The 68,886-nt window shown below is 38.4% G+C and overlaps 4 protein-coding genes across 7 annotated transcripts; all 4 read right to left on the bottom strand.

Moving 5' to 3' along the window:
• Nucleotides 1–10,147: 10,147 nt before the first annotated feature.
• On the bottom strand, nt 10,148–43,459 carry LOC121382654. 4 transcript variants are annotated; one of them, XR_005959196.1, is made up of 11 exons: nt 32,667–33,217; nt 31,261–31,382; nt 29,952–30,127; nt 28,261–29,016; nt 26,341–26,482; nt 24,053–24,378; nt 21,677–22,775; nt 18,370–18,493; nt 16,689–16,907; nt 10,515–13,682; nt 10,148–10,454 (listed from the first exon to the last, which is right to left on the bottom strand). XR_005959196.1 is itself a non-coding variant. In XM_041512187.1 (11 exons), the coding sequence occupies exons 4-11, from the start codon at nt 30,124–30,126 to the stop codon at nt 12,855–12,857; spliced, it is 3,669 nt and encodes a 1,222-aa protein (XP_041368121.1). In that variant the 5' UTR covers nt 30,127; nt 31,261–31,382; nt 32,667–32,798; nt 43,412–43,459; the 3' UTR covers nt 10,148–12,854. The 4 variants fall into 4 exon arrangements, 3 of the variants coding, with proteins under 3 accessions (XP_041368121.1, XP_041368122.1, XP_041368119.1); XM_041512187.1 differs by adding an exon at nt 43,412–43,459 and having other exon boundaries at nt 10,148–13,682; nt 32,667–32,798; XM_041512188.1 differs by lacking the exon at nt 32,667–33,217 and adding an exon at nt 43,412–43,447 and having other exon boundaries at nt 10,148–13,682.
• Nucleotides 43,460–46,837: 3,378 nt separating this feature from the next.
• LOC121382941 (neuronal acetylcholine receptor subunit alpha-2-like) lies at nt 46,838–47,863 on the bottom strand. Its single transcript, XM_041512627.1, has one exon. It carries the CDS (start codon nt 47,861–47,863, stop codon nt 46,838–46,840), a length of 1,026 nt encoding a protein of 341 aa, XP_041368561.1.
• A 3,241-nt stretch (nt 47,864–51,104) lies between these two features.
• On the bottom strand, nt 51,105–55,062 carry LOC121382939 (neuronal acetylcholine receptor subunit alpha-6-like). The gene is made up of 2 exons (XM_041512625.1): nt 55,027–55,062; nt 51,105–52,475 (listed from the first exon to the last, which is right to left on the bottom strand). Exons 1-2 carry the CDS (start codon nt 55,060–55,062, stop codon nt 51,234–51,236), a joined length of 1,278 nt encoding a protein of 425 aa, XP_041368559.1. The 3' UTR covers nt 51,105–51,233.
• An 885-nt stretch (nt 55,063–55,947) lies between these two features.
• Nucleotides 55,948–68,172, bottom strand: LOC121382936 (DBH-like monooxygenase protein 1 homolog). Its single transcript, XM_041512621.1, has 12 exons — nt 68,130–68,172; nt 66,296–66,534; nt 65,083–65,232; nt 63,578–63,754; nt 62,521–62,604; nt 61,651–61,827; nt 60,954–61,056; nt 60,229–60,395; nt 58,893–59,081; nt 58,471–58,530; nt 57,357–57,605; nt 55,948–56,099 (listed from the first exon to the last, which is right to left on the bottom strand). The coding sequence occupies exons 1-12, from the start codon at nt 68,170–68,172 to the stop codon at nt 56,022–56,024; spliced, it is 1,716 nt and encodes a 571-aa protein (XP_041368555.1). The 3' UTR covers nt 55,948–56,021.
• Nucleotides 68,173–68,886: the final 714 nt, after the last annotated feature.

Below are 68,886 nucleotides of genomic sequence, written 5' to 3'. Positions count from 1 at the left end.
TTACCTGGACTGGATACCTTCCAACTTCCAAATATACACCTGCCAATCAGGTACAGGCCACGGAAAGAAAAGAACAATTAACTGAGAAAATACTCCAATTATCATTTCAGTATGTGAATTAATGTCCGGACAAAATATGATACAGTTATTTTGGCAATGGTGGTTTATTTTGTATTGAATATATACTTATTGCTGATTTACTGGGATAGATATTACAGAACACTGCGATGCATCCGCAATAATCAGGTATGTTTTGTTTCTTCAGTTCTAAGAATAATTCCTGACGTGACACGCTAAGTATTACGTAACCACCGGCTCGCCAGATGATGATGATAACTTGTTTAACGTGCCCATATACCACTAGGGTTTCGAACACGCCCATCCCGAGTCCGACCTCCGATAAGATCGGTGACCTGACTCGGGATGGAGGGGGGGGGGGGGGGGGGGGGGGGGGGGTAGAGTTGAAAATGGGCAGAAGTTTGAAAATAGCAATTAGTAAAAAGGTTAATAGATTAAATTTAAAAAAATACAAAAAAACCCGTTACAATCCAAAAATAAAAAGAATTGACTGCTCGGCCGAATATTTATATAATTTGGAGCATTTTAGAAGGACAGTCCAAAATTAAATAAGAGAAAGAAGAGAGGATCGGGCTATTTAATAATAAAAAAAAGAGAGTAATTTCGACATAAATGTTTGAACGCAGATCTAAAAGTTTAAAGTCCGATCGATATGTCCACGTGAGTGGCCTCGTTAAGGCCGTTTGGGTGCACAGCTTATAGGGACGAGATGGGTTGCATCCCGTCAAGAAAACCCCTAGATTGACAGTCGATAGACATTGAAGGTGTAGTGCTGTGCTGAAATACAGATCTTGAGAAGCCGGATCCGTCTGAAGGCGAGTTGAGTGAGGTGCTACATAATGGATGCGCCGGTTATATATAATAGCCGTCACATTAAACCGTTTTATTCATTAAATATAAGATTATACTTGTTGATATTAAGCAATAATATGCATTATATATCGTTGAATATGCATATTAGTCCAATAGCCTTGCGAGAGCATTCCTTTACGGTATTCGACCAATAATAAACACCTCGGTAAACTTCGGCTGAACTCGGTATGTGTCGGAATAATCCCGACACACCTGATCCAATGTCATCATCTCGGTAAATTCCGGCTACTCACATATTCAAATGAAACACGTAATCGGAATCGGCCGAGATGTTGTGATTGGATCGGGTATGTGGCGGGATTATTCCGACACATGTCGAACTAAGTCGAGGTTTACCGAGGTGTCTTGACGTCTATTATGGGCCGGATACTTTAAGCCGCTACCCCACTAGATATCATGTCGCAGGCCCGAACTCTCGATGAAGCTGCACGCTGTCGCCTGTGCTCTCGACTTGCCACCCCACCTGGGGGGATTGATTGCAAGCTTTGGATCACTGCTGGAGTTTCGCGTCGCGTACACCGGGTCACGGGCAACCGTGACTTTGGTTTACGGCGACTCGGACTCGCAGAAGAGGAAGGGAAGAGGACGGTCCCTTCTGCGTCGCCGCCCCCGGCTCGGCCCAAGACGAAAGGACCAGCTCATCCATCCGGACCCGCCGTAAACACCGAGGGATGCTCTCAACGCGCCGATGTGCGAGACGCCCGCAGACGGACCTCCATCTCCCTCTACGCCACCGCCTACACGTAACTGGCCACTGTCACCAGTCTTGCCAGTTCGGAAGGCGGCGGTCCGGGCAGGAGCCGTTGCGAAGAGGAAGGCCGTCGCTCAGCCGAGCGACCAGCCTGACAAGGCAAGACCTCCACCTTCACAGGTACCGTCCCCCTCCGACTCGGAAGCCGTCTGGAAAGTTCAGATCGGGAAAATCAGGTCCGGCTTCCTGAAGTTCGTGCAGGGGGACACCTCGGATCCGGCATCACTGATGGGCGGACTAGTGGAACCAGAGCTGAAAAAACTGCCTGATGGAAGCGCTTACGAGCTACACACCATCAAGTCTACAGCCGGCAAGACGGGGTTGGTACTAACTCAGCGCCGAGAAGGAGTCTACCGACAAGCGGTCCTAGTTAGAGAGATGGATAGCCACACCATCCACAGGATCGTCAAGGCCCTTTTCGGCAAAGACTACCGGAGTGTTATAACCATCCTCGCCGACCAGAGATGGAAGCACTTCATCCCCGCCTTTGCCGGTTCTCCGCTCATCATTTCGCCATAGGCCAACCTCCACACCCTAACGGCCTTAACGAGGCCACTCACGTGGACATATAGATTGGACTTTAAACATTTAGACCTTCGTTCAAAATTTTATGTCGAAATTACTTTTCTTTTAAATATTATTAAATAGTCCGATCCTCTCTTCTTTCTCTTATTTATTTTTGGACTGTCCTTCTAAAATGCTCCAAATTATATAAATATTCGGCCGAGCAGTCAATTCTTTTTATTTTTGGCTTGTAATTTTTTTTTATTATTATTATTTTTTTTACAATTATTCTATTAACCTTTTTACTAATTGCTATTTTCAAAATTCTGCCCATTTTCAACACTAACCCCCCCCCCCCCCCCCCCACCACATCCCGAGTCAGGCCACCGATTTTATCGGAGGTCGGACTCGGGATGGTCGTGTTCGAAACCCTAGTGGTATATGGGCACGTTAAACTAGTTATCATCATCGTCGCAGGCCCAGTCTGGAGCTCCACGCGGTAAGACGTGTTTGTTTCGCTTGTGCACACTGAACGTGCTTTCGTGTGCTCGACTTGGGGGGGTCCTTCATTTCGTTGTTTTTGTCAGCGAAATGAAGTTTTCTACTGGGATGTATGCGGCCATTGGAACTGTTTGAACGCTGGAACGCTTCTCGTTTCGACAGTCTGCACCACCAGGTTGGATTCTTTTTTAGCAAGATTCCTTGCCTCCACGTCATTTCTCCGTCTGACTGTCGACTTTGTTTTTTTTCGTGACTTGTATGAAGGCCATTCTGCAGAACGCCACGGTTGTTCGCGTTTAGTCTCTACATGTCCGAGCCTGTCCTAGCAGCACTGGAAGATTGACCGCCCCACTCTAAGAAGAAATAGGAAGCGGGGTCGGCCCCTACTACTCTTTTTCTAGACTTTACCTTACTTTATAGTGATACCATCTCGTATCCTCCGGAGTCGGGCCCGTCCGCACCACTATACCAACCCATGACGACTGGACTATACCCTAGTCTGATACTCTCTCTCGTTCAGACGGATCCGGCTTCTCAAGATCCGTATTTCAGCACAGCACTACACCTTCAACGTCTATCGACTGTCAATCTAGGGGTTTTCTTGACGGGATGCAACCCATCTCGTCCCTTTAAGCTGTGCACCCAAACGGCCTTAACGAGGCCACTCGCGTGGACATATCGATCGGACTTTAAACTTTCAGATCTATGTTCAAAATTTTATATCGAAATTACTTCTTTTTTAAAATATTATTAAATAGTCCGATCCTCTCTTCTTTCTCTTATTTAATTTTGGACTGTCCTTCTAAATTGCTCCAAATTATATAAATATTCGGCCGAGCAGTCAATTCTTTTTTATTTTTGGCTTGTAACCTTTTTTTTTATTTAATCTATTAACTTTTTTACTAATTGCTATTTTCAAAATTCTGCCCATTTTCAAACCCCCCCCCCCCCACCCCCCTCCATTCCGAGTCAGGCCACCGATCTTATCGGAGGTCGGACTCGGGATGGGCGTGTTCAAAACCCTAGTGGTATATGGGCACGTTAAACTAGTTATCATAATTATCATCATCATCATCATCATCATCGCAGGCCCGTAATGTGATACTTAACCTATTATTCTGAATCCAGACCATACTGTAATCCCTAACGCGAAGCTCGTAGTAGGTGATCGGAATCTATTGGTGTTGTTTTTAATGTATCTGGCTTGGCATCCTGAAGGAAGGAAATATTTTATTTAACGACGCACTCCATTTTATTTACTGTTATTTGGCTTCAGCCATATGGTTAAGGACTACGCACGTATTGAGAGAGAGAGAGAGAGAGAGAGAGAGAGAGAGAGAGAGAGAGAGAGAGAGAGAGAGAGAGAGAGAGAGAGAGAGAGAGAGAGAGAGAGAGAACCCGCTACAACCACTTCATGGGCTACTCTTTTCGATTAGCAGCAAGGGATCTTTTATATGCACCATCTCACAGACAAGATAGTACATACCACGGCCTTTGTTAAACCAGTTGTGGAGCACTGGCTGAAATGAGAAGTAGCCCAATGGATCCATCGACGGGATCGATCCTAAACTGACCGCGCATCAAGCGATGATATCATGAAATGCTTAACTTCACCTTATCGAACTGTAGGATGGTGGTTATGCCTACCAATGTGAGTATTTCTTTTCCAGACAAGATTTGTATAATTCGCATGATCGAAGTACAAAAAGTGGCATAACTCTTGTAAAATCATCAGATCAGAACAGCTAACGGAACTGCACATCTACCACATTTGAAAGTAACCCGATAGAAAATGTGGGGCTAGTTTCCCGGACTAGTGCATAATGTATGTAGTTCTCCAGACATAAAGTTTACTGAGAGACGGACGGACGGATACCGTCGCCTAGGGGCGTATAAAAACAGAAAACCATTTGATCGTGAATGCCCTAATAAGAATAAGAAAAATCACCTGATGGTGAAAAGCCGTAATAACGACTATAATCTGAACGACAAAACCGTTATTACGATTAAAATCGTATCTCTGCATGGTAGAAATACGAACGTGTCAGTTATAATTTTAGAAACGTTTAAATGCATATATCGACACATACAATCTGACGTTTTTTTGCATTTGTATTCGTTTACAAATCAAGTCAAATATACATAATTTTAAAGTCTTTTCAGTACAACGAAGTCCCATTTCCTGCTACCCCCCCCCCCCCCCCCACACACACACATACACAAAATTCACATAAGGAATTACGTAGTTACACATACAACACAGGAACTGTTTTATCTGACTACAGCACTCGCTTAATCTCAGTTCCGAGTTCGATATACATTCCATTCCAATATTTATTTACATGCTCATATACCACGAAGGTTTCAAGCATGTCTGTCCTGGGCATAATCTCTGGCCTTTGCCAGTGACTAAGTCCAGGACAGAAAAGGGTGGGGGATAAGTTTGAGGTGGGCAGATTTTGGAATAAGAATTTAGTTGTGTCCAGCGACTGCGCGGACCGACTAGTAGACACCGAAAATGGGCCGTGTTCTGACTGGCTGAATTTCGATTCCTTCGGGTCTAACTAGAAAAAGCTAAAGTATACTGAGACTAACTGCACCTAACATCATGTCCGGACTAAGAATTTAAACCCAAAAATAAGTTTGACTGCTCGGCCAAAAAGGTTTTAAGGTGATTTGAGCAATTGAACGGGCGCCAAAGTAAATTGCGTTGGACTATTTATAAAAAAATAAACATAGAGATTTTGAAACTCGATCGAAAACGTTTAAAGTCCAACTAAGCCCAAAAAGGAGGATACCTGTCCTAGTTAAGGTTGGTTTCTCGGGGATCCTGGAGTTGTTCGGAGAGACGGCAGCAGGTCTTTTCGCTGGCGTAGAGCCTGTACAACCGTGGAGTAGCCGGGGCCGCAGACTGCACTGAGCATCTTGTGAAGAGACCTGTTGTCAATCTTCCAAAACAAGACGCACTGTCTGTAGATCTGCTCCCTCCGATGGGTCACGTCCACTCCCGGCGTACTTCCAAAGGTCTTGTGATGGATTTCGTAGCAGCTGCCGTCCTCCATTGGCTTCCAGTCTATGTTAGCGTATCCTCCCCGCAGTTTTGTTGGTTGAGTGGTGTCCCCTTGCAAGTATGGGTGGAGCTGATGTCGAAGTCCACCCAGGGCCAGGCTCCATTCGTCCTCGTCCTCGTCCTCGTCCTCTTGTAGGGGGACGGCTTCCGGCGGCGGCTTGGTCTTGGCTGGTTGGGTGGCCGGTGAAGTCGCCTTCCTTTTCACCGCCGGAGCAACAAGTCCATGTGGCGACTCGACGGGAGCGGTCGTTGTTGACCGCTGCACCGCAGTCGTCGTCTTAGGGGTGGAGGTCGAAGTCGGTGGTGGCACACTCGTTCTCTGGAACATCTTAATGTCCTGGGTGGTGTACGGCCGTTCCGGGGTTGCAGGGTCCGCATGCGGTTGCATCCTCTCCGGAGGACTCGGTGGGGGCGGGGTGACAGAAGGGAGCGCCACTGGCGGTTGAGCCGCCAGCTTTGTCCCCCCCTGGGCCGTCCCTAGCACTGGTTTCTTCCTTCTTCTTCCTCTTCCGGTCCCCCCTTTCCTCTTCTGTGGAGGCGGGTCCCCGTACACCAAAGTCACGGTCGCCCGTGACCCGGTGTACGTGACGCGAAACTTCAACATGGAGCCGAAGCTGGCAATCAGTCCCCCCAGGTGGGGGGGGGGGGGGGGGGTAGCTCGAGAGCGCAGGTAGACACGTCCACCTTCATCGAAAGACAGCCGGAGAAAAAAAAAAGTTCGATATACATATCAACGGCGGCATACGCATCCCGTGCAGGACTGAGATTGTTTTCATCCATCAGAATTGTGCATAATTCATATACATCTTCATCACATGGCAGTTCACGTTCATCCAGGATTTCGTCACAACAGACTTCGATATCCAAGGGTTCTACTTGGCAAAGACAGTCTGTATATCCATGCAGATGTGGAAGACAGTACAGCACTGCGGGTGTAGCGTTTTGCAATCCATTAAATCTTGAACGTCTTATTATATGGCTGTTCCACACTTCAACGACTTTGTCTATATCAACCTTGGAAAAAGAAATAAAAAGCATCATGAAATAAAATGAAATAAGGGGTCGTCCGTATAATACGTAGGCACTGGGGGGGGGGGGTCCCCAGTTCAATGCGTACAGTGTGCGTACAGGGGGAGGGGGAGTCAGGGCAAATGCGTATGTACGCAAAAAGTCATAACGTTATTAACGCATTGCAGTGCATCTGATCTAACATTCCCAGTCTGGAGCTCCACGCGGTAAGACGTGTTTGTTTCGCTTGTGCACACTGCACGTGCTTTCGTGTGCTCGACTTGGGGTCCTTCATTTCGTTGTTTTTGTCAGCGAAATGAAGTTTTCTACTGGGATGTATGCGGCCATTGGAACTGATTGAACGCTGGAACGCTTCTCGTTTCGACAGTCTGCACCACCAGGTTGGATTCTTTTTCAGCGAGATTCCTCGCCTCCACGTTTTTCTCCGTCTGACTATGTTGACTTGTTTTTTCGTGACTCGTATGACGGCCATTCTGTAGAACGCCACGGTTGTTCGCGTTTAGTCTCTACATGTCCGAGCCTGTCCTAGCAGCACTGGAAGATTGACCGCCCCACTCTAAGAAGAAATAGGAAGCGGGGTCGGCCCCTACTACTCTTTTTCTAGACTTTACATTGTTTTATAGTGATACCATCTCGTATCCTCCGGAGTCGGGCCCGTCCGCACCACTATACCAACCCATGACGACTGGACTATACCCTAGTCTGATACTCTACTCGTTCAGACGGATCCGGCTTCTCAAGATCTGTATTTCAGCACAGCACTACACCTTCAACGTCTATCGACTGTCAATCTAGGGGTTTTCTTGACGGGATGCAACCCATCTCGTCCCTTTAAGCTGTGCACCCAAACGGCCTTAACGAGGCCACTCGCGTGGACATATCGGTTGGACTTTAAACGTTTAGATCTGCGTTCAAAATTTTATGTCGAAATTACTTCTTTTTTGTAATATTATTAAATAGTCCGATCCTCTCTTCTTTCTCTTATTTAATTTTGGACTGTCCTTCTAAAATGCTCCAAATTATATAAATATTCGGCCGAGCAGTCAATTCTTTTTTATTTTTGGCTTGTAACCTTTTTCTTTTTTTTCTTTAATTTATTAACTTTTTTTACTAAGTGCTATTTTCAAAATTCTGCCCATTCCCCCCCCCCCCCCCCCCCCCCCCATCCCGAGTCAGGCCACCGATCTTATCGGAGGTCGGACTCGGGATGGGCGTGTTCGAAACCCTAGTGGTATATGGGCACGTTAAACTAGTTATCATCATCATCATCTGATCTAAATTTAGTACATGTTTCCTTGATTTTCCGTACGTTTTATCTAAACATTTCGTGCCTGATACGGAAATGACGATTGTTCACGTACAAAACGATATCAGAGCGATTTGCAGGTATCAAACCATTTCAAATGTCAATGTATGTTCACAATTTCATTTCTATTGGATGCGTATGTGTACGGGGGCGGGGGTGTCTGGCTCATTGTGTATGCCATGCGTACAGGGGGTATACAAAATATTGAGAATTTTGTGTATGTACTATATGGACGACCCCTAAAGTGGACGATCCGTCGAAGAATGAAATACAAACGATTCTGAATAATAATGTTTCTAGTCACAGTGTATTTAATATATTGTTTAAGCATCTGTTTTTGTTCACTTATATTTTTAATGTAATGTTGCATTAATCAAACAATGATGTAACTGCATGGAGTGGAATAACCTACAATATCCTCCGACGACAGGTTTAGAAATCTGTGTCAGTCTCGATAGACTCGGAGGAGTAGCTACAGATCCATGTACGTTCAGTGTTCCCCTTTGACCGTGGCGTTACTGTAGCGTTCGCGAAGCATTGCCGTTTTAGATGTAACACTGAACGTGTACGGGTCTGTAGGTTTGACTTGAACATGATTTGGTACCAGCTAGATTAAACCCTGATTACATGACAAAGGAGCTCCCGATTGCTTGTCAATCGATACAAAACATTTATGAGCGATGTCATCGAGCAATATTTGTTTTGTAAACTGTATTTTAGAACGCAAGCAACAACATTACCTGTATCAACCGTAAAAAAGCAAAACCTGACAAGGTCTTTATCTAGCTTATCCACAGTGAAATAGCCATCTTCTTTCATCTCATTGAATAGATCCATCCAGAACTGTAAGCATTCCTTCCTCACTATCCCCCACCAAAACTCAATCCGTTGATTGAGTCTGCGGTCTCCAGCCAGAACACTGGCATCACCAGCTTGATTATCTTTATGGTTTCTTCTGAGGAATGTCTGAATTTTTAGAATATCTGCGTTTTCTACGCCATTATCTGTCCGGACGAGCCGAGGACATCCTCCTCTGTTTTCAGCAGCCTTTAAGAAGGATCTTGCTGTTGTTCTTGCTTTCCCGTTGTCACTAACTTTGCACCATACAATCAATCTGGAAAATCCGTCTATGCACCCATTTATGAAAATTCCGTATGGCCTCAATTTGTCATTGGAATCTACATGCCAACAATGATTTGGTCCATTGTTTGAATAACGTCTTCGGCATAAACGACCAGATTTCCTTCGTTCAACACCTTTCTTGTCTAGTAAGAGCAAAAGAGTACGTACAGTTTCTCGATCAACTATATGTCCAGCATGCAAACATTTCAAATGCATCCATTTATACCCATGCAGTGAGCCAGAAGTCTGTATCTCTTCCAGTAAGAATTCCGCCAAATCGACAATGTCTGACGTGTCTTTTCTCCTCCGTAATTTCAGTTTTTTCAGTTTCCTCTGCAATGTTCTTTCACCGATGATTTGATGATGGTTATGAGCCACCAATTCAAGCATAATCCTCTGTGACACACACACGTTGAAATAAAACCGCAATAGAGAATCAAGGTCAGCCATATCCCCTTGCAGCAATCACCACGTCCGTCAAACATAGAAGTAATAACGCATACAATGCTCTCACAATAACGCAATAATTCTCACTTAACAACGCAATGCTATCTCTTAATAACGCAATAACATCTCATAATAACGCAATGCTATCTCGTAATAACGCAATAATTATCTGGTTATAACGCAATGTTATCTCGTAATAACGCAATAAATATTTTTTTACTAGTGGCGTTAACGGGCTTCCGTAGATTTCCTTTAATGTGCAGAAATTCCTGAAAGTTGGTCACAAACACCTAGTAATCAATTCCAAGAACCCAGTATTTTATCACGTCAAAATGCAAATCCCTGTAATCTGTACATAATAGTTAATATTTTATAATCTAACAACTTCCCAAGTTTAAATTCATGACTATCAAACATTCATACTGATGAAAAGATCAAACATTAAAAAATAAAAACAAACAAATTGTGACGTAATGCACCAGTTCAGTGGGCCTTTATCTTCTATAAAAAGTACAATAACAAATATGTTGAAGGAATGATATTAAATTACTTAAACTTTCAAAATTCTCAAGTGCAGACACACAATGGTAAATGAAACAACAAAAACAGAAATAAATATGGTATATTTTTTAACCAAATGAAAAATGACTCGAACATCCAAGAATGTCAGCAACGCATAACTATATGTAGCCCAGGAATTAGTTGATAGTTCCTAGGTGAAGTCAAATGTCTCGTGTAATCAGCAGTCCATGTAATACTGAATTATATAACACCTTCCAGTCAAACGTATCCCTGGCTTCTTGCAGTCTATGTAATACTGAATTGTATAACACCTTCCAGTCAAACGTATCCCTGGCTTCTTGCAGTCTATGTAATACTGAATTGTATAACACCTTCCAGTCAAACGTATCCCTGGCTTCTTGCTTATTAAATGTTTTAAAGTCTGAATTAATGAATGTTCAACAACACACCAGCACAAAAATACACCTCGGCTATTGGGTGTCAGAAAAGATAAGTTTTAGAGTGCAGACTAAACTAATAAACTGACACTTTTACGCAACAGTAACGCCATACAAATTGTATGTGTGCGACGTCATTAAAGATTTGAGTTCAAACTAAAATTTATTTGAGAAAAAAAGGAAGAAAGAAGAAAAGAAAAAAGCCCACCCTCCATAATGTCATAGGCCTTAGAAGTGGGGGAGGGTGTATGGGTACTGACTTCCAACTCTGAAGATAATGAATCACCCCCCCCCCCCCCCCCCGAAAAATCGAAGTAATACATTAACTGCCGCTAACCCCATTGCTATCTTTGATTTTGATCAGGTTTATTCCAGTTTGTACACAATTAGCTGAAAAAGATGCATTTTCATATTCATATATACTCTATACAGTACTGGGTAAAACAATTTTGGCTAAAGCATTTTCAATATGGCTAATAAAAATTCCATTTGGCTAATATTTTGGCTACAGGTATTTTTGATCCAGGGTGAGCCCTGCTGTCGGTAAGGATACTAAAATCTGTGAGTTACTGTTCTTATCCTGCAATCCAGTATATACGAGTGGGGAAATCAAATTTTGTTATATGGAATTTATCTTGTGTTATTTTAATTTTAAATAATTCACTAAACGTTTAAGATTTGTTCAATCGTAAATGTAACATATATCTCGCCTTTTCACTTTGTAAAGGCGAAACAAAAATCCAACAAATCTTAATACAACAATGAATAATCTAGATGCCAATTGGTGGACAAATTTAACAGGACACGAACAACCCACATTGATTATTATGCTAATTGCCAATTAAAATTTGCAAAAACCCCCACAACAGGTAAAGCAACATAACCAAAGTGGATAATATTACAATAAATCATTGTAATCAGTTAGAAAAGGGTTCATTTCATACTTTTGAAAAGATGTAATAAACAAACAAGAATTCTGTGGAATTAAATGTCCACCATGAACTTTTCGGTGGACAGTGATAAATATCCGTAGGTGGAATTATAAACAAAGTTTCGCTGACCTAGGACTTATAGTTTATAAAAAAACCCTGATCTAATCACAGAACTTTAACATTAAAAGTGGACACCTTTATCGTTGCCGCCATCGGAAAAGTGATACCTCTATCTCATCTTTTTACTTGGCAAAGGTGAGACAAAAATGAAGACATACTAGTCAGTCAGCATAAAAATCAAATTCAGAAGAAAATTTCATTTCAAATTGTTTTAAATAATCTGTTAATAAGACATTACACGATGTAATTATTACAGCCTGTGGTGGATTAAGAGAGAAAATCTTACCAATAATAAGAACTAGAACATGCTTAGTCATACGCGGATATGTATATATCAAGGAGTAATTTTTACCTTTTACAAATTATAAGATCTGAAATTTAATATAAAACATTTAAAGTATTTCACCTATATTGCTGTAGTACAAATCTTGTAAAGATACCCTAAACACTGTCCAGTAATATGATGGACAACTCACTTAGAAACTGGACGTTTTCTGCTATACACCAACCAGTCATTATGGTTTGACGTAAGCAACTGCTCTCGCTCAATCTGTACTCGCACAACACAATTTCCATGTGGATGAAAAACTGCTCTTGTCAACTGCCTATATACTTTTTAGATATTAAATAAATCTGACAACACCTTGGAGATCTATTTTCCATTCAGACACTGAGAGCAGTCACTTACCTACAATTTCAGGAGAAAATGTTATTGCTAGTTAACAATTTACTCTAAGAACAACCCCTGTCTAGAACGACATGAACAGGTTACTGATTCCCTAGGTGTTGCTCCTGTCAGTAGCAGCAAACGTAGAGGTACAACAACCCCTGTCTAGAACGACATGAACAGGTTACTGATTCCTAAGTGTTGCTCCCGTCAGTAGCAGCATACTTAGAGGCACAACAACATCTGTCTAGAACGACATGAACAGGTTACTGATTCCGTAGGTGTTGCTCCCGTCAGTAGCAGCAAACGTAGAGGCACAACAATCCCTATCTAGAACGACATGAACAGGTTACTGATTCCAAAGTGTTTCTTCCGTCAGTAGCAGCATACTTAGAGGCACAACAACCCCTGTCTAGAACCACATGAACAGGTTACTGATTCCGTAGGTGTTGCTTCCGTCAGTAGCAGCACACTTAGAGGCACAACAACCCCTGTCTAGAACGACATGAACAGGTTACTGATTCCGTAGGTGTTGCTCCCGTCAGGCGTTGCATATGTTGACGCACTAGACGAGTACACGAGGGGCAGTGACTGGAAGGACGTTGCGGCCGTGTGGTACGATGACGACGTCTGGTTGTACGTGCCACTCGTGTCCAACTCGTCGGCCACACCACTACTGTACCCGTAGTTGTACTGCTGGTCTACAGACGCCGTTGTCGTCGTCGCCACCGCCTCTATGGGAGACTTATTCTTCGTAATCGGGGTGCCGACCATACTATCCAACACACCACCTTTCACAAACGCCCCCGACATCGAGTTGGCCTTCTGGGCGAAGAACGGCTGTTGTTGGACGTGCGTCATCTTGGGAGTGCTGGTGTTGAAGGACGCGTTCGCTACGGGATTGCTGGGGGGGCTGCTGCGCTTGGGGTTTGGGTTTGGGTTCGGGTTCGGGTTTCCGCCGGGCATCGCCTGGTACGTCTGGAACTGCTTCCATGCGTCAATCTTCTGCTTGGAGATCTGCTCCTGGTCGAGGATGAAGGCACGGGCCTCGTTGTGTTTGGGCAGCTCGTACCGGTTGACGAGAATGAACTTGCCGCTGGTGCCGCTGTGTGTCTGCAGGTGCCGGACCATGTCCTGCGGGGTCCACGTCTTGAAGACCGCCGTGTATGACTGGTCGCGGAACTGGCGCGAGATGTACTTGAGCCCGTGCTCGCGACACATCAGAGTTATCTTCTTCCGCTCACCCAGCGGGAAGCCCGGTCCAAACAGCAGGTCCTCCAGTGTCTCGATCTTTGGGTACTGCGAGACGATGTTGGTAAGAACCTGTTGTAATGAAGTGTAGAGGAATACTCTTAAAGAACCTTCTATTTTCATTATACATGTAACTACATCTATATAGAAACGATGTCAACAACTTTAACTATTCTGGAAGGGCATTTCTTGAAATGTTTTTTTTTTATACATATAATCAACTACAAAAGTGGGGGACAGTATTTCCAAACTAAAATTTGCACCTTTTTTAAGAAGACTGTAGTTGACTATATAGTCCATGGGCCAGAAACCGAAACCCTCCCCCTAGGGATTTTTGGAGACAAGTATTTTCATATACCTCATTATATATGAATTTAATATCTGCTTGTCTGCAGCAAAAATGTTGGTGGATTAAAAAAATATCGCCATTTGAATGGGGGTACCGTTGCATATTTTGTGTCCCAAAAACACTATATTGAAAAATTAAATATAGTGATAAAGTTGTCATCCATATAAATTTTTAACAGATATAAGGCCAAAATGAATGATATTCATCCTATACTAGATGTTAATAGTAACAAACCAAATAACAATGCAATATGTGATATGAATAATGATATACTCATCGGTAAAAGTTAAGCAATGCCTGAAATGCATTATTTTCTATATTTACACATATTTTGGGCTGCTTTAACCTTTTACTATTAAAAATTGCACTGTATTTAATATATTGCGGCAGCATTATTCAAATATGGTTCAGTATATCTGCCTATACTATACTCAACAAAATTAATTAAGGTCCAATAGATATTTTAGCATTTTTCTTTAAATATGGGGGAAAATACAACTTCTTCTGTTGAAAGTTGTCAGCTTGTGGCATGTTCTTGAACTTAATGACTTAAATAACAATTTTGAGGGAACACAATAACAAAAAACATTCTGAACAAATGTGTAACAAATACTTGCCTAATGATCATTTCAACATTTTTCATAAGTATGTGAAATACCCAGTGTTTTTTGCATGTATAACCAGTAAAAGTTTACTGAAACAATGTATAGAAGCCATATATATGACCAAAACATGCTAAAATTATATGACAGTAACAAAGAATTATATTATAATATAAGAAAGTTTACTAGCCCTTAATTAATTTTGTTGAGTATACATGTATGTGCATCAATATTATGAATATGTCCCTCTTTATTAAACACTGGTGTTAAAAATTTAAAGCATCAGTTTTGTGTACCTACCATAATTTCTTTTGCATTACATATACAAGTCATCTATCTCACAAAAGTTCATCTTATACTAGTCTGTGTTTGTAATATTTTTAGATTTGCCTTTATATTTACATTGTGCTTAACTTATGCTCAGGTGTATATAATTAGTTTCTACATTAAATATTGTCTAGGAAAGTTTTGACTTCCTTTCATATTCCTTTGCATTTTCATGCAATTAAAATATGTCTGTCATGTTCACAATTTCTGGTATTCTCCTTCTCCAGACTCTGCTCTGGTTCCTCCATCAGTATGTCCATCAGCGCTCATAGTATAATATCACTATTTCACCTCTAGTGTTCCTTCTAAAATTTCTCAACCATATGACAATTTGGTTGAGGAATAGCTTGGACTGCCTGGCATGACTGATACCAAATGACAACTTGGCAAATTGTTCTCTTTATGTATATTGTCAAAGCATTCTCAGTGAATACATACATGTAGAGTAGAGTGGAGAAGGCTGATTTACACTCTACTGTAGTTCAATATTATCATCCTTGGTTTGGCAACAAACATTTCCAGATATTTCTCAAGTCATGATGTTTTTGTATGTTATTCGCACCTGCACTCCCATAGAGAAGGTATATGAAATGATCTGCTTCTTAAATATATGAACATCAATTTTTGCTGAACTTCATGAGCTAACAACATTTCAAGGAAGTCTTGGTGTTGCTTGAGAATATTCAAAACCTCCAGTTTTCCATTCTGCATAAAAGCACTGTTGGTATCATAGCCAGTAATGGCAAGCACAGATGGAATCCCTAGTTGGTGTCTTCCCTGCATCCTTAATGATACTGTGCACATCTATAAGATGCCTCTTGTTGCCAAGTTGAGTGTATAACAAATTTCGTATCTGGGATGGTGAACTGGCAGCAATGTACAGACATTGAAGTATCATTTATTGTTTTATCTACCAAAGGGTGTTAACAGTTAACAACTGAAGCTGTGAGTTGTGATTCTAATACAGGTGAGGTGGGTAGTGCCTAATCCCCCCTATAGACTCTGTACCAGGCACAATTGCTTGATGTAGGATAACAGAATATTGATTTACAGTCAGTAACTTTATAACAATTACAGTGAGCTGTTTTTATCCACTTTTTTTTTTGAGCTGTCAACGGTCGTTTGCGAAATGTACACGTCGTGAACATGCGCTAAGGTATACATTTGCGAAAAAAACACGTCGCAATATTAATACGGTTTACAGTACTCATCTTGAAAAATCCCGGGGGGGGGGGGGGGGGGGGGGGGGGGGGGGGTGTTATAGTGGGCCCATGGTCTAATATGTAAACTGTGAGAATGATCATTCTATTTATAATTAGATTTCCGTTATATTTATTACAGCATAACGTCATCCCATTGGTCCAGACGTAGCAACGGGAGTTTGTTCATTTCTCCACGAACATAAAAATTACGTCATCACGGAACATCATATCTGATGATGTCATTTTATGTGGGCAAGTTGTCTTATTGAACATTATTGTTTATGGACCAAAAATAATTTGAAATAAAGCATGAACTTATAGTGATATTATTAGCAAATATGATTCAAATTTAATTATAAGTATTGTCCGTCACTTCTTTTACGTTCGTCTAGGTATGAAAAAAACCCCAAATCATCTTCAAACTTATGTGAGAACGGCTTCGTCGATTCACACAGTTTGCGGATGACTTTTTTTGTTCATACCCCAATGGACGTAAAAGAAATAATAGACAAACCTTAACTGTGTTAAAAGATTCAACAGTTAAAGGTGATCCGAGAAACTTAACTAAATTTCAACCGAAAATAACTGTTCCAGTTACCTGTAAAATCCACTTATTAACAGGTTCGCAGAGTGAGTCTCTCAGTTCGACTCTATGTATGTCATTGATGTCCATGGGCGTCTCTGGTACGGACTCTGTACAATCGACCCACTCATCGAGGTCATCGCCAAGGCAACCACTGACTTGCTTCAGTCGCTGAGCCTGAACCTTGATTGACTCATAGGAGTTCCAGTATTGAGTCTCGTTTCTCTGAAGAGACTGTAACACAACCACACAGTCCAGTTATTATTAAATACGAGTTCCAGTACTGAGTCTCGTTTCTCTGAAGAGGCTGTAACACAACTACAGTACAGTTAATATACTGATGGAAAGAAATAAAGGATCACACAACAAGAAATAATGACTGCATCAAAAATCAATTCATATTGTAAGAAGTTGACTGCTAACATATAGGCAGCTCATTCAACACTACAGACATTCAATCCCACATTACAACTTGGTATGAAATGCAGACATTACTATGCTAGTTGTGAATTACATTTGGTCTACAATTCCATGCGTTCCCTTATTTCTTTCCATCAGTATATTACAGTTATTTGTGTCAAGACATTAGAAAATGGATGGGTAAAACTACAGTAACTAATTTCTTTAAAAAACGAGGTGACAATATTTCAAAATCTTAGGTAACTGGAAGTTACACATGTAGTTCCCATAATTTTTACCTAGATATTTAATTTTTTGGTTACATGAAATTATATTTGTGTAACAGTTGTGTTACCAAATCCTAACACACTTATATAAATACAAACCTTCAGCCATCAGATATTAAAGTAGGTTACAAAAAACTAATTCAAAAATTCTAATATTGGTGCTTGGATAGTCAGATTAGCCTCAGGCCTAAAAAAGCAAAACTAAGGGTGTTTCCGGTTTCCCGACCTACCTTAATTTTATGTAGTGACCCTGAAATGTTTTGAAGTAAAAAAAAATTTAATTAAAAAAGAAGAAAAAAGTCATGAGCCCTGATTGTTTGGCAATCAGCAAACTAGATTCGGAATATGGTTTTGTCGGGTTTGCTTCAATTTAAAAAAAAAGAAAAAGTTCCTACCTACCTACCCTATTTTTGTTCAAAGATGAAACTTGAAAAATATATTTTTTATTTTTTAGGCCTTATGGTTAGGGCTGTACTTGTAAAGTTTGGATGTAGAATATGGAAAATATTTGACAAACAACAGAAAATCCAGAAACACTGCACTAAAAACTTTCACCTCTGAGCCAACAACACATTTTTGTGTAAAAGAACATTTGAAACACTGTGCAAATAGATGACAGAGCATGCTGTCAAAATTAAGCTTTAATGATTTTGCATTGTTACATTATTGTAATAATAATAATAGTGAATTAATTATATAATATAGCACAAGTAAGCTACAACGAATAACAAATTTTGTATCGAAGTGGTAAGGATTTAATATAGCTCCGATTCTGTCAATAACATTGATATCAATTATATTGTGAAAAAGAAAATACACTGGGGTTTTTTCAAACTAACTTCATACTCATCTTATGCAAGAACAAAACATATTTTAAAATACACATCTGAATCTAAACCATTGAACTGAATTCTAATTCCCCATTTGCAACCATACCAAATTTCAAACCATAGCACATTAAATTAAATTAGAGTAAATGTGATGAGAAGACATGACATGTTAACTCTTACCCTAATTACAGGCTGCGTCTCGTAGAGTCGAAACAGCGAGTCCATGGCGGCTAGGTTGCGAGCATTCTGCTTGGCCGAAGCCGACGCATCTCCAATGTCCTGGCCTTGAAGCCTCATGGAGCACCTGACACAATAACAGTATCAAACAAGTTAACATAGGCGTACCGGCTCCCATTTTTTTTTGGGGGGGGGGGGGGGGGGGGGGGGGGGGGCGCACAGGCTGTGTTTTCCCCAAATTAAAAAAAAATGTCTGAATCTGGATAACAACATTTATTCATATTAACAGTACTGCCAAACAAGGTTGCAAACAAATCACTATGCATTTTTACATGGATAAAAGCTAATTCTGAATGTAGAATGATGGAGATACATGGTAAGCACACTTCACCCCAAATATCTCTATAATATTTACCCGAATTTGATGTTTTTCTCCAGCAGTTGCCCCCATCTACCTGTCTTGTACGCTTATGCAAGTTAATCTGCTATCCAGAAACACCTTAAAATACTTAAACAAATTTATCACTAACAATTCAATGGTTGAGATTTACCTAAAAAGGAAATATAACGTATTCTTTAAAAATATTTTTGAACCCCCCACCCCCACCCCCCCCCCCCCCCCAGCATTAGTAGCAGATGATTCAATAATCTAATTACAACAATTAATTAATGATTATAAGCAGTTTGTGTGACAGTTTATTTTCCTCCAATGTTCCACATGAGTTGAAAATGGCTTTATTGTGCTGACATTGTATGTTATCAGATAAGTATTTTCATCTCAACATATTCCTCTCAAATCCACATTCAGATAAATTATTAGTATGGACTGTCAAAGCCATATTTGAAAGTCTAATTTGTCTTACATATCATTTGCATGACCATGCATTCATGCTGTTTGTCCATTAGTGATAATCAACAGCATGTGATTCTGAACACATTTCTATTATTATTACCCATATGGTTACAAATATCTTGGTACATATAGAATGCCAAGTGGGACGTAACACTTTTTATTACCCATATGGTTACAAATATCTTGGTACATATCAAAGTGGTATGTTCCACTAGAATGCCAAGTGGGACGTATCACTTTTTATTACCCATATGCAGGGGACAATATTTCGAAATCCAAGGGAACCGGAAGTCGGTTCACGTGATTTTTACCTAGGTAACCAATTGTTCGGTTACGTGAATTATATTTGCGTAACCCATGGCTTACATGACCAGTTACTTCAAAATTATGTTTAAAATTATATTTTAAATACATAGTTTTTAGCTCAAACATAAAGTTAAAACAAAATACAAAAGAAAACATTTTACCAAAATATTTATTTAATGCTTGCTTAAAGTTAACAATATTGTAAAAGAACTGAATATGAGCCCCAGTACTGAAACAAAATACAGGGGCGTAGCCAGAAATGTTTTTAGCATTACGCACGCCGAAGGCGTGCCCAAGCGGGGGAGATTTGGGGGGCCCTCCAAGACGCCTGTAGATGCATTCTGAGCCTTTTCTGAGGCATTTTTTTTGTATCTGATTTTTCGAGTCAATTTTAAAAGGATATTTTATAGAACAATTACAGACAGCCTCGACCTATTCCCGGATTTTTTTTTTTTGCATTTCGCACATGCGTAATGTGCGTTACGCCTTTGAAATAGATACATAATCATTTGGAGGGATTCTTTTTTTTTTCGTTTTGCGGTGGTTACGCTACTTTCATTTTATCGATGGTACTTCTATACTACAGTGACGTTCCAAATGTTTGTGTTTTTAAAGCTCATTATGCGATGTTAGTATTTTTCTATTTTTCTGACACTTTTGGATTCCTGTTTACGTTAAAACTGTTTTTAACATATGCAAAATTATAGCCAATCCAATATTATGTCTACATATATTCCTTTAGAGATAAAATAGCAGCAGATAATTTAGCCGTCCCAAGCAGTCCGAGCACATTTCTTTAAAAGTTTTTTAAAAGTTTAGACTGGCCGCAAGTTACAACTGTTGCAAAATAACGTTGTTTACTGGTTTGCTGCGCATCAAATATTTAAAAATCAGTCTAAAACATTTGTCGGAATACTAGGAGTAGGCTATGTCTGCGTGAATAAATTTGCTGTAATCATGAAGTTTGCAAGTTTTAATTTCTGAACGTTTACAGGTCATGACGTAACCAATTTGCAGTTCGCGTAAATTTAATTTTGCGTAACCGACACGCGAACAGAACAGCGGTTCGCGTGAAATATTGTGCCCTGCATATATTTACAAACATCTTGGTACATATCAAAGTGATATGTCCCACTAGAATGCCAAGTGGGACGTAACACTTTTGACATCATCAATTAGTGCACTACAACCTTACAGGAACGTAAATGAGATGAGTGATATAAATTAAGATCGATTATGGGTAATAAATAGGATATTAAACTCGCTACCATTTCGTATCATATTTATGTCCCTTGTGAAATAATTTTCATTGTCACTCACTAAAGCTCATGACAATTGAAAATTATTTCACTCGAAATATAAACATGATACGAAATGGAAGCTTGTTTAATATCCTATAATTATTATCCAGATAGTTCAAGATATACAGGGAAATATAACCAGTATGACACACGTGCGTCATACTTTCATGTGCATAACAAATGATGTAATTTTGGGAAGTGACGTCCAGGCCTTTGAATTTCATGGAAATGATTGTTTCCGGTAGTGTCGGTAAAATCACGAAACCGAAATTTTGTTTCCCATAATTATTATATCAAGTACGACTATTCAACAAACAAAAAAATATATCTAATTATTTTAGAAAAACAGTCTCCGATGGGTTCCCATGATCACAAGGCACAGAACTGAAAAAGTGTTTCGCATGAAATCTGAAATCCTATAGCTTGGACGTCATAACATAATACGGCTTGTCCAGTCTTAGCTCTGTGTAATCACTTACCAAAATGACGTCGATTTTTAGTCGTCTCCTACTAGTTATGTTTAAAATATTATGACATGGTCCTAGCTTGTTATTCATAAAAATAATATTATGGATAATAAATAAATTATTACACTCACGTGTGAATCATACTGATTTTACGAAACTCAAAAAACGCAATTCAACAATCCCGATACTCGATTCGTAAAATCAGCACAATACACAAGCTCGTATAATCTCTATTTATGACATTTACTGGCTCTCAACTCTGAAGATTATACACTGACCCTGACTCCATTAAAGATATATTAATTTATACAGCCACTCCCACCCTAAACTCTAGCCGCCAAGATCACCTACGATACATGAAGTGAATTGCCATGTATACGTACTTAAAGAGGTTTTGGTTGGGCGAGATGTTCCACTCTAGGAGCATCCCGTTCTGAGTGGCGCTCTGACTGAGGATCATGAAGGCATTCTTCGTGCGGTCCTTGGACCAGTCGTAATGCTCCATGATGACGAAATCGGAAACCCCATATGTCGTCAGGCTTGGTTCGATCCCCAGCCTCTTCAGCTTGGTGATGTTCGAATCCCCCCACCGGCTCTGGCCCTTGACGCTGACCTCCATGATGTCTGGCAAACACATCTCTTCCTTCGTCAGCCGTCTTGCGTCCTTGATGATCCCCTCGGGTGTCTTACCAACAATAACCTTGCAGGCGTTAGAGTAGGCGGACTGCTGAGCTGTTTTCCTCTTGTCTCCTTCACCCGAAGCTATCAAGATACTGTCCAAGTACAACTCGCAGACAAGACAGATATTCCATTTCTTGGAGTCCCGACGGAACAGGCACGTGGGCAGCAGTTGAACAGTGTTACACGCCATGTCCATGTGCGCGACCAGATCTTCTTTATCTGTTTCCGGTTTAAGAAGAGCGGTCAGTTTCTCCAGTCGTTTGGTCGTCTTCGCCGTGTCGACGTCCCCACTCAGTTGCCCCGCGGTCTCGAAGTCGGGCGGGGCGTCGTCCAGCTCCAGCAACGACACCCCCCTGAGCACGGTCTCGAGGGGCTTGTTGAGGAGAGCGTCCACGGCTCGCTGGTACGTCTTCTCCTTGGCCAGCTTCTTCTTGTAGTCGCCCGCCCCGGCCACGATGATGTCGCCCACGTACATCCGGCCCTTGAACCACATCTGGCCAGTCTTCAGCCGCAGCATGTCCTCCTCGTAGTTGTGGCACAGGTTGCACTTGGACGACGTGAACGCCTGTGTTATCCGGCACACCGCGTTCGGAGTCACCTGGTTCGTGTACTTCAGGAAGGTGATCAGTTTGGCCAGGCCGCTCTCCAGGTTAAACAGACCCGCCTTCCGGGCAAATTTCTTCCTTCCTGCACTCGCGGCTTGATTGAGAACGTCCAGTGCTCGTTTGGCTTCCAGAGGAAAGGTGTCAGGAGTGAGGTCTTGATAAATGGATCTCAGTTCATTCCTCACAGCATCGGCACCTGCAACAATAATGACATTAAAACATAGAGAGATGAAAGAGAAAATGCCAAAACACAAGAATATAGAGGCAGGGGTATTAGTAGAAATACAAAATATCAAAACATTTCAGGAATACAGAGTAATTACATAATAATATATTGATGTTAAATATCTATTCTAATTTATCCATAGAAATATGTTATGTTGATGATGGATCCACTGAAATATTACATATACATGTGGTTTGTTTAATTACAACATTTAATTCATTAGCTATAATCATAATAATAATGTGACAAATGTATGACAATAGTTACTGCAACATATTGTTTATAGCATAAGGAAAAATGTGTTTACTATCGACAAGGGTCTGCTTACATAAACTATTTCAGAAATTACATTTGAGGGTCAGGGTGCATGTGATATTTGTATTAAATGTCCATGAGTGGTAGAAATCTTTTTAATCAAATAATGCCAAATCATGTCTTTTATTAGTGCTGTACATTTTGAAAACATGACAACTTGTTGGAATCACCCTAACAATATGAACGTAATTATGAAATTTCTTTTGTAAATTCGTACAATTTTCCAGTTTTGCTTTTCGGTATCTGACAAACATTAAAATTACCAGTTTTTATTTTTAAAAATAAAAATAAAAAACCGTTTGCAGCAATAAAACTAAATAGCTATATTATGGACCAATATAAGAGTTCAACAGTTATAATATATTTTATGCATATAATAGAATATACATTCTTCTTGGTAACAAGTCATATCAAGATTTTATTTATTTATGCCCATGTGTTTCAAATGGAAACTTTCATTGCATTTAAGAATATGAGGTTAAATGCAAATAATGTTTCAAAATTGGAATCTCCCCTGAAAAAAAAAATTATACTATATTTACTGTTAAGAAAATGGAGAATACTTTGTAACAGCACATTTTAAAAGTATTAGAATTAAAGATTTTTAATATTGTTGAAAATGTCATATTTTATTATTTTTATTACTGATTCTTCTTATACACGTATCTGTAGTCTATATTTGAATAACACTTAAATGATAATTTGAATAACACTCAAATGATACAAATTTATATGGTGTAGATTTTGTGGAGAACAAAGTGCCGTTCTCAACTTTTCTGCTCCTGATAACCTGAACGACCCTTCTCAACTTATTTTGATTCCTGTATTTATGCCCAGGGCTCAAATGTGGAAAATCCCAGTACATACATGCGTTCAATGAACACACACAATAAACTATTTGACGAGGATGAGACAGTAAGCTTTGGACCTACCAACATCATTCATGGACAAAAGGTACTGCAGTGGTTTCCGGTACAGGTGCTCTAAGGCTTTCTCGAAACACTCGGTCTTCACCTGTTTCTTGTTCACGGCCACAGACCGTGCCATGAAGAACTCATCGATGTACAACACGCCCGTAAACATCGCACGCCCGTAAAAACGCATCAGCAGCTCAACTTCAAAGTAAGCCCGGAAGCCAACTTTCGAGGCACTCAGTCCATTTTCAATAACCATGATTGGGCTGTCTTGTTCACGACGACTGCATTTTGTGTTACGTAAATAATTGACAAACAGCTTCATCCTGTCCAGTGTACTCAGTCTGAAAATGAACGAAGTGAAATGTCTCTCTAAAACTAGCTTTAACTAGGCCACTATAGTTCTATTGGTTCCTCCTAAAGGGATAAACGTCAAAACTATTTCAATATGTTTTTAAACTTTCATATTGAAAAGAAACATACATGTAATTGATTTAATGTCAAAACTATTTCATTGACAATGTGTTTTTATCTTTTTATCTTGAAAAAACACATACATGTAACTGATTTAATGTCAAAACTATTTCAATGAAAAATGTGTTTTTAAACGTTCATATTGAAAAGAAACATACAATCATGTAATTGATTTAATGTCAAAACTATTTCAAAGGCAAACCGTTTTATAAACTTTCATATTGAAAAGGAACATACAATATACATATAACGGCCCCAAAATCCCTAACCTCTTTGCATTGTTTTCATAAGCAATATTCACAGATATGACTGGAAGTAAGAAAAGAATGTTTTATTTAATGATGTGCTTAACACATTTTAACAGAGCACAACATTTCATGAGAACTGTTGTTCTGTTTGTGTCGGTGACACAACTTTAAAATCAGGTGAATGGCCAGTTGGTTACGTGGTGAACAATGAATTTCTAAAATCAAAACTACCTTATTATAAGTCAAATTGAAAATCAGGTTATTTTTTTAAATACATTTGAACCACCAATGTAGCATAGAACTGTAGTTCAAGTGTTTTACAATTAGGTAGGTCTAAATCATCGGTTACTAGAACTGTATTCACCTAACCGAACAATCGGTTACCCAAGTAAAACTCACGTGAACCAACTTTTGGTTACCTAAGATTTTGAAATATTGTCGCGTTTTAAGTAGTATAAATACTGTTAGACATTTGGTTAAGAGCATGTAGATAATGATAGAGGAAACCTGCTGCTACCATGCAATGGGATACTCTCTTTTTTATCACCAAGAAAGGATCCTTTATATGAAGCATCCCACAGACAGAGTACATACCAGTCTTTGTTATACCAGTCGTGGAGTACTGGCCGGAATGAGAAATAGTCCAATGGACCCACTGACTGCACGTCAGCGGAGTGCTGTACCACTGGGCTACGTCCCATTCGTGGCGATGTCTAGACTAGAAAATAGAGCAATCTAATCCATGCCTGTAATGAAATCTTAATCAGAATTATAACACCATGGCCTGATTTCTCACTGAGGGTAGTACTAAACTAAATGTCGTACGGCTGGATCAAAGTTCAATGTGCACCCAACGTTTGATAGAGAAGTTAACGCCACAAGTCCTGTGATTGGTGATAAATGTGTGTTGGTTGTAAAAAAACATTAGTTTCAATCTGGGCAAAAATTTTATTTCATTTAGTACCACTGTGTCGAGTAGCCTTGTGTTTGAAACATGCATGGGGTACCTGTAAAAAAAAAAAAGTACTAATATTTTGTGCGAAACTAGGATAGTTATAGATACTATCCGTTATCTCTGAAATTACCAGCTTGACCCCTAATTTTTTCTGATTCACTTTAAGGATGAGGGATGGTAGTATTAAACTGCAGGTAGGAGTTTTAGCCACATATGTTACTATTATTGTCTATGGGATTTGGTTTGATAGTATACACCCTGAGGGTTAAATCATGATCTGCAAAGGGCTAAATCATGATCTGCAATTCATGTGATTTTATTTCACTGCTCTTAATGCAAGAATGAACTGGAAAAAAAACAATGAGCACATGCATAATTGACTCATAATAAAGTGTGCTCAACATTATTTTGGTTTACACTTGCATGAACTAAAATACCCAAGTGGGCCATTTTTAAATGAATGAATGAATGTTTAACAACACCCCCAGCACAAAACTACACATCCGCTATTGTCACAAAAGGTAAGTATATGAAAATATTATTTTTACTTGAATTGGGAATCACTTGAATTGTGAATCATGGCTGAACGTTTGACGAGAAATGGGGTCTATCATAAAGATTACACTAACTTGGCGATGCTAGGATCAAGTTCTTGTTGTACGGACATCAGCTGTCCTGTAGACGGATCCCAGACAAACGAAGGACAAACTCTGTTTCGTTGTTGAAACGTTTCATCATTATCGTCATCCATAAAATCACCATAGCAATTTTCTGAAGAAAACAAATCCTAATCTGTACACAAACTGCAAGCATAACCTCCATCACAACAATTGATAACACAAAGCAGGACCTCTTGCAATAACATTACAGTTTTATTCCCTGTTACAGTTAATAGTAATCACAGGCCTATGTGTATTCTAAGAAGGTGGATAACAAAGTAAGAAATACTTTCATAGCCCTGGTGATTAGTAGCCAAAATCGTTGCCAATCCCCATGAAAAATCACTAGCAGAGATCACACAATGGAAAGAATTTTGTTTTAGCCAATTTTCAGATATATGAAGTATTTCCGTGAAATATTTTAAATAGAAGCTAAATTAAACAACATTTTTATGAATCAACTACTGAATGTTGTAGCCAATTTGTATAAATGGACAGGGCGAGCTCTGACTGGTCCATTTCCATGTGTATTCACGTAACTCGGCACAATGTGCACAATTAGCGGCCCATTCTGGGAAAGTTTCTGTGTGTATCCACGTGACTTGGGACAATGTGCACAATTAGCAGCCCATTCTGGGAAAGTTTCTGTGTGTATCCACGTGACTCGGCACAATGTGCACCATTAGCAGCCCATTCTGGGAAAGTTTCCGTGTGTATCCACGTGACTCGGGACAAAGTGCACAATTAGCGGCCCATTCTGGGAAAGTTTCCGTGTGTATCCACGTGACTCGGGACAATGTGCACAATTAGCAGTCCATTCTGGGAAAGTTTCCGTGTGTATCCACGTGACTCGGCACAATGTGCACAATTAGCAGTCCATTCTGGGAAAGTTTCCGTGTGTATCCACGTGACTCGGCACAATGTGCACAATTAGCGGCCCATTCTGGGAAGGTTTCCGTGTGTATCCACGTGACTCGGCACAATGTGCACAATTAGCAGCCCATTCTGGGAAAGTTTCCGTGTGTATCCACGTGACTCGGGACAATGTGCACAATTAGCAGCCCATTCTGGGAAGTTTCCGTGTGTATCCACGTGACACAATGTGCACAATTAGCGGCCCATTCTGGGAAAGTTTCTGTGTGTATCCACGTGACTTGGGACAATGTGCACAATTAGCAGCCCATTCTGGGAAAGTTTCTGTGTATCCACATGACTCGGCACAATGTGCACAATTAGAGCACATCTATTAATTATCAACTACATTTTTCCATGAGCAGCAAGGGCCCTTTTATATGCACTTTCCCACATAAAGGAGAGCACATACCACAGCCTTTGATAACACCACTCGTTGGGGCATGAAAAACAATCTTAATGGGTCTGGTGAGGATACTTTTATTTTTTATTCACAGATACTGTTTACAATTTAACTGCCCCAATCCAGGAGGAAAAAGAGACAGTTGGTCTACATGACCCAGGAATGGTGAATTAAATCAATATTTATATTACATTAAATAGTAGACCTTAATGAAGAATGAAACATAGTGATTCTGTGAATATTTCCTGGTGAAGATACTTGATCTTTCAACCCAAGCACGTCTACCGATTGATATAAATCCCTTTTGAAAAAAAAATCATAGGAAAAATCGGTTATTATTCCCAGGGAAGATTTCGTTTTCAAAACCTAGATTAACAATATTTCTAGTCAATTGAAAATTGATTAGCAACTACTGTTTGAAGTTTAAAAATTATGTATCAATCTCTGAAACTTGTGTAGCGAACCATGATGTGATACTGAACAAAATGCTCGTTCAATTCCCAAGCAATTTCTACTTGCTTGGTGTGAATATTAACTTCAACTGGTGAATGTTGTAGAGGTCGAACACTACTAACCTTGACCATAGTCAAACTGAGGATCCTCATTAAAGGGAAATGCTTCTTGTTCAGCTCCATTGTAGTTGAAACCTCGGTTGAAACCAAAGCGTTGGCCATTCAAACCCGCATTTGCAAATTCCCACTGATTTTGCATGTCACCTCCAAATTCTGCTCCTTGAGTATCACCCCCAAATCCTCCCCTTCCACCATGTCCTCTTTTATAGCCGCCACCTCCAAATCCCCTCTTACTGCAACAACCTCCAAATCCTCCCGCTTGATTGCCACCACCTCCAAATCCTCCCCCTTGATTGCCACCTCCAAATCCTCCCCCTCGATTGCCACCACCTCCAAATCCTCCCCCTCGATTGCTACCTCTTGCAAATCCTCCCCCTTGATTGCCACCTCTTGCAAATCCTTCCCCTTGATTGCCACCTCTTGCAAATCCTCCCCCTTGATTGCCACATCTTACAAATCCTCCCCCTTGATTGCCACCACCTCCAAATCCTCCCCCTTGATTGCCACCACCTCCAAATCCTCCCCATTGATTGCCACCACCTCCAAACCCTCCCCCTTGATTGCCACCTCTACCAAATCCTGCCATATGATTGCCACGTATCCCCCGTCTCTGTCCTCTTTGAAACCCCCCTCCAAATTGACCTCTCTGAGCACCACCCTGCCGAGCTTGTCCTCCACCCCGGCCTCTTTTCTGGCCATTGTTGCCTTGGTTTTGATTAGATTTCTCATTCTGCTGTTGGTTACCAGATTCAAATTTGCCTTTAAAAAACCCAAAAGGAAACTAAAAGTTGTTGTATCAACATTTAAAAACCATAAAACCTTTTTTGAACTCAGGGATTTATCCCCAATATTTCACCATGGTCCGATGTCTGATGGGATTGAAAAACTTAGTGCAAGTAAATCATACTTGGGATATGTTTACAGGCCAATGAATGATGCAGTACACCACTGTTAAATTAATTTATTAGAACAGACATATCTATATCTATATACATTATATCTCTCTATATATATATATATTTTTTTTTTTTTAGTACAGAAATTGGGAATGTTTCTTTAGGGAAAAGGCCCCATGTTTGGACCCACAGAACGTCTGGATAAATTCATTCCAAATACACAGTTTGTCTACATCCCCAAAAGTCCTAAAATCATTTAATATTCTCTGTTTTAACTCAAAGTGTGATCAAAGTAATACAAGAAAAACAAAAATGAACTCTAAGCACGTGCTAAAAAAATTCTAACTTTATTTTACACACTGTAAACAATATTTGTAAAAGAAATTCTAACTTTAACTACACACTATAAATGTGTATGGGTAAGACTTTTAAAAATCATTTTAGTCTAGATTTTTAAACATTTTAAAAGCACAAGGCCTGGTAATGGATACTGAAGCCTGGCTGGCTATATATACTTAATTCTAATGAATTCTTTTGGCTTTAACAGAAGCAACAATATACTATGGAAGAGAATTGAAAAAATAAGACATTTCATAACTTATAATAATGTAAAGCTACTTTAAATTTTTTAACAGAATTCATATTTTTCAAAACTGAAATTCCTAACAGTTGAATTAACTAACAACATAGTACACATCTTAACTGACCCAAATGATAAAAGAAAACAAAATCACTGTTCACGGCACAAATACCATAGTATCGTCAACAAACAGATTCTGGGTTATCACGAAAACTAACTTTTCTTTTGAATCTTCTTGCTGTATCCTGGTCTGTCATCATCCTCAGTGCCACCTCCTTTTCCGAAGTGTAGAATCCACGAAGGTCCTTCAAACTCGGGATCAGCGACCCATTCATCTTCCTCCTGACCTCCATCTGACTTGTCAGCCTTTCTCTTCCCACCACTTGCCTGCATCCTACAATTACACACTTTTACTTTTCTTCATACCTCAAACCCAACTGAAATTATTTACACAAAAAAACATTTTTGTAGGAAGATGGGATGGACTATATTTTAGCTGCATCTGCAGTTAAGACCTAAAAAAATATATGTGTGTTTCCGGTTTCCCGACCTACCCTAATTTTATGTAGTGATTGAAAGTTTTTGAAGAAAAAAAATCACGATTCCCAATTTTTTGCAACCAGCAAACTAGATTCAGAACACCTCGGCCTATTATGGTTATGTATTTATAAAACATTTAAGTGAATATGTGAGTAAAAATTATAAACTTGTACCCGCTCAACATGGTTTTTGTCAAAAATTAATCCAGTAAGTTAAGGTTAAGAAATCCATGAAAGGATTTGAAAGTTATAAGCAATAATTATAAACCTATTAAAGTTCAAAATGACCTTGACCTAACATTGTGGCCAGATGCATGGATCCCAAGAGGTGTGCCGCTGAATGACTTGTTTACTGAACACTTCAACCAAATGACATCCAAGTCCTAAATGACCATGACCTTGCCCTGGGGTCATACTGCACTAGTATACTGGCAAACATCTACACCAAATATTAAAGCCATCCACTAAAGGATTTAAGTATTAAGGACAATGTTTAAACAAACCGAACATTAATTTTTAAATGACTGTAACCTTGTCATTGGGTTACATTCATGAGGGCTTGAGGTGTACACTGTGATTTGGTTAAATGCAATCAGAAAAACTTTAATTTAACAAACAAAATTCTTATGAACCTTGACCATGACCAGGGGTAACATTGATGGGCATGCAGGTAAACAGTCGAAACACTATCACTTGGTGAATAGCCATGCCAAACATGAATATTATCCATTAAAAAAAAGATTTAAGAGTTAAAGGCAAGTAGAGAAACCATGCTTAACTAAATAAAATTCTGCAAAATTAATGAATCACAAAATACTCCTAACATACACCAGAATAATGTCTGTAAACACAGTCCAAAGCAGACATAGAAATGTAGTGATATATGAACTTTAAACCTATCGTTAACCAAATGCCGACGTCTGATGGCTGAACAGAAATTGTAATTCTGTTGACTCTCACGCCAAAACTGATTGCTACATGTCCTTACCTGAATCAGTAGTATCCTTTCCTGTAGAGAGGCAGGAATAAACTCAATAGAACGGTCAGCAGGATCATCAATTAAACCATGCAGATCAGACCCCGCCAGTACAACTTCACTGCTATACACCTCTGACAACATAAAACAAAACACTGTGAGAATATCACTAACAGCAGTCGTTAACTACACACAATGTACTTAAACATCACCGACAGCTGTCACAAGCATTAAGACACACACACACACACACACACCCAAACACAAAACCCTGACAGAAGTGATTTAAAAAAACATTAAAGAAACTCTACTGAGTAAAGAAACTCTACTCTACTGAGTAAAGAAACTCTACTGAGTAAAGAAACTCTACAGAGGCAACTTCTCAAGGAGTAATTTAGCAAACAGATCTTTGCTTTATGTTCTTTCTCATCAACACTATAGAAAGAAATGTTTCTTTTGCTTAACAACACCACTAGAGCACACCGATTTATTAATCATCTGCTATTGGTAATTGTGACATATAGTCTTAGAGAGGAAACCGCAACATTTTTGCATTAGTACCAAGGGATCTTTTATATGCATCATCCCACAGTCAGGATAGCACATGGCCGTTGATAAACCAGTTGTGGTGCACTGGCTGGAATGAGAAATAACCCAATGGGCCCTCTGATGGGGATTGATCCCAGACCGACCTCGCATCAAGCGAGCACTTTACCACTGGGCTACATCCCGCCCCTCTATATAAACACACGTGGTCTGTGATGCTCCGCAAGTGAAGTACTGGATAATGTGAAGTTAGCTCATTGAGTCCATAGATGGGCATTGATTCCCGATCTCCACGTAATGGGCTACTCTTTCCGATTAATCGGCCTCGGTGGCGTCGTGGCAGGCCATCGGTCTACAGGCTGGTAGGTACTGGGTTCGGATCCCAGTCGAGGCATGGGATTTTTAATCGAGATACCGACTCCAAACCCTGAGTGAGTGCTCCGCAAGGCTCAATGGGTAGGTGTAAACCACTTGCACCAACCAGTGGAGTGCTTCTTTGAAAACTATTTAAAAGTTGCTAATTTAAACAACATTTTTATTAGCCAACTACTAAATGTTGTAGCCACTTATGCAGAGTTAGCAGTGGGCTAATCTGGCTATGAGTTAGCAGTGGGCTAATTTGGCTATGAGTTAGCAGTAGGCTAATTTGGCTATGAGTTGGCAGTAGGCTAATTTGGCTATGGGCAGGGTGAGATATGCTTCTATTGCTATAGATAGAAAATGGTTCAAATTAACAAGATACCCATTATGGACATTTATCACCAAAATCCAACCCGACGAGTTGACATCAGCCCCCAACCAGTGTAGGTGGACGACAAGACACAACAAGGAACGCAGCAACATGTATGCTATTTCTCTGTAACCATGGTTACCTGTGCAGGTGTTACTGTGAGTTACAGTGAGAGGAAGATCCTTGTGGATGACCACCAAAGAATCTCTCGAGATCAGATGAAATTTCTGACCTCAAGCACAAGCTTTCAGCTCCATATCTGGTGACTGCAAATCTGTCAAGACATAATGATTTTGGAATTTAACGTAAGTAAACAATATATGAAAAACAGTTCACAACTCTTGACACCTTCAGAGCCACCCCCCACCCCCAGCCATGCAGGGAGGAGTTTGGGAGTTAAAATTTGTAGCAAAATTTCTTTTTAAAAATATATTTTCCAGGAAGGCAGCAATTTTTTTATTTTTTTTAATGTTTATATATTTTCCAGGAAAGGAATACAATTTACAGACACAGTAGAGCAGGAGGCTGGGGGCTTTCACCCCAACCCCCACATTAATTCTGAATCAAAAAAAGTATTTTTGACATTCACCCTTATTTGACATGATGAATTTTACATGAAGAATGACAGAAATTGCACTTTTGCACATAAAGTTTCCTAAAAACACTCATCGATGCTGACTTTACACCCTCGATCTGTCAGACCCCCCCCCCCCCCCCCCTCCCCCGACCAATAATCACTTGCTTCTACTGTGCCTGAATTATTATTATTTGAAAAGAGTTCTTGGTTGTCCATGGCAAAAAACATGCCATGGAAATACATTTCTCATATAGTCGACTACACAGCAAAAAAAAATGAAAATGAGAATGAAAAAATCCACGGCATTGCCAACTGTTATGGTCAATTGTTGTCTATTTCACTACGCTGTAGTCCACAGCTAAAATAAAATAGATGTCATTCTTTGAAAATCCTGACAGTGAGTTTCTACGGTATACATGTGGTATTCACAATACCAAAATAAAATATGCCCTATGGAACCATGGTTCAAAAGATAAATATCAATCCTACAGTACAGTTGTTTTTTTCAATTAATTTGTAGCACTGCATCTAAGGAAGGAAGGAAGGAAATGTTTTATTTAACAAAGCACTCAACACATTTTATTTACGGTTATATGGCGTCGGACATATGGTTAAGGACCACACAGAAATTGAGGGAGGAATCCCATTGTCGCCACTTCATGGGCTACTCTTTTCGATTTGCAGCAAGGGATCTTTTATATGCACCATCCCATAGAAAGGATAGCACATACAACAACCTTTGATGTACCAGTTGTGGTGCACTGGCTGGAGCGAGAAATAGCCAATAGGCCCACCTGTGGGGATCGACCGCAAACCGACTGCGCATCAAACGAGCGCTTTACCACTGGGCTACATCCCACCCCCACAATACATCTAAAGTTCAGCGTTCGAAATAAGCACTTATCCGTTTGTCCTGACAAGTTATAATCTGCTTGGACATGGAAAATGTACCTTAGAGGTTGTCTATATAGTGGACAAGTAAAAATGTATAATGATGTTTTATTTTGAGCAATGAAAAACATTGTCCTTGCTCTTGAGTAAAAATATTGATGGACAAGTAAATTTGTAGATGTACTTGTGAAAAATTCTGCTTATTTCTATCACTGAAGTTTAACATGATTTTTGTTTAATGACACCACTAGTGAACATTACTGGGCAATTCCACCGTTAACTGACACAACATTCAGATCTTTTTTAACGCCTTGATTATATTATTTTTTAAAAGTATTCAATAAAATTCTTAAGAGTGTTTTTGATTGAAATAAATATATTGTGACAAAGTCATGTCAAAAGAAAATTTCATTGCATACAATCTCAGTGCAACTACAATCACAAATGAAGTGTGGGTAACTGACGCAACAAAAAAAGTAACTTGTATTTGACATGTCTTTGAACTTGCCAAAATTCTCTGAATCTGAAGCATCAAGTTTTCAGGTATATATAGAAATGTGTAGTGCACAGGTAATATATGATCACTAGAACAAGACAACTAAATTTTCTACAAGGAATTTTTTATTAACTTTTTTATTAATGGGTAACACTAAAAGTCACCGACGCAATATTTGTAAATCATAAAAACTAATAAGAACATGTTTTAAAAATAAAACGTTTGTCTTTGGCAACCGATTCATCTAAATTGTAAGAAATGGGAATTAAAAAAAACTAACAATAGGGGCATGTTCAGGGTGGTGGATTGGGGGTCAACACCCCCCCCCCCCCCCCCACCAACACCCCATTTCTCAACCCTATCCCTGCTCAAAGTAAATTATTATTATTATTTTAATATGCATATACATGCATTTGTCATGATGAATTTTACTTGTAGAATGCAAGAAATTGCATTTTAGGACATCAGGTTCTCACAATTTTCCAAACACCCCCCTCCCCCGAGTAACTTGGGCAGCTGCACCCTCATGTCAATCAGTCTAAACCCCACTCCCTTCACAATTTTCTGCACACATGCCTCAACAATGAGACAACAGCTTACGTTTACATGTACATCTTGATTGGAATTGTTATGATTTGTTTTTGGCAATTTCCAAGTATATATACATGTATACTGTATTCACTTTCTTATGACATTACCAAATGACTGAACTGATCCAAATGTTTCGTAAGAAATCGATGGGAATAAGGCAGATATTGTAAATAACCCATATTCTTTCTTTAAAATCGGGGATTTTTTTCTCTCTGCATGCTGTCCTGTCTCGTTTATTTTTCTTGTTTGATTTCACTTTATCTTGCTTCATTTTTCACTACTCTCTGTTGTTTTCCCTCTCCAAACTCTTTCTGTGTTCGTTCAAATGTGCTTGATTCTTGTTTATTTTCTAGGTTGCCGTCTTGGGAGGTATTCTACTAAAAACATCAGCAACTTGGGATATTTTCAGGAGTAGTAACCAATTTATCAAATGAAAGGACATTTGCTATTTAGAACTATTAAAGGGGCAATATCATAGTTGCATAATACATTTCCAAAAATTATTATTATTATTTTATTTATCTTTTGAAATGTAAAGATTATTCTCGAATTAAATTACATGCCCATAAAATATTACAACCAAATAACTTCATTTACAGATAAAAAAGAATTATATTACAAAATTCATTTCAGTTAATTACATGAAATCACATTTTGAATTTTTTAGTTGCAATTCCACAATGACAAAGTTTTCTCGAATAACTGATGCAAACGGTTTATGTACTTTACAATTTTAGCCAAGAACTCATGGGAAACCACTGTAATGTTGATTTGTTTTATGAGTTAATTATAAAAGATTATGTATGAAATCATCTAATGTGTCGATATTTATCATAAATAAATGTAAAAATAGCGAAATAAGTGACTTGCCACTACATGTATGAAACTGCAATTCTAAATTTGTGTTACCAGTAAATAATGTATGTGTTATTGTGTTGCGTCAGTTACTGACTAGGAGAGTTATGTCAGTTACCAATACATTTTAATTCTTGGTGTGCCCACTTAGATTATTATGTTGCCATGTTGTGTAACCATAGCACAACTAAGAGAATATAAAAATATATAATTAAATATATGGCAGCACTGTAAGAGGGCAATATTAAAATTAAGCTTCAAAAGGCAACTGATGCAATGAGGTCATGCTATAAGTTTAAGTTTTTATTTATAAAAATCTATTTCAAATTTATTAATTTGTGTTGTTTGGGAATTACCATTAAGGTCTTAAAAACAAAATGCAATACTTACCTTTATCATATTCAATTTATTTTAATAACATTTTTGAAAAAAGATTTCAGTGCAATTTGGGTTCTATTCTTAGGAGGAAATACACAAATTAAAACTGGAGTATTTTATGGTTTATTGATTATAAACAAATAATTCTATGTGAGAAGTAAAGGCGTAACAGGGGGAAAAAAATTCACTCCATAGGTATAATGTTTCGTGGAATTGCCATATATACTTTCTTAATCATTGACTACTGTATGGCAAACATTTGGTAATTTTGACATAAAGTCCAAGAAACAAAACCCACTATATTTTTCCATTAGTAGTAAGGGATATTTTGTAGGGTGCATACTACCAAATCAAATCCCATAGACAACAATAGTAACATGTGGCTAAAATGCCTACCTGCAGCGTATCAATCGACATAAATGCCACGGATATAAATACTACCATCCGTCACTCTTAAAGTGAAACAGAAAAAAATGGGGTCAAACTGCTCATTTCTGCGATAGCGGGTAGCGTCTATGACTACCCTAGTTCTGCACAAATTTCGAGTACTTTTTTTTTTTACAGGTACCCCATACATGTTTCAAGCACAATGCTACTTGACTCAGTGGTACTAGATGAAATAAAAGTGCACATTTTTTTTACCCATATGAAACTCTTTTTTTTACAACCAACACACTCACATTTATCACCAATCACAGGACTTGTGGTGTTCACTTCTCTATCAAATGTTGGGTGCACCTCGAACTTTGACCCAGCTGGAAGTTATTTGGTTTAGTACTACCTATACTGATAACATACATTTTTCAAAAAGTGTCCAGCTATGACAACCAGGATCTGGTGTATTCTGACATAAACTGACAACCTCACTGAAATTGTTGTTTCTACAGTGCAACCTAATATAATGTACACATCAAAAGGCATATAAACTGACAATCAAAAGAAAGTATACCAATTATTTTTTCAAAGTATTAAAAACAACACAAAACACAAGTTGATGCAAATGTTATATTTTGAAAGTATAATAATTTGGCGATAAATAAACACGAGTATACTCAATAAAACCCCAAAAATGATAATATCACAGTGCACAACAGCACTAGGGGTGAAATGTGCAATTTCATAAAGGACCACTCATAACGAAGGTGAATAAATTTGACCACAAAGAACATGTTTCAATGGCGTGTATGTCCACCATGTGCAAGTATACAAGCATGGACCCGACGTTGGACAGAGTTTGTTAAGCGCCTAATGACGGCATCAGGTATTGCCCTCCACTCCTGCCTCAGTGCCTATACCAACTGATCCCTGTTCAGTGGAGGGTTAGGACGACGTTGAATTCGCTGGCCAAGATGATCCCACAAATGTTCTATCGGTGACAGGTCAGGTGAACTGGCTTGCCATGGCAAAACATTGACGTTGTTTGCAGCGAAGAACTGTTGCACCACACAAGCTGAAACAAGAGTCTAGGATGGTGTTGCAAGATCGGCAACAGGACGGGACGTAAAATCTGGTTGATGTAACGGTGTGCGTTAAGATTTCCGTCAATGACAATACGGTCTGTCCACTGTTGGCCACAGATACCGCCCCAAACCATCACAGATCCACCACCAAACAGTTCAGTCTCCTGAACACAGCACGGAGCTGTTCTCTCTCCTGCACGTCGGTATATCCGAGTCCTGCCATCAGCTCTGAATAACTGGAACCTGCTCTCATCAGAAAAAGAGTACATGTTGCCAGTTCTGATGTTGCCAACGTTGAAACTGACATGCCCAACGTAAAGGTCGAAGTCGATGTTACCTCGTCAATGTCATCCCTCTGAATGGTGGATAGACCCTGATACCATGCTACTGTAGCTGACAACGTACAGTGTGACGACTGATGACATGTCCAAGGCCAGATGATGTCACAGTGAGGAATCGGTTACGTAAGTGTAAGATGCGGAGATGGGGTCCTTGTTGGCTGTTGTGATGCGGGGTCTTCCACTTCGTGGTCTGTCTGCAGTCCTGCTAGTCACCCTGTAAGGCTGTATTAACCTAGCACGTGCGGCATCACCCAAACGCAGCAATGTACGACTATTCGTCATTGATTGCATTATAACAAATACTGGAACCTATCTAACCTTCCATGAACGTGTATTGTGTTTATTTATAATAAAAATAATTGGTATACTTTCTTTTGATCGTCAGTTTGCATAGTTTTGTACAAATGCAATATGTCATATTAAACAAAAAAACGTTTTAAAATAGAACTCCTGAAGATATTTACTGTCGGTTGGGTGTGTGTACTCAGGTTTATATGTAGAAACAATAAAGATAGTCAGAGTACCTCTACCCCTTTAAAACACATGCACTTGACTGACCCCTAGATTATGAAGACCTTAACAGGCACATCAAAGAAATATCAGTATTAAAAAAATACACTGTTTGAGGAAAAAACACACCAACATGACTGTACCTGTATGAAGTAATGACTTAATGTCCTGAACATTAGTGTTGGTAGGAAATCCTGTATGCTGGGTGTGGGTGTCTTCAAGTTACCAGGTGTGGGAATTTCAGAATCAAATCCATCGGCCATGCTGATTTTCATAATGAACCATCAAAACTATTGGCAGCCACCAATATTCCTGACTATATTTTATTTATAGCCTACTGTAGTTGGAGGTTTTAATAGTTGTGATATCTGGAATTATCATGCAGCTTTCACACATTTATTTTTGATTAATTACTTGCAATATTTTCTAATCCAGATGAATACAATATGTATATTGGATGTATTCCTACAATCTGGTGGCAGAATAAGACTATTTACAATTATTCGTCTCGGGTTCACAGGTTTCTTCCACAATGGATGATATTTAATGGAATATCACATTAATAAATGTACTAATTAATTAATAAATAAATAACAATAATAAATTAATTAATTAATACTTAACTAATAAATAATTATATAATAATAAATTACTATATGTTAATAACACTACTACTAATAATAAATTACTGAATAATATTAGTAATTATAATAAATAAATTATTTAATAATAATAAATCAATTAATTATTACCGTAATTAAATAAAAACAAATGCTTTTCAGATTTTTCATTTCTAATGTTTCCTTCATACATATACATCTATGTCTACATTATACATATTCTGTCTAAAGCTGTATCCTAACCGGACGTGTGCAACGCGAGCGATGCGATATTTATATTCTAACCAGATGTGACCATAACGAAAGTCATCTTTTTAAAATTGTTATCAACAGTTGAAACCGCTAAGTAAAAGTTGTTGGATTAGTTAATATAGGTTTATTGCCAGTGTCACACAACAAAAAAAATAAAAACAATTCCTATCGGTACTGTGTCGTGCGCTTGATTACATTAATCTGTTGTGCTGTATGCATGCAGTAAAGATGCAGCAATTGAGGGGGGAGAGAGGGGAGGGGGGGGGGAAGAGAGAGAGAGAGAGAGAGAGAGAGAGAGAGAGAGAGAGAGAGAGAGGATTATGACAGACATAGAGGATCGAATGAGTTGGCAAGCGATCACGCATTTCCTTGTTTTGTTGTTCAATTACATGCAATGTGAATTATTTGTAATTTAGTGCGTTTACCCGTGTTTAACACCTAGTAGTAGTTCAGGGGTGCATAAACTACTCGCCCGCTAAACCTAAAACCCTAATCTTGACCAATAGCTTTGGGGTATGATTTCATTTGTTTGCCACGTGATCTTGATCACTTACCAGGTTTTCTTAATAATGTTTTGGTTATTAATACATGTGTTTTTGTTCAGAGGGTTGGTAAAATAGTTGAACATAAACTGAGACCCCGACATGGGTGAAAATGCTAGTGTGTGTGTGTGTGTGTGTGGTGGTGGTGGTGGGGGTTCAGATGCATGCTATTATAAAGATATTGTTAAAAAATTAAAATTAATATATTGTTCTATAGGCTGGCGGACTAGTAGAAATTTTAATTGGTTCTAGTCCGACGGGCTAGTGAAATATTTTCCATTTCTGCACCCCTGTAGTTACAACAAACAGCAGTTGTGACCAAGTCACTATATCACGTATTAATTCAAATAAGTGTTCATATGGTTGCGGGTTAATTTGGTTAATTAAAAAATATTTATAATAATAATAAATAAATAATGAATAAAACCCTTAAAATAACTAATGACCAGTAATGATAACTAAAAAAGAAAAAAATAAAAAAAAAAAAAGGAAAAAAATAAATAAAAAAATAAAACCTTTAAATTAAATGACCTGCAATAATAATTAAACAAATGAATAAAACCCTTAAAATAACTAATGACCAGTAATGATAACAAAAAAGAAAGAAAGTAAAACAAAAACAAAAGTAAAAAAATAAATAAAATAAAACCTTTAAAATAAATGACCTGCAATAATAATTAAAAAAAGAAATTTTTTTAATAAGTAAAAAATAGAAGAAAACAAAGAACCTTTGAAATAACTAATGGCCTGTAATATTTTTTAAATATCAAAGGAAATAATAATTTTTTAAAAAGTAAATAAATGAAAGCCTTAAAATAAATAATTACCTATAACTGACAATAAAAAAGTAATAATAAAAAAAGAATTTAAAAAACCCAACCTTTAATGGCATATAATGCAACCCACACAAGGCACACATAAAAACATAAATAATAAAATAAATAATCAATTCCATTCAGTTCCACCATATTTTAATTCCGCATTTTTGATTTTCCAGTGTGCCAGGATAAAAATAACTTTCAAATGTGTCATCTTCAAACATCTAATCCTGGAAAGGTTACCAAAGGTATTGTAATTAATATTTTAGTCTAAAAGTTATTAAAATATGTTTTATGTATTAATATATGCACATATGCCTGATTTCATTAAATCCTGAGTTCAAATGGAAAATATGATCCAATGGAAAGAAAGAAAGAAGTGTTTTATTTAACGATGCACTCAACACATTTTATTTACGGTTATATGGCGTCAGACATATGGTTAAGGACCACACAGATTTTGAGAGGAAACCCGCTGTCACCACTACATGGGCTACTCTTCCGATTGGCAGCAAGGGATCTTTTATTTTCACTTCCCACAGGCAGGATAGCACAAACCATGGCCTTTGTTGAACCAGTTATGGATCACTGGTCGGTGCAAGTGGTTTACACCTACCCATTGAGCCTTGCGGAGCACTCACTCAGGGTTTGGAGTCGGTATCTGGATTAAAAATCCCATGCCTCGACTGGGATCCGAACCCAGTACCTACCAGCCTGTAGACAGATGGCCTAACCACGACGCCACCGAGGCCGGTATGATCCAATGGATAAAAGTTACAGCACAGCAATAAATATCACAATAATACAGTGCTGTCCAGTGTATCGGCGCACTTAAGCATTTAAAGCAGGGGTGGGGAAAAGCCCTTTTATTTTTTTTTTAAATGTGTTTGCCTATCCCACTTTTGTCTTTCTTGTTGGTCCGAAGCACCTGTCTGTTTCTATTATTGGAACAAATTCCTATCAAGACCAGCCTGCCCAGAGATCAGTATATTGTGCATGATTTAAAATAATAATAAATAAATAAATAAATAATTAGTGGTCAATATGACTGGTGTTTCAGATGTCTGTGATTTTTAAGTCTGCCATAAGTCGGACCAGAGTAGTATCAATCCATAGCCACTAGGCTAGACATTCGAGGTATTACACTCCAATTAAGACAAAGGACCCAGAGTTTTCAAGTGGTGACAATCAACACCTGTATATATAGTTCCATTATGTAAAATATATACAATTTCCAAGGGTATTTTTTTCGCTGATCAAATTTTTTTCTTCTTTCATGTTTTGATGTTTATTGTTTCACGTTCATGATAAAAATATACAAATGCCACTTTGAATTTTTTTTTAAATAGGCCTTTTAAATGATTTTATAATTGTTATTCCTTTCTTTTTTCCCCTCTAACATCAACCCCCCCCCCCCCCCCCCCACACACACACACACACACTTGGTAGTGATGACATCACGTGGGACCAAATGACAAATTTATTTTTCCCTACCCCTGATTCAAAGACAGTGTCCGAGATTAAACATTTTGGGCAGTATCCCAGTTGGATACTAACATTTCAAAATGTGGTATCCCACCTGAGAATTTAGTATCCCACTTAAATGAAATTCATCAATAACATCGTAACAAACTTGGACGACACTCTTACTTAAATTCACCAGTAAATAACGACTTTCATTGTTTCAGCGAAAAATAAAAACGCAGGATTAAAAAAACAAACAACATTATATGGTATCCCTGTGGGATACTGGATTCTTGAAGTCTGGTATCCAGAAATAAATTCTGGTATCCCTGGAATATTGGGATACCGTTAATCTCAAACACTGAAAGACCATTTTCTGAGAACACTGAAATACTTAATAAAATGGGTCTCTCACCAATGAAGCAAAGAAAGAAAGAAAGAAAGAAATGTTTGATTTAACGACGCATTCAACACATTTTATTTACGGTTATATGGCGTCAGACATATGGTTAAAAACCACACAGATTTTGAGAGGAAACCCAGTCGCCACTACATGGGCTACCCTTTCCGATTAGCAGCAAGGGATCTTTTATTTGCGCTTCCCACTGGCAGGATAGCACAAACCATGGCCTTTGTTGAACCAGTTATGGATCACTGATCGGTGCAAGTGGTTTACACCAACCCACTGACTCGATTGAGCCTTGCGGAGCCCAATCATGGGCCAATGAACTATGAAGCAGTGCATAATCTGTAATACACTGTAAATTGTTTTACGTCTGTAGTAAATACACATTTTAAAATTGTGCATAAATGTAGGCACCCCTTGTATCCAAAAGCGCTTCATTTACCAATGGGGCCCCGTTGGGTGGGGGGGGGGGGGGGGGTACTGCGTCTGTTGTTTCAAATAAAGTTATGCAACTGTCACAAAACTGTAAACATAAACGGTGACGATGCGCATGATGCGTATGGAATTTTGTGTCCTGCACAAAAATATTGAAGTATTCATGCATGCATTGTCAGTTGCCAACATATGCAGTCATAAATTGAGCGTGCACATACAATCAAAACAAACTAGGTAATTATTCCTCTCACCCAAAACACACATCATACAATTTCACTTCTCGTTCTGCGACATCTAGTGCTCAGTGGCTATTTTGGGGAGATAACTACCACTGACTGAGAAAAACACGATGTAGGTTCTGTTGGACCAAACCAATTCTCATTGCTGATAATGTTAACGTTTTCTAAGACAACAACGTATCAACATAATTTATGTAAGTACACCTGGGGGTAGAGGTCTTTGAATCGTGTTATGAGGTAAATATGAAAAGTGGGGGAACGCAATGGCTGCATAAATACTTGTATCGTGCGACTCGAACTTTGGCACAGGACTCTCTCATTTGGTACAATATATGTTTGTGATGTTTGTCACATAAAAAATATAAGAAAGGCAGGGAGGGAGCCCATAGACAAGATGTCGTCGGTATTGAGAGGGTGAGGGGGTAGGGGAAGTGGAAAAAGATAAAAGGCTGGAGGTGGAGTAAGATCATTTTTGTAAGACAGGCCAAATTAAGGTTTAACGTCTAATGAGAACATTTAGGGTTTTTTTTTATCGAGAGTACAGTTTTAGAACAAGTTAAAGTTTGTTTTATTTAACAACACCACTAGAGCACACTGATTGGTAAATGTCTGAGGAAACCCGCTACATTTTTCCTAATGCAGCAAGGAATCTTTTATATGCACTTTCCCACAGAGGAAATCACATACCACGGCCTATGACCAGTTGTGGTGCACTGATTGGAAAGAGAAAAAATTCAATTAGTTGAATGGATCCGCCAAGGTGCACCACATATATGAATGTTGTTGTTTATTACACACACACACACACACACACACACACACACACACACACACACATATACATACATATATATATATATATATATATATATATATATATATATATATATATATATATATATATATATATATATATATATATATATATATATATATATATATATTATTATTATTATTATTATTATTATTAAATTTATTATTACTAGCAAGTTAAAATACCTGGGCTAACATGCCAGGTCCGTCGGAATGAATTTTGGACTTGGGAGAAGACTTGGGAGAAGATGTTCATAACTGTATATATAAATAAAAGTTATTAATACATAAAATATTATTTTAGCACATATTTTCAAAAGGGCATGTAATGAACAATATACGACATTGTAAAACTCGTACAAAAACATTAATAAGTTTTAAATCAATACCAAGTCTGATATTATTTTTTAAAAACAAAGTCTCGATATAAAATAAATTCTTTACGAATTAGTTTTCATGATCCATTGAAATAATATCTGAAGTATGAGATGGGGGCACAATATTTAGTGGGGTGAGGCACAAGCCACATTGTTTTTCATACACATACACACACACACACACACACACACACACACACACACACACACACACACACACACACACACACACATACATACATACATACATATATATATATGTTAAAATACCTGGGCTAACATGCCAGGTCCGTCGGAATGAATTTTGGACTTGGGAGAAGACTTGGGAGAAGATGTTCATAACTGTATATATAAATAAAAGTTATTAATACATAAAATATTATTTTAGCACATATTTTCAAAAGGGCATGTAATGAACAATATACGACATTGTAAAACTCGTACAAAAACATTAATAAGTTTTAAATCAATACCAAGTCTGATATTATTTTTTAAAAACAAAGTCTCGATATAAAATAAATTCTTTACGAATTAGTTTTCATGATCCATTGAAATAATATCTGAAGTATGAGATGGGGGCACAATATTTAGTGGGGTGAGGCACAAGCCACATTGTTTTTCATACACATACACACACACACACACACACACACACACACACACACACATACATACATACATACATATATATATATGTTAAAATACCTGGGATAACATGCCAGGTCCGTCGGAATGAATTTTGGACTTGGGAGAAGACTTGGGAGAAGATGTTCATAACTGTATATATAAATAAAAGTTATTAATACATAAATAGATATATACGCACGCACACCAATACACTTATAATTTACTAAAGTTAGATATGTTTAGCATAACTCCAGTAACAGTACCTATAGTTAGAAGCAGTACTTGTTAGTCAGTAGAACTGATCTCCTATTGTCTACTATACTCTCATAGTGGAACTATCATTTGCCTCGAGAAACAAGGAATCATAATGATTGAGTTATTAAATGAATGTAACACAGGCGATGAAGCCACACATTCATTTAATGGTAACTATCTTGTTTACGTTTCTATAAAACCACTTAAATGTTCTAGCTAGCCTTATACATAGAAGGGCGCTGCTATATATATACATGTAGTTAAGATTTATCCGAACATAGCTATCTCAATAAGGGCTCTGCAGACATAACATTCTGCACCTGCGACAGAATTTCTGTGCAGTAATTCCGTCACGACAGTTATAAGAAATGTGTGTTTGTTTTTTCTCTCAGTTTGAGATCATTTTATTTCCACTAACCATCAATATAAATAAAACTGTACAAAACAAAAACAAACAAACAACCACCATAAACAACAGTACAGTGCGAATAAAACAGTCAGGCTGATCTCCTTGTAAACAAACCCAACATGATTAATACGTTTGAAAATTACCAACAACTTAATTTCTCAGAACCAACATGATACTTGCACAAAAGCAATCAAACGCATCATATATATGACTAGGACTTAATGATTGATCGTTATATCTAAGACGACTCACCCTTCAAGTGCACCACTAAAGATATATTTTATATAAAAAAAAAAAAAAAGAGCAAATAACCACCAGGCCAACATTAATTCAGAGAACATGAATAGAGAATATTTAGTAAGCAAACAGTGTTCAATGTCTCTGCAATCTGTTTTCAATCTTGGGGTCGTCTGTGATGTCGGATTTCAGTTTTAATTAGACTTCTTGTTTAATCTTTATAACGTCTGTATCAACAGATTCCATTCCTTGTCAATGACTTGCATGGTTGACAGACGTTATTTGAGCGAAACATTTGTTGCCTAAAGTTCTAGTTGAATTTCGTATAGGATTGTTCCCGTTGAATGTCGGAATGAATAGCTTCTAGTCTTCTGCAGCTGACAGCAAGAATCGTTTGTAATCATTTGTGTAGACTGTTTGGTGTGGGCTTGTGATAGAAATAATGCACGAGGACCGATGAGAGAGTAGTCATAACCGTCAATGTCATCACGATCACAACATAGAGTCTGAATATGAAAATCCCGTCAGACACGTTTGGTAACAAATCGTTAATGATGGAGACGAATATATAAACGGATAGCAAAACTGAGACTCCTAACTTCCTAAGGACACTTTGTATTCTGAAGCGAAAAGAATCGTGGACGATCCGAGGTTGAATACATGTTGAACAAGCGACGGATACGACTTGACTAGCCGTCGACTGGCTTGCTGCAGTAATGTCTACATCACCATGACATAGAAGCAAATTACACTAACGCAGAGGGTAAGAACAGCGAATGTAATGAAACAAACAGTGTTCAGTGTTTCTGCAACCATTTTCCAATCTGGATCTGGTCCGTGTTCTCGGATTCCACTCAAATATCTGTTCTTTACATCTGCGTCCTGTTGAACATCTGTATGATTTGTCTGCTGGCTTTTGCAGATGGCAAGAAGAAGTTCCTGTAACCATCTAGGTAGAGGCTTTGACGTGGGCTTGTAATAGAAATGAAGGATAATAACCGATGAGAGAGTAGTCATAACCTTCAATGTCAGCATGATCACGACATAGAGTTTGAATATGGACACCTTATTAGACACGTCTGGTAGCAAACTGTTGATGCCGGAGATGAAAATGTAAAAGGATAGCAAAACTGAGACCCCCATCGACACTTTCTCTTCTGAACCTAGAGGAAGCATGAACGAGCCGAGGTTTACAATAGAAATGAGTACCATGGGAATGATTCCAGAAATAATGAACGATAGTGGCATCCGTTGAAACGAGAATCCTATGAACACTATAGTGTGCACTGTGTCAGCGTCTTGAAACTCCTCACGGATGTAGGACTGATTTAGGAAACGCCACTCACCGTTGTCTTCTTCAAACATATATGGATCGACGATTGGTTTAATGTCTACTTCATTGGAATGCGTACTCCACTGAGAGAAGTTTAAAAAACATTGCTGTGAATCAAACGGAAAACGAACAACATTTATAGTACACGTGGTCCCAACCACTAATCCAATATACCAGTGTACCTGCCCAGTGTTTGAAAGTCTCAGCATTCCACCTTTGTCTGAAAGGAGCTGATATCCCTGGACATCATTCAGCAGTGTGATGTCAGGTATCCACAGTTTATTAATGGGTAAGGTCAGTGAATCAATCCCAGAATAGTCACTAGCATTCCAGGAAAGCAGTTCGTCCTGCCACGATAATTCAAGCCACCCTCTCGTTAGCATCGTCTGATCTGCTTCGCTGATGTCTTCCATTTTGATCAAATAGTACCTTAGCGTCACATTTACAGGCGTGGAAGCGTTTTTCACTGGCCTTAAGAATGGCTGGTATCCGTTAAATACATCCCTATAGAGTTCATAGTAAGTATGGTCTGAAAGTGTTTTATGAAACAATACTGTTATTGCCATATATAAAACGTATATATGTTGGTGCGTTCGTAGCATCGTCTAAACTAACAACTTGAGATCGCGCTTATTGATTTCCTGGGTATGAAGGTTGTTTTAGTATTATAACTGTGTCGGAGTTTTTTGCTGTTTCTTTTGTTTTGTTTTGTTTTACACGAATGTTTTAGTCCAAACGAATAGCAGACGACAGAGAAAGTAATTGTTTCAGTTTTCTTCGAAAGTGTCTAAGGATGTAAGATATCTATATAAAAAAAGAAGATATTATTTGCTACTGAAACGATCGGTTTGTGATAGTGGTATGTACAAAATGACAAACGTAACGTGTCGGCCTATTTATAACAACATCAACAGAACCTTTCGCAAAACAAACATTTTAAATAGGATCGTAACGATTACTAAAGTGACAGAAGAATGTAAGATAAAACATTTCATTTCGTAGACGAGTGCTTTAACAATAAAACACGATAATGAGATAATATTGTTAATCAGTTTATGTCAATATATCCCAATTTAACATGTTTGTGGTCGGTATGGTTGGTTAATTGTGGAGTTTTTAGCAAACAGATTTATCCTGTAATTCTGAAGTCCTTATAAAATTATGTTTCAATATTTATATAACGTTGCAATGCAAATATGTAGCAAAGAATTGTTTAAAATGATGAAAATGGGTTATAGATCGTTCACTGGTAATGTAGGTTTCCGCGGGAGAAAGCATTCGTCTATGAAATGAAACATTTTAACTTAAATTCTTCTTTTACTGTAGCACTCGTCTAGGAAAGGAAATATTTTACCTTAAATTCTTCTTTTACTGTAGCACTCGTCTAGGAAAGGAAACATTTTACCGTAAGCTGTCAACTGTCACGACGAAGTTTGCCAACTCGACGGTTGGGTTGTAATTTCCCCAACTCCCGACTTAGACGGGTGCGCTCTGATTAACAACTAATTGGTTTGCAATCCTCCGCGATCGTGATCCACTGTAAATATAATTATCCCAACCATGTTTACAGATGTGGGAACATATGCATGCACGCACGCACGCATACACTTGTATTCTTACTACTAACCAAAATAGTAGCCTTATAATTCTTGATGGTTTTATTCATAATAATAAAATAGATTAACATTAGTTTTTCACGGGCAATTGAGGTGTATGGCTAGGGAAGTGTGTTTGAACCATTATTAAAAATAAGTACGAAACTAATTGGGCACTGCTGCTTAAATTAGTAATTAGAAAAACAATACAAAAACTTGTGAGGCAACTACTGAACGAAACAACAAAGACTGTCTTCCCCACTCTAAGGAGAACTATGAAGTGGAGTCGGCCCCTGCTACTCTTTTCTTTGTTTTACATTGGTATCATCTCATACTCACTGGAGCCGGGCCCGTCCACATCACTGTACCAACCATGACGACTAGACTATATCCTAGGCCGATTCTCTCTTGTTCAGACACCTTCTCAAGATCTATATTTCTGGACAGCACTACACCATCCACATCTACTGACTCGGGGGGGGGGGGGGGGGGGGGGGGGCTCTTCACGGGATGCAAGCCATCACATCCCTACCAGCTGTGTAACTTAACGGTCTTAACGAGGCAACACACGTGGACATATAAATGGAACTTTAAATTTTTATACCATCGCTCGAAATATTATATCAAAATTATTTGTTCCCATATTGTTAAATTTATTTTATTGCATTGTCCTTAAAAGAAAGAAAGAAATGTTTTATTTAACGACGCAGTCAACACATTTTATTTACGGTTATATGGCGTCAGACATATGGTTAAGGACCACACAGATTTTGAGAGGAAACCCGCTGTCGCCACTGCATGGGCTACTCTTCCGATTGGCAGCAAGGGATCTTTTATTTGCGCTTCCCACAGGCAGGATAGCACAAACCATGGCCTTTGTTGAACCAGTTATGGATCACTGGTCGGTGCAAGTGGTTTACACCTACCCATTGAGCCTTGCGGAGCACTCACTCAGGGTTTGAAGTCGGCTGGGATCCGAACCCAGTACCTACCAGCCTGTAGACCGATGGCCTGCCACGACGCTACCGAGGCCGGTCTGCATTGACCTTAAAAAATGCACTAAAATTTTATATGTGTTTTACGTCAGTTGACAATAACTGTTTTCCAAATTGCTCATGGTCCGCCATGAATACTCTTCCTCCTTTTGTTTTTGGTACAAACTCTATGTTAGAGTTTGTAACCACAATGAATGTCTTTGACATTTAAGTGGATGTAAACATGTAAAACCAGTTGATTAATAAATCGATGTGCTCTAGTGATGTCGTTAAACTAAACAAACTTTCGTTAAACCAGTTGATTGATTGACTAAATAGTAATAATGAGTTCACTAACTAGATGGCATCTCAAACCAAAGTTATACTACCTGCCGACTGTTGCTTTGAAATGTCTGTATATTTAGAGTACAGCGTAAGCACGTAGTCAGTAAAGTATTCAGTCAATGTCTATCAATCTGTTTAACGTTTGTTTGCTTTTTATGCAGTTGTTTTTCTTTGTGTTCGCTTCTTTCATTTATGTTATAAAGTGCATTCTTTCTTTTTTAAATAGTAGTCATTCTCTTTCATATGTATTATAGATTAGAGAAATGTCCAGGTTGCTGTTGTTCGAAACCTTTATAGTATTTTGATTCTCTCCTTCAATCAATAGCCGATGATTAATTAATCAGTGTTCTCTATGGGTGTTGTTAAACACCACCCCACCCCCCCCCACCCCCCCCCCCCTCTCTCTCTCTCTCTCTCTCTCTCTCTCTCTCTCTCTCTCTCTCTCTCTCTCTCTCTCTCTCCCCCCCTGACCCAATTTGTCCCTCTCGAACATGTGTACCTCAACTTGTGTATCAGAAACTCGAGGTATGTGCTCACCTGTCTCATGGAAAGATCATTTAAAAGACCCCTTGCTGCTATTCGGTAGAAGTGACGTATGTGAGCTTACATTGTTTCTTCTTTTGTCATCTATACTCACTATAGTGTTGCAAGAAGACTACGTTAGACACTACAAAAAACTCAGTATTTTTGTTATACCAAATAACCAGTTTCATACAAATACATGTTCTTTTTATTAGTAAGAAAACATTTCTCGCAGAATCTGAAAATTGCTTTTATCTTACAGTACAGTATCTGTGTCAAAAAAGTTACGTAATAAACATCAACACACTGACCAACCAGTCTAGTCTTTGAAAGGCTCGTTAACACAACTATATTATCATCACACAGAAACAAATTATATTAACACTGAGTGTAAGAACAGAAAATGTAATGAAACAAACGGTGTTTAGTGTTTCTGCAACCATTTTCCAATCTGGGCTTCGTTTGCTTCGTAGGATTTGACAGCTGTCGAGGTTTTCTTGTTCAACAAATTCCATCCCTTGCTGATGGATGTCACTGTCGTCAGAACTGTCCCGTAGTTGATTGGTGTCAAGTTGCTCCTGTTGAAGGTTTGGGTGAACAGCTTGCGATTTTCTGCAGATGGCAAGAAGAAGTTTCTGTAACCATCTAGGTAGAGGCTTTGACGTGGGCTTGTAATAGAAATGAAGGATGATGACCGATGAGAGAGTAGTCATAACCTTCAACGTCAGGTGGATCACGACATAGAGTCTGAATATGGAAATCCTGTCAGACACGTCTGGTAGCAAACTGTTGATGACGGAGACGAACACGTAAAATGATAGCAATACTGAGACCCCCACAGATACTTTCTCTTCTGAACCTGGAGGAAGTATGAACGAGCCGAGGTTTACAACAGAAAGAAGTACCATGGGAATGATTCCAGAAATAATGAATGACATTGGCTTCCGTTGATAAGTGAATTCTATATTCACCAACGCGTGCTCTACGTGGTTGATTTCTAAAATGGTATGGCTGAAGGATTCATTTACGAAACTCCACTCGTCATAATTGTCCCCAGGGGGAAACCTACTGATTCCTGGTTTTATAGCCACTTCATGATTGCCCGAACTCATTTGAGAAAATTTCAGGGAACATTTTTGTAAATCGAAAGGAAAGTCAAAGACGTTTATAACACAAGTTGTACCAACTACTAATCCAATGTTCCACTCTACCCGTCCACTGCTTGAAAGTCTTGCCTGTCCACCTTTAGCGGAAAGTAAATGATTACCCTCGACATCATTCAGGAGAGCTATGTCAGGTGTCCACAGTTTATTAATGGGTAAGGTCAACGAATCAATTCCAGAAAAGTCACTAGCATTCCACGAAAGCAGTTCGTCCTGCCACGATAGTTCAAGCCACCCTCTCGTCATCATCATTTGATCTCGTCCACTGATGCCATCAACGTGCGTCAGATGGTAGATCAATTCCACTGTTACAGACGTGGATGCATTCTTCACGGGTCTCAAAACTGATTGATATTCGTTAAATATGTTCTGATACAGTTCATGGTAAGAATAACCTGAAAGTGTTCCGTGAAACAATATTGTTATCTGCACACATAAAAGATAAATATGTTTATCCATATGTAACATCGTGTAGAATGACTACATCAGACCATCAACGTAGATGGAAATATGACTATCAGGATTTACGTTTGAAGAGCATTAGCAGATACATTGCAAGGCGTTTATCAGTTGTTTAGTTTGTTTGGATATTTTTCCACAAAAATAGCAAGTAGTTTAGTTCAGCAGAATAATAGATGATAGTGAAGTTAAATTTCACAGCTTTCCTGGATCTCGACGTTTATATATATATTCGTACAACGAAGTATGCGTTGTTTCTAATAGAGTAGCTGTAATTGTAAATCAGATTGTGGTATCTAAACATTGACAAACCTAGTAAGAAATAATCCGCTTATAACATCAGTCCATTAAACTTTACAGCGACATCGATTGAACATAAAAACGTACGCCTGACCATGTGGTAAAACAAACATTGTGTGAAAGCATCCATTAGGCAACTTGCCATAAAGGTAACTAAAACTAGAAACGAATACAATGTAACACATTGTGTTATGCAATCGGGCGCTTTAACAATACAACACAAGAAGGAAATTAATAGGGTTGAATCAATATGACCTGATTTAACAAATTTGTAATCATTATGGTTATCGAATTGTTTAAATTTCAGCAAACAACTCTACATTTATCTGTAATTCTAAAGTCATTAAAACAAACAGTTTCAATATTGATGTAGCGTGGGTGAGCAATGCAACTGTGTGGCATCATGGGCGGATCCAGGAAATATTTTTAGGGGGGGACCAAAAAGGAAGGGCACATTGACTCGTCAAAAGGGCACCTTACTACAAGTTTTGATATTTACAATTAATATGAATTCCTACAGTTCTACGTCATAATATACTAGCAATAATGAAGTAAATTGGCGTCACTCGCGTTAGAACCTCAATGGGGCCCCATTGAGACTCAATAACACAGACACATATCTGCAAGCTTGCGCATGTACACGAAAATCTTGATTTCATTTATCTACAATATAATTATTGTTTACTTAAAAAAAAAAAAATTCTACAAACAAAAAGGGCACTTGGACATTTTGAGGGCACTTGAACAATTTTTTGGGGGGACGCGTCCCCCTGGCCCCCCCCCCCCCTTGGATCCGCCCATGGGCATAGCATTCCGTTAATTAAGTTACCTGAACTGACATTAAGAAAATCGATATATTATTACCTTTCTCTGTCCAAAAATTATGAAACGAGTTATGTGAATTGTTATTCCCCAAGCGGGAGCGAATATAAACCACTGTTCTGAATCGAGTTTCATAATTTTCCTTTGATAATTTATTTATTATCCACACGTTAAATCAGTTAGTTTTGAAACAAACACATCATTAAACTTACAGAACCAATTACAGATCTGCATAATATGACGTCATCTGACGGGTCACCGAAGGACCACCGTAGTAATGTTCGTGCATACAATTATCCTATTAATAACACGACTCTTCTTTGTATATCTCAGTGGCGGATCCAGAAAATCCATTTAGGGAGGTCTCAATGACATGAGGCGGAATGCCAATGGAACTTTGGGGGAGGTTTGGAGAGGATCGTAAAAAAAATGAAAATTAATATATAATAAATTTATAACTGTTGCAAAATTTACATCCGCCTCTGTATCTACATATAATTATTGCTTAATTGTAACCTTCAGTACTGAAAACATAGATTTAAACAATCAGCCGCCATGACGTTTCTAACTAAAGAAGGTGAAAACGCTACTGAAATTCATAAGCGCATATGGTTGTGATACATGTATATGGTGGTAGATCTCCCAATTATTCAACACTTGTGAAATAGTCTGCTGCGTTTAAGCGAGGATGAGAAAGATTTAAAGATGAGTCAAGGTTTGGAAGACGACCAGATGTCTCAAATAAAGTGGTGGCAGCTGTTGGCTGGGAAGGAAGGAAGAAAGGAAGAAAGTGTTTTATTTAACGACGCACTCAACAGTCATTTTACTTGTAGTTATATGGCGTCGGACATATGGAGAACCACACTGATATTGAGAGAGGAAACCCGCTGTCGGCACTTCATGGACTACTCTTTTTGATTAGCAGCAAGGGATATTTTATATGCACCATCCCACAGACAGGATAACACATACCACGGCCTTTGATATACCAGTCGTGATGCACTTGCTGGAACGAGAAATAGTCCAATGGTCACACCGACGAGGATCGATCCCAGACCATCCGCGCATCAAGCGAGCGCTGTACCACTGGGCTACGTCCTGTCCGGTTTGCTGGAATGCCAAAGCGTTCTAATGGTTGACTACATGTCTACAAAAACTACGATGGTGCCCATTGTGCTGATTTGATGACAAAATTGAGACAAGAAATGGCGGGGAAAAGAGGAAAATGTCGACAGTGGGTAAACACGTCCTGCTGCTCCATGCTAACGCTCCAGGACTCCTCAAGCTGATATATGTAACAAGAAATGCCCTCAATAGAAACACCTTTGATTGGTGTTTTTACGTGTAAATATAAGACAGTAATGGAGTCCATCTAAAGAATATTGCAGCCCGATACCTTTGAAAGTGACTGCTGGTTCCATGTTGTTCTCATCTTCGTTTTACTGCACAAAACGTTTGTTTTGTTTAACGACACCACTAGAGCACATTGATTTATTAATCATCGGCTATTGGATGTCAAACATTTGGTAATTTTGAAATATTTTCCATTAGTAGCAAGGGATTTTTTTATATGCACCATCCCACAGACAGGATAGCACATACCACGGCCGTTGATATACCAGTCGTGGTGCACTGGCTGGAACGAGAAATAGCCCACCGACGCGGATCGATCAGGCGAGCGCTTTACCACTTGGCTACGTCCCGCCCCCTTTGACGTGTAAATTTAAGACAGTATTGGACTCCAAAATATTGCGGCCAGATTCCTTTGAAAGTGACTGGTGGTTTCACGTTGTTTAAATCTGAGAAAGAAATGTACTCTCTGATCTTCGTGTTACTGTTTAACGACACCACTAGAGCACACTGATTTATTAATAATCGGCTATTGGATGCCAGATATTTGGTAATTTTGAAATATAGTCCTCGAGAGGAAACGCGCTACATTGTTCTATTAGTAGCAAGATCTTTTATATACACCATCCCACAGACAACATAGCTCATACCACGGCCTTTGATTTACCAGTCGTGGTGCACTGGCTATAACAAGAAATAACCCAATGGATCGATGCCAACCCGACGATACATCAGCCAAGCCCTTTACCACTGAGCTACGCCCCCAACGCCCCTCTCCCACGCCGTTACTGCACATAGCATGTCAACAGGAAATGAATTGAAAAAGAGAAAATACTAAGATATTCCGTTTGAGTAGTGGTAGGTAGGTAACTAGTTTAACGCCGAGTAGTGGTATTAAACTGTGAAAATGAAAAGGGTTTCATGGTGCACAAAACAAATTAATAAAATGAACAGGCAAGAAGGTTGATTAAAACATAAAAATTGTTTTATTATTATTATTTTTTTAAATAATTCAATTTAACAAAAACGATTAATTGATGTTTAGTGATTGGAACAGGCAGAGTTGACAGGTTCTGTATATGGATGTAGAATCTTTGGTGGATTTTCAGTTGTGCCCTTCTGTAAGAAGAAAATAAAGAGATTTATAATATGAGAAACTTGATCATATTTAACAATAGAGAAGTGCGGGCGCTATAATACCATACACACCGGAAGATTGACGTCTGCTGTGTCCGCCACTGTAAGAACAGGATAGGTGATTTTCCACAACATGAGGAGTTTAACATGGTATGTTTATAGGCTATAAAACAGATTAATACTGTGACAAAAAACAAACAAACAAACAAACAAACATGAAGCAACCAAACAAGCAAACAAGAAAAAAATACCGTGAATCGCTGGAGAATGCGACATTTGAAGGGAAATTCTCGATGTGTATATTTTATTGGAATAAAATGTATTTGAAATATTCTTTCTTTTGTGTATGTTATGTGGACATTTGTGTATTTATGATTTTACCTGGAGGGTTTCCGGGGGTGGAGTATGAGATAAACAAATTTCGTTAAATGTGCATGTTATACCTCATCATATCCTTCACTAAATATGTTTTTGTTGAATAATTTTAATTTGGCTCTGTGTGAAAAACCAAACAAAAGAAAAGAAAAGTACAGTGACCCACTGATTTCAGATGACCGATCTAATCATGAAGCTAAATCATACATAAATGTAAATAAATGAGAGAAAGAAATGTAAATAAATAAACAAATGAAGGGTCTACGGAAATAACCTATGATGTCCAAACAGATAGTCAGTATTATAACGGTCGTGTGTGTCAAGGTCACAATAACTCTAAAAAAAACCACCTATATTTATGGTAGGCCATTAAAAGTAGTTGAAAATTATGTTTTCTTAGGCATAAACATTCTACGATTGCAGAATTGTAAACGTTAAAATTAAAAAATATCACCTTACTAAAAAAATTGATATTACAGGTTATTCCGGTGGACTCTTCAAATAGTTTGTTTGTAAAGTTTGTTTTTGTTTTAACAACATTACTAGAGCACATTGATTTATTAATCATTGGCTATCGGGTCAAACATTTGGTAATTTTGACATGAAGTCTTAGAGAGGAAGTCCGCTACATGTTTCCATTTGTAGATAGGGATCTTTTAGGTGCACCATCCCACAGACAGATAATACATAATACGGCCTTTGATATACCAGTCGTGGTGCACTGGTTGGAAGGGAAATAACCCAATGGGTTCACCAACGGGAATTGATCCCAAACTGACGGCACATCAAGCGAGCGCTTTACCACTGGGTCGAATAGATAAATGAATACAAATATATACATATATAACTAAAGTGACTACATACATGGTGAATGTGGTTCTCTCTGCACTCCAGGTAGTACAGACTATCGTCCGTGTGTTTCTGAAACTCGTTCCGCACGGTAGAGTTGGTCCAGTCCAGTGTCTGGAGGTATCTACGGAGTGCCGAGTCGGACCTGTCCTGTGTCGACCGGTACTCGCTGTATATCGGGACGGACAGACACGCGAACACGGGAACCTTGGGGTAGTACATCAAGAACGACAGACACATCTCGTCCGAAGTACTTAGACCGCCCTGCAGCACAAAATTGACAGCTGTATTGTAAACTAGGGGCTTCGTTCATTCATTTATACTTATTTTCGTGCTTTCCTGCAGAATATAGCAAGCTCAACAAAGGGGAATGCGTTTAACTCTTTAAAACAGTTATCTGATCCAAAATCGTATTTCTGCACTAGGTAGAGTCAAACGGACGTTTTGTCTAGGTCATACCTGCTCCCACGGATACGTTTGCATATATGTTTATAGGAAGAATGCCACCCACCAGGGCACTAATTCTGCTTCGCCCGTATAACTGTCACTCGTTATATCAGGAAGGCAATGGAGATTTCATGAAATGTGCATGCGCTGGAAGCATTGATAGAATAATATAACAGAATAGATGTTTAACGACACCCCAGCACGAAATGGTGATAGCAATCTATTTTTATGTATGTCTTTGAAACGAAAGAAAATAATATTATTGGGTTACAGGTAAATGTGAAACAGCTGAGGAAGACTGGTTGGTGATGGAGACATAACTTGTCCATCAGGCTGACCACTGGCATAGTCAGAATTTTATACGGGGAGGGGGGGGGGGGGGTCAACGACACTATGTATGTATGTATGTATGTCTGTATGTATGATTTTATCAAATGTAATACAGTAAAAACAAAAAAAAAGTTTGATGGGGGGGGGGGGTACTGTGGCTGGTAGTGGTAAAAAAAATAATCATCAACCATAACGACCATTCGTCATAGCCATTAGATATTAGTGCTGCGTATTTATTACTGTCATTATTCTATGACACATTATAACTTGGATGTAGTTCATTTGTTTGGCAATATCGGCGTTGATAAACAATATTTAAACATTATTACACGCACGTATTTTAAATACTTACATAAGTGAAACGATTCAAACCACGAGATTTGTAGTAGCACTCCGTTTGCAAAACGTCATCCTATGGAAAGATGAGCCCAACATTATGAGGGGTCCTACTCTTAACATAATACATTATTGGCCAATAACGCGTTTCATACTATATATATATTTACACTGTATATTTTCAGTTGCCATTAAGATAACACATCACTGGCTAATAATACATTTCATACTATTCATATACTTCAGTTTCACTTGTCATTAACATAACACATCACTAGCTAATAATACGTTTCATATTATCAATATACTATATTTTTACTGTTATTAACAACACATTACTGGCTAATAACAGTTTACCATACTTAATTTATTACAAAACGTCAAAGCTGACAAATTACCAAAGAGTATATTAGTGTAAAGTGAAATGTGAAAATTCACCTTGGTGATAAGCCGTTCTTCTTTGAGCAGTCGGTACTCCTGGAAGTCAAAGTCGTAATGCTCATCTTTCATAATTGGCGCCAGCTCCGTGCCATTCCGGAAGTGTCGAGTCGTTACGCCCATGCCCAGAAGGTGCGCGTGCAGAAATGCTGCAATGACCTTCACACCTCCGCTGTGGGCACCGGTCATCTGAGATGAGTAGTAAATTAAATACAAAATATAGTTTGGACATTTGCAATTATTTTCATGTTTAATATTATAAACACACGAACAACAGCAACTATAACAGAACATTCGACTGATTGAAAAAATAAATTAAAAAGAGCAATTCTACCTCGCACCTGAGGCAAGTGCAGCGCCAATGAGCTAAATCCTGTCCCTAATTAGACTGGAGACAAAGTCATCTAAGTGTTCACATTTAATGCACACATCTCAGCTATCTGGGCTGTCTGTCCAGGACAGTGGGTTTGTTGTTGTTAATGAGAGAGACGAGGGTGTGGTGGTCTTAAACCTACCCATTGAGTCGTTAAAACTCGCTCTGGGTGGGAGCCGGTACTGAACTGCGAACCCTGTACCTACCAGCCTTTAGTCCGATGGCTAAACTACGACACCGCCTAGGCCGGTTTAATATACTAGCTTTGCTTCCTGATTAAAGGGAAAGAACTATAGACATCTTTTGAAGAACAGTACTGCCAGTGCAGTTGCCTGTTAATTTAAGTTTGTCTCGCTTTGGTGTTTTCACGACACTAAATTCGTTTACTCTTGTATATGCTCTGAACATGATCTAGGCCTAGAAGGTAAAATGTCCTTATGTTCCCACTCTCTCCAATATATCAATATCAATATATATATTAATGCTGTAATACTTTTGCTAAAATCTGACATGTAGACATATTTGTATTTAAGACCATTATAAATCCAAGAATGGCGTCTTAGGAAACCGGCCTCGGTGACGCAGTGGTTAAGCCATCGGACTACAGGCTGGTAGGTACGGGGTTCGCAGCCCGGCACTGGCTACCACCCAGAGCGAGTTCTTAAGAGCTCAGTGGGTAGGTGTAAGGCCACTACATCCTCTTCTCTCTCACTAACCACTAACCAACTAACAACTAACCCACTGTCCTGCACAGCCAGCCCAGATAGCTGAGGTGTGTGCCCAGGACAGCATGCTTGAACCTTAATTGGATATAAGCACGAAAATAAGTTGAAATGAAAAATGAATGTCTTAGGAAATTACATATCAGGGAGGCGCTGAGATTAGGGGCGGACTGAGCACTTCATGGTGTCGATTTGTAGTTCTAGGGTCAATTTCTCGTAAATGATTCCAGTTACAACTCACCCTGCTCACACACTGTTGATTACAGATCCCCTTGGACACAAAGTTGTCGAATTCTGGGGGTATCATCTGTAGCTCGTGTACCATGACCCCAGTCTCCAGAATGCCGGCATCGTATTGGCGCAGGGTTGGCGTGTAGAACATGCGCAGACCAGAACTGTCAACCACGTCTGTCAAAATATTCAAATATAGCGTACTGTGAAATCCTTTATTTTCGTGGACTTAAATGATCGAGGTTTTGCTAAAATGAAATAAAATAAATAAATAATTTTTAAAACAATTAACACCCCCAAAACCCCTCACAAAAACAAACAAACAAAAATTCGTTGGCTGCACTAGTCCACAAATTACAAAAGTGATTTCCCAGTACCTATATATAATTAGGATAACAGTTCCCGACAGATGTAATTCCCATGATGACAGATATACTCGGTGTGTAGATTTTTATACTTATTTTAGCACATTATTTTACTTCCCATGACACGCCATTCTTCGATATCGTTTAGACACAATCAGTCGTTAATCCAAGTTATACATAGAATCAACTCCACATTAACTTCGAATTCCTTCCTTGTCCACTGCACCAATGAAAGAAAACATGCTTATTGAATAAACTGAATTGTAGCGAAACCTTGTGAATTTATGAAAACGGATGGGTGTTTTTGTAATTTGCATTAGAAAAAAGATTTTAATAAATATGGAGATGAGACTGTAGCTTTAAAACTCACTCTGCCTTCTGCCTGGGTTGTTGTAGTGTGTCTCGAGCACCACAAACTGTGCGTCTTCTGGGGTTCCTATGGAGATCCCCACGTGGTCAGGGAGTGTGAATGCCTGGAATAGGAACAAAAATATTGAAGTAAAGAGATAAGTTAATCTTCAAAGTTGTATAATGGTGGCTTTTCCGAGTAAAACTTATGCACAACTCTAGCGCGTATAGTTAATTAGTGCGTCACAGACAAGTCAATTTCAGGTTAACTTGTACGTCACAGAGTGGTCAATTTCAACCGTGCTGTTTTCATTGGATAGTATAGCATTAGTGACTTTGAAGCAGCCAGTCGTAAATCTTTTTAATGTTATCACACGTATATGTGTTGACAATATGTGTTACCAAAATAACGACTGATGTTCTCACCAACGGGTGTGTAAAAAAAAGTACTGAATGCAGTACATCTTGTTTTGTAACAGGAAACATTATTGTGGCAGTCATCTTATAAACAGATCAGGAATTGTAAATGTGTTCTGTTATTTTAGGAAATAGAAATTTACACACGAACTAAGGCTACTGCATGATATTCTTTACCATAGTTTGACACCCAATAGCCGATGTATGTTTCGTGCTGGGGTGTCGTTAAACATCTATTCTATTCTGATATTCTTTAGACCTCGATTTTCACATTAAGTTAACCTGAATAACCCTGCACGTACATCGCCACCAACGGCCCAAGCTATAAAGACGCGATTGCATCTTCTAAGATCGTGTGGCGGGTGTTCGTAGCACTCGTACGACGCTCCGTCACGTGACGGGTCGATGTGACCAGGGCACGTGTACACCAATATATGATGAACTAGGTCCTCATTCCCAGGCTGCAAGATGGCCTCCCACTGCAATAAAAACACAATAGTACTTTTAGAATCCATTAGACCAAATCAACATTTGATATACGTGTATATAAACAACGTGCTAGTCCACTCAAGTAGTATTCTTATAAATGTCGTTGAATCACATATTAGTCAAGAGATTTGAATAATGTTCATATTGGCAACTTTGTGGTTCTGTTGTGTTTTTTTAGTTGGGTTTTTAAATAGAAAATCGCAGTTCCAAAATGCTATTCATGTTTTACTCACAATGTTAGAAACGAAATATGCATATATTCATAAACAATGTCAACACACAGATTTAAGCTTCAAATAGCAATTATTTAAAAAAAAATATATATATATATAAACTTTAGTCAATGCGGATGAACAACTGACATTCATTCTGGTATTTGGCTACATAAAGATTTCGATTTGTATTGTAAATTACAAAACCTTTATGCATGATATATCTAATATATTATATAATACTCACGATGTACCGATGATATCACGAATCAAGGTGCACCAAACATGATAATTTAAAAAGCAAATCGCAGATTGTTTACGTACGTAGCATAATCTTCGCAAACCAATATACCATTCCAAAATACAGTACATGTATATTACACGGAATGATACGTTGGCATGCGAAGATGACGCAACATATAATATAATGAGTTGTAATATATGCCTGATAGTATTAGTACAGTAGTTTACCTTGAACATGTGATGTTTGCGTGCTAGAGATGGTAGTCTGTAGGCCGTACAATGGTAAAACGTTTTCTGTGCGGGGATCACGAACTGAAAGAAATAACATGGTTTCTTTCATGAACTGGTAGAGACAAACCTTCGTATCGTCATCAGAAATCTTCAACTTACGTACTTCAACTTCCAAAACTTTAATCTAAGAACATTTATCTCTTATGCAGATGTTTCATTGTTTCTTTTCAAAGTTCTGCCAGTGTTTTTAATGAGATGACTTGCAGCACTTTGAGTTCGATTGCAGCTAATAATGATCGACTGATAACGGATTGGAACACCACCAGTATATACGAGACGTTGACCTAATATTTTATGGGTAATGTTTTTAATTTTAAATGAAAATGAAGAGGTTGTTATGATTTTAAAAAATTAAACAGCGTCAAAGACTTGTTTTAAAAATGTGGCAAGTATTTGAGCAAATTGGAAGCATTCAGTTACTGTTATCACGTATCGTGAGCACTGTTGGACTTTGCCCTTAAAATAATTTAAGTTAGATTTCTGTAAAATACTTACAATTCCTTCCTTGGCGTATTGCTCTATGCATATATTTGTGAGCATTCTAACGTCCCTCTTTTTAAGAAAGATGTAGAAAGGTATTTTGTATGGACTGTAAAGTGGCTGGCAGTCCTCCTATAGACTGAGCTGGAATCACAATGTCGTGGTCAGTATGACCTCTCCACTGTAAGCAGTTTTGGCTGCATGCCCTTGAGTTCCAGACTATATTGTAACTTCTTTTGGAATTAGTTTTCAGCAGAGATGCTGTGTTAAATTTGCTAGTGGAAGATTCGTAATCGTTATGTATATTACGGATCATATTACACACCGTAAATTTTTTTATATATGTTATTTACTGCTGAGTAAATTACCACATATTATCGACAGTTTTGTTCTTTAAAAAAAATTAATTAAAAAACACCCCCACCCCCCATTATCTTTTTGAAGAACAAGTGCCTTTAAGTTGATGCATGACTGAGCTTTTATTAACATTAAGTAAATGAATTCGCTTCATTACCTTCTTATTGATGAAGTCAAAATGCTTTGTATCGGGTGGAGTTTGTTTTCCCTGTGGAACTTCATCGAGGAGCATGAGGCTCTTTGAGCCTCGACTGGCACCGCCGTGGTAGGTGAGTCCTGTCTCGTGCTGTGGATCGTCTGGGTGGTAAGAGTAGATAACTCTAACAGTTCCATCCTACAAAGTAAAGACATACTTATTTTCAATGTGTAATTACGTCGTGAGTTGCGTGTTAGAGCAATATGACCATGTCTAAGACTTGGAGTTATAAGGTGTTGTTGTTTGTTGGTTGTTGTTTTGATTTTGTGTTTTTTTGTTTTGGAGGGGGGGGGGGGGGGATTTGTGGGTGGTTTTTTTTTGTGTTTTTTTTTTGGGGGGGGGGGTTGTGGGGGTTTTTGTTGTTGTTTTCTGGCTGTATTTAAAAAGCATAAAACTCGACATGTCACGGAAACCCCAACAAAAAAGATATTTAAAGGCATACTGTCACAGATTTAAGGACCTTATTTCTCTTTTAATGAATAATAAATAAAAATTACATTAATTTTTACAGACCAAATCTAACTATTGCATCACTTTAACTACACCATGATGGAGTAAAATCCATGTCAACCCTCTCAGCAATGTTAGTTTTTGAATTATGGACCATTGCCATAATTCAATTATTTTTATAAAATATCATTAATAATTAGAGTATGGTCGTTACGTTGAGTAAGTATGTTTAGGGACAAATCAAATATATATATATTTTTAAGTAATACTTTGTTAGGCCATTAAACAGGTCAATGGTCTGTGACAGTATGCCTTTAAGTTGACAGAATGACAAAATCAAGTTAGTGTTTACAGAGTAAACTCTAAACTTTGCCTTGCTCAAGTGTGTACTGTGACCACTGATATCAGTTAAATATAGGTCCGAATCTGTCAAACAATGGTACAGATTTTTGCCCATAGCATTTGTTGTAAGTCATTCCATTTTCAGTTCATACTCTTCCATACGATACGTCTCAGATTTGGCTTAACCGGTCTCGGTGGCGTCGTGGTTAAGCCATCGGATATAAGGCTGGTAGGTACTGGGTTCGCAGCCCGGTACCGGCTTCAACCCAGAGCGAGTTTTAACCACTACACCAACTTCTCTCACACTAACCACTAACAACTAACCAACTGTGCCCAGAACAGCGTGCTTGAACCTTAATTGGATATAAGCACGAAAATAAGTTGAAATGAAATTATTTGGCTTAACAATTATAAAAATACGTTTATATGCCAAACGAAAGAATCCAATGTAAAGGTATGTTTTAAAATATTTTTCTTTCAAGTAAATATGTTATATAATAGATATCTGGATAACTCCTCAGAAATATCCCTGGGTGTCCCAAAGTATATTGATGACAGAACTGGACAACGTATCAGTAACTATGTACCTCTGTTTTAATAATGTTTCAATGTTTTCTCAATGTAAGCAGGTAAAATCATATACATTACCATTACGTTACGTCAAGTTACGTTACCGTTATCTTGATGTCCTGTTTGTCGTCGCACGTGTCAAGAGCTCTGACAAACTTGAGGACCGTGTGTTCACCGCGTTCGAATCCTGCCAACAGAGTCCAGTCCTGGGAATCATCTATGATAGGCTCGTAGTGTCCAAGAGTGTGTCGGTCCTAGACAAAATATAGCAATATGTATTCCTTCAAAATCTGAACGACAAAACCGTTATCAGTAATCTAAACCGTATCTCTGCACAATGTAGAGTCGAATGGCCATTTGGCAAAATAGTGGTTGATTCCATGAATCTCTATCTAATGCCTCATCTATAGGAGGACAGCCACTCCAGAGGATATCTTTCCTGTACTACTCAAAGAGGACTGCTACTCCCAGACTATTTTACTAATTATTCGATGACACGCACTCGTCAATCACTACCACGGCAGTGATGATGTTAGGTTTTCACGAATGGTTAGATTATCCAGATCACCGGTGGTATCCGTCCTGTCTACTGCAACGTAAATATATAATACATAAGCATAATATGGAAGAATTTGTTTGCACCCAAACGCATATTGACGACAAATTGACGTATTCGTCATATACGTGCATTAATATTTTGTCTGTTTTGAAATCTCTAAACTAAAGGATCCATTTATTTGACACTCCAGCATTTCGTGTTCTGCACAGTGCCAAAATATTGCGCTTATGAAAAACATCTATAATGTGTACTGATCAAGAAATCGAAAACAAATTTCATTTTATATTGAAAATGTTCTTCGTATAATAATTTAGGAATGAAATATATCAAGAAATATGTTTATGTCAGATCTTCTGTTTAAATTAATTAAACTATTGTTTTCTGAAAATGTAAAGACTGCGTAATCTTGGAATATATTTATATCAGGCGATTATAAGAAGGGAAATGCTTATAAATAATAATATATTTATCATCCTTGATTCTGTTTATTTTTGTTTTATTTGTAAGTCTATAATTTATACACATATAATTGTATATACTTAGTATACTACATATTTAAATTTTTCCAATTGCATCAAGTACCATCCAACTGGTATGCTTCCATATCATTGTAGTTTATGTTTTCCCCATGAATTTAATAAAAAGAGAAACATTTGTGACAACAGACCTAGAGCTGGATAACAAGCTGTGGTCTTCATTAATATAGAGTTGCTTGTCAGCAAACGCTTAAAACCTACAGGATGGTTATATTTACTAACCTTGAAATGGACTTTGCCGTTGTCAACCCATCCAATGACGACGTCCGCGGGGTACATGTCACCATTGTGTGAAATACCGAAACCGACGTAGCCAAGCGTCTTCACGTGCGTCTCGAAGGTGATATGAGTTTTATTGAACTTCCAGAAGAGGAAATACTCGCCTTTGCTGTCCAGTTGCGCGTACACTGGAAACGTCTCGGATGGAGTTGGAGGCGGATGCACGTTTTTGCCAACCACACCTTGACCATAAGGAATACATTGTGTATACACCACAAACAGGGTGATACACACAAGTATATGTTTGAGATTGTTCATGCCTGAGGAGTTAGTATGATATTAATCTGAGGCTGTGGAAAATCACCCCGAAGCCTGTTTTATATCCATATTTCTCTGTCTTATCTACCGTCAGGTGATTTTGACTACTTAGCACACAATCCCCACAGCCACCGCGTTACCCTTGACTCGTCTAAAAAGTAAACCAAACACATCACATTAATGTTCTCAGTTGGGCCGTCGTTTGGCATATCTGTACAGTTTTGGAATGTGGACTTAAGGATGGCTGTTATATCGATAACGAATATACAATCAGGTATTAGTTATTTTCTTGTTACGTGCGAACGTACATATACTCACAAACACATTACATACAGACTTAATCAACAGATTTTAGAAAGACAATGCTGGGTGATGGAGCTCATTTGTGTACCAAGTGGTTGGATCCAATGTGAATTTAATTTTAATTATGTCAATACCAGTTCATTTTTAAAACTGCAAGGAAATATCCAGATCTGGATTTAAACTCTATTTCCTCTGAGTTTGGATACCTATTCATTTGCTAATGGACGATTATTAATATATACATACATACATACATACATACACATACACATACACATACATACATACATACACACACACACACACACACACACACACACACACACACACACATACATACATACATACATATATTAGTAGGCCTACTTTCCTTATTTTAGGTTCATACGTAAGACTGGTACCAAACCAAGATTCGAACTCATAGCCGTTTGCACAATGCACTGTTAATCATTAGGATGCTGCGTCTTTGTCTATTGGACATTGCATTCGCCGTCATACAAGCAGGGCTCACCCTGTGCATTGTCAAGTTAGCCAACTGCTACTAGTAATTTGTATACTACATTTAGTAGTTGACTAATAAAATTGTGTTTAAATTAGCTATTTTGTAATATTTTTTAAAGAAATATTCTGCATATCTGAAATTGGCTAAAAACAAAAAGGTTATTCACAGTAAGTGTAAGCCCTGCACAAGCTTGTATTTTAAACCTTATAGGTAGTACTAAACCAAATAACTTCCGGCTGGGTCAAAGTTCGAGGTGCACCCAACTTTTGACAGAGAAGTGAACACCACAAGTCCTGTGATTGGTTATAAATGTGAGTGTGTTGGTTGTAAAAAATAATAGTTTCATCTGGGTAAAAAAAAAAGTGCAATTTTATTTCATCTAGTACCAATGTGTCAAGTAGCCTTGTGCTTGAAACATGTATGGGGTACCTGTAAAAAAAAGTACTCGAATTTTGTGCGAAACTAGGGTAGTCATAGACGCTACCCGTTATCTCAGAAACGAGCAGCTTGACCCCCATTTTTTCTGATTCTCTTTAAGTGTAAGGGGTGGTAGTATTTATATCCGTGACGTTTATGTCGGTTGATACGTTGCAGATAGGAGTTTTAGCCACATATGTTACTATTGTCGTCTATGGGATTTGATTTGGTAGTATACACCCTATAACCCAGAATCAGAATCGATAAATACAGAATTAAACAAACGTAGTGGATTACTTTGTCGGAGGTAGTGCAAGCGTAAACTTGAATCAAAATACATCGTTACACAAAGAAACTAAAATAATCGATCATTGAGCCACATGGGAATGACACATGTACAATTGTATTTGCGATAATTGCGATGTTTCTTTTTTGTAACCAATTATTTGAATCGATTCCACAGATGTTCACTGTAAGGATTTATTTGAATGGATTCACCCATTTTTACATGATAGTGATAGTATTTTTAAAAATGGTGGGGGTTTGGTGTTTTTGTAAGTACGTTTAAGGGTCTTGTAACTGGCGATATCAGAAGCTGGGTGTAAGGGACTAGTAACTGGCGATATCAGAAGCTGGGTGTCAGGGTCTAGTAACTGACGATATCAGAAGCTGGGTGTAAGGGTCTAGTAACTGACGATATCAACAGCTGGGTGTAAGGGTCTAGTAACTGACGATATCAACAGCTGGGTGTAAGGGTCTAGTAACTGGCAATATCAACAGCTAGGTGTAAGGGTCTAGTAACTGGCAATATCAGAAGTTGGGTGTAAGAGTCTAGTAACTGGCAATATCACAAGCTTGGTGTAAGGGTCTAATAACTGGCAATATCAGAAGCTGGGTGTATGATTCTAGTAACTGGCAATATCACAAGCTGGGTGTAAGGGTCTAGTAACTGGCAATATCACAAGCTGGGTGTAAGGGTCTAGTAACTGGCGATATCAGAAGCTGGGTGTATGGGTCTAGTAACTGACGATATCAGAAGCTGGGTGTATGGGTC

This window comes from Gigantopelta aegis, chromosome 10 (assembly GCF_016097555.1).
Source record: "Gigantopelta aegis isolate Gae_Host chromosome 10, Gae_host_genome, whole genome shotgun sequence".
Taxonomy (NCBI): Eukaryota; Metazoa; Mollusca; class Gastropoda; order Neomphalida; family Peltospiridae; genus Gigantopelta; species Gigantopelta aegis.
Note: the sequence above shows the minus strand (reverse complement) of the source record. Positions and strands in the feature narration are given on the sequence as shown.

Coding starts and splice junctions, on each gene's coding strand:
- LOC121382654 (XM_041512187.1), bottom strand. CDS start 30,126: ATGCAGGCAAGTGGTGGGAAGAGAAAGGCTGACAAGTCAGATGGAGGT. Junction 18,494..21,676: donor CCCAACCAAAACCTCTTTAA/GTACGTATACAT, acceptor TTATTGTGTCAG/GTGCTCCATGAGGCTTCAAG. Junction 13,683..16,688: donor TTAATAAGTGGATTTTACAG/GTAACTGGAACA, acceptor TCATTACAACAG/GTTCTTACCAACATCGTCTC.
- LOC121382941 (XM_041512627.1), bottom strand. CDS start 47,863: ATGGAAGACATCAGCGAAGCAGATCAGACGATGCTAACGAGAGGGTGG.
- LOC121382939 (XM_041512625.1), bottom strand. CDS start 55,062: ATGAGAACAACATGGAACCAGCAGTCACTTTCAAAG. Junction 52,476..55,026: donor ACCAGCAGTCACTTTCAAAG/GTATCGGGCTGC, acceptor TTATGTGTGCAG/ATAACAATATTGTTTCACGG.
- LOC121382936 (XM_041512621.1), bottom strand. CDS start 68,172: ATGTATTTTGATTCAAGTTTACGCTTGCACTACCTCCGACAAA. Junction 62,605..63,577: donor TTGACTTCATCAATAAGAAG/GTAATGAAGCGA, acceptor TATTTCTTTCAG/TTCGTGATCCCCGCACAGAA. Junction 61,828..62,520: donor GCAAACATCACATGTTCAAG/GTAAACTACTGT, acceptor TTTTTATTGCAG/TGGGAGGCCATCTTGCAGCC.